The sequence below is a fragment of the Alosa alosa genome, chromosome 8, assembly GCF_017589495.1.
Source record: "Alosa alosa isolate M-15738 ecotype Scorff River chromosome 8, AALO_Geno_1.1, whole genome shotgun sequence".
Taxonomy (NCBI): Eukaryota; Metazoa; Chordata; class Actinopteri; order Clupeiformes; family Clupeidae; genus Alosa; species Alosa alosa.
This window is the reverse complement of record NC_063196.1, coordinates 30,028,680-30,100,768: the sequence shown is the minus strand read 5'-3', so window position 1 is coordinate 30,100,768 and position 72,089 is coordinate 30,028,680. Positions and strand designations below refer to the sequence as shown.

At 42.6% G+C, this 72,089-nt stretch overlaps 3 protein-coding genes and 1 long non-coding RNA gene across 4 annotated transcripts; 1 reads left to right on the top strand and 3 right to left on the bottom strand.

Moving 5' to 3' along the window:
* The first annotated feature begins 21,392 nt into the window (after positions 1–21,392).
* Positions 21,393–48,885, top strand: LOC125299914 (G-protein coupled receptor family C group 6 member A-like). Its single transcript, XM_048251420.1, has 7 exons — positions 21,393–21,666; positions 24,684–25,029; positions 26,301–27,056; positions 27,233–27,445; positions 27,919–28,045; positions 46,972–48,151; positions 48,702–48,885. The coding sequence occupies exons 1-7, from the start codon at positions 21,467–21,469 to the stop codon at positions 48,703–48,705; spliced, it is 2,826 nt and encodes a 941-aa protein (XP_048107377.1). The 5' UTR covers positions 21,393–21,466; the 3' UTR covers positions 48,706–48,885.
* LOC125299915 lies at positions 36,873–38,135 on the bottom strand. Its single transcript, XR_007194468.1, has 3 exons — positions 37,778–38,135; positions 37,617–37,688; positions 36,873–37,319 (listed from the first exon to the last, which is right to left on the bottom strand). It is a non-coding gene; the product is annotated as an uncharacterized LOC125299915 (long non-coding RNA).
* A 2,742-nt stretch (positions 48,886–51,627) lies between the features above and the next one.
* On the bottom strand, positions 51,628–56,852 carry LOC125298843 (G-protein coupled receptor family C group 6 member A-like). The gene is given in 7 exon segments (XM_048249712.1): positions 51,628–52,811; positions 53,198–53,261; positions 53,610–53,825; positions 54,085–54,840; positions 55,281–55,352; positions 55,355–55,583; positions 56,653–56,852. Coding segments are annotated over 7 exon segments (2,721 nt in total).
* A 4,454-nt stretch (positions 56,853–61,306) lies between these two features.
* On the bottom strand, positions 61,307–64,615 carry LOC125298759 (protein yippee-like 5). The gene is made up of 3 exons (XM_048249604.1): positions 64,382–64,615; positions 63,101–63,274; positions 61,307–62,337 (listed from the first exon to the last, which is right to left on the bottom strand). Exons 2-3 carry the CDS (start codon positions 63,239–63,241, stop codon positions 62,113–62,115), a joined length of 366 nt encoding a protein of 121 aa, XP_048105561.1. The 5' UTR covers positions 63,242–63,274; positions 64,382–64,615; the 3' UTR covers positions 61,307–62,112.
* Between the last annotated feature and the right edge of the window lie 7,474 nt (positions 64,616–72,089).

The following is a 72,089-nucleotide window of genomic DNA, read 5'->3' as shown; positions in this document are numbered from 1 at the left end:
TTTCATAAGGCCGCCTTGATATAGAGCAGTGTTTCTCAAACTTTTACAGACCAAGGACCACTTAACCATTAGAAAAAACCTCAAGGACCACCTATATAATAGGCCTACTCACTGAACCACCTTGCTTATTGTCTTTGCACCTTGCTTAATGTGTCAGAGGATTCATATGATTTAAATTGACATAGCTTACATAGGCAGTGTTGCAGAACTGTTTGGATTTACATATAAGTTGGTTCAATATTGCAAACAACTCATCTATATTATTTTTTACAACGTCTGCTCGCGGACCACTTGGGATAGCTTGCGGACCACCAGTGGTCCCCGGACCACACTATGAGAAACACTGATATAGAGGGACAGTTCTAGAAAGGGGGATAGTCAAGTGGTAAGTGCTATATTTAGCATGTCCAGTTGTTGGTTTGGAACCTGAGGTAGTTCTAGGCCAGTGAACGCAGCAGGCCCCCATAATGGACATAATAGAGTCAGAGAGCCAATCCCAAAGTGAGCCCTGAGGACTAAGGACTAAAGAGTCAGAGGGCCGATCCCAAAGTGAGCCCTGAGGACTAAGGACTAAAGAGTCAGAGGGCCAATCCCAAAGTGAGCCCTGAGGACTAAGGACTAAAGAGTCAGAGGGCCAATCCCAAAGTGAGCCCTGAGGACTAAGGACTAAAGACTCACAGACTTAATTGATCTCAGGTGCTAAGTGAGTGAGTGTGTGAGGCCACATTGGCTCAGATAGGTATAAATGGGATTGGGACAGCACTTCACGAGATGTTACCTTGGCGACATTTAATAATACATGTTCCATTCAGTGGTCGTGTGTCGTGCTGTTGTCTACCTTTGTAATTTCTGGATTTCCCTATGGTCTCCGCGGTAAACGTCACAACTCACAACGCTTTGAAATGTAGGTCAAACCCTCACACCCTTTGAAATGTAACATTCGGACAACCCTTAGCCCTTACGATTTTTGCGAGAATACGCCGCAAAGTCTGTGAGTCCGGACTTTGGGATTGGGCCAGAGAAAAAGAGAGGACCCCTCCACCTGGGACACCTCATGTCTGCAAATGGCATCTTTTCTTCAGTGGTTTTCTTGACAAAATCTCATAGTTGAAGGCTAGATTTGCGCAAAATGGTTGTTGCACAGTGTATGATGCCCACACAGTAATGTTCTGTTTAGGAGATTGATAGTGGTTGAGTGGGTGCAGCCTAGGCTGGTGGCCAAACACTTCTATGTAACGTGAATGTAATGTTGCATGACCGCAGTCTTGAGCAATTTTGACTGGCAGCCACAAACTACGCTCAACCCATAAATCACAAATGAACTGAGACAACAAAAGTGATAATGAGTGTCATTAAAACAACAGTGCATGCATGAATACCCACCTGCAATAGTGTTTCAATACCAACAAACTTAAATAAACTGGTTTAAAATGGTTTAAAGTGTAACCATCAGCACACCATCAGCAAAAGTCCATGGGTGTTGTTTGTGAAATACAGTATTTACCAAATGTTGCTGGGGTATATCACAATGATTTAGATATCGGAATATAAACACTGAGGTGTTCACTTCCAGTGCACTGAGAGGGTAAGTTCATGCAAGAGAAAGTAAAACTCAAAGAGAGAGAGAGAGAGAGATTGAGGCAAAGTCTGATATCATGTGTCTCCAAGTCTGCAAATGACACCAAGACAGACACTGTGGTAATGGTATGGTAATGGTATGGTAATTGTATGATAATCTGACCAAGTTATTCCACAGGAGAGGGGCAGGGAGAGGGTCTTGGAGAGAGGAACTGTCAGAATGGCACATGCTGTACACGAAATGTTGTTCTCTCCCACTCACACATACTGTAAACACACACACACACACACACACACACATACAGTATATACATACACCATATAGAGTCCTGCACTACAAATACCACTGTAACAAAAATAAGATCAGATCATCAAATATCTCAGATCAAGCATCCTCATAACCTCTTATCAACTTAAACTAATAATAATAATAATAATAATACATTTTATTTATAATGCCCTTTTCATCATACAGAAGATCTCAAAGTTACAGGTTAAAAACACACAAAAAAAAGTGAGCAGTTTAAGGAAAAAGAAAAAAAGAAAAGGTTTTAAAAAAACATCTAAAGGGGACCAACAGCTTTGCTAAAAATAAATGTCTTAAGACCTTTTTTAAAACAGTCAGTGGATTGTGGTGCCCTCAAGGTGTCAGGGAGGGCATTCCACAGACGTGGGGCAGCAGCACAGAAAGCCCTATCTCCCATGGTCCTGAGTCTGGTTCTGGGTATGTGGAGGAGGTTTGAGTTGAGCGGAAGGAGCGTGTGGTGTTTTGTGGGTTGATAATTTCTTTGAGGTAGGGGGGCATGTCCATGGATGCATTGGTGAGTGAGGAGGGAAACCTTGAACTCAATCCTGGTGGAGACGGGAAACCAGTGGAGTGAGTGGAGAATGGGGGTAATGTGCTCATGTTTCCGCACTCTCATCAGGATCCTAGCTGCAGAGTTTTAGATGTACTGAAGCCTCTGCAGACTCTTGCTAGGGATCCTAATGAGAAGTGCATTACAGTAGTCCAGTCTGGAGGTCTGTCTAACTTACAAAGCGCTTTCAGACATACGTGTAAGACCGGAGGTTCTGCCGATGTTAAACGGTGGGGCCGTATATCTGAACGACATAACCGGTCATATGGAAGTTCGAATTTACCTGGTGTTTATACTACTCCCCCCCTAGTATTTCCTCCGGACATTATGTAAATGTGCTGTGTCTGAACGAGGAGTAGAACATGCGGTTAAAATTCACACCTAGTGAGAGGGCGTGTTGGTGACGTTTCTTTCGTGCGTCCATGTGGTTAGATCTGACTTAAATGCCAGTGTTATGATGGAGTGGCATAGTGCTGTCCAGAAAATCTCCAACCTGGAAAGATGCAGACATCACGGAGCTACTGTCCATGAGGGCATACAACATTTTGATAGAACACCTGAAGGGAACGTTAGAGACACGTTAGCCTACAACTGCATGGCAAGGCCAAACGAATTCAGAAGACTGAATCATCATAAGCAGAAGGCGCTGAAAAGGCAGTAGCCTACAGCGACGTCGTTGACACATTTATTAAGTCCGCAGGTTAGCATCATATCTGAATCATCCGAAGGGTAGGACCTCCGTTTGACAAACCTCCTCATATGCTCCGGAGGTTATATCTGAAAGCGCTTACAGAACCATAGAGCTGAGAGCTGGTCAAATCATGAGCTAACCAGATGAAAACCAGTAGCATTTACCTCACTGAAAACCACAAAGTCTGAGAAACGCCTGGATGAAGTCACGATCACATCTATGTAGAGTTAGCTTACGCTAACACTGTTACAGTCATTCAGAATGCCAGAATGGCCGTGCTGCAATCCAAACTTCCATATGTCATCCTTAGTCTTGAAATGTGCCACCGTGTCATTGTGTAATCTTCATATAGTTCTATATTGTGTTTGGCATTTAGTACAATCCTAATAGAATGAGAGGCCTATTCCGTTTGAAAAACCATACACAATCGTCATGACACATTTTTATGAAATCATGGAGGAATGTAGATAAAAGGACATACATTTACATATGTCACTGTCACAACTTTTCACCATAAACAACATCTCAGGCACCATCATACTCTGCAGAAGCAATGCGCCTTCAGTGCAGCACCTTGAGAACTGTGAGGGGTACGGCTGGCTATTGGCACCGTCCTGCCCTCTTCTGGTCATCTTTATAGTTTCATCAGTTTGGGGGTATACAGTGTAACGTTCTAACTCTTCAGTTCGCTGTGTTTTTTTTTCGCATTGTGGGAAAAACTCTGAAAGTTATAATTATCTGCTTTTAAACTGAAAATGAGCTTTAAAAAAAAAACGAAAGGTACATTTTTCTGTTTTTCAGAAACTGGCTTTCCAGCAAAGCTTATTATATCACATACACAACAACATTCTTGCATCTTAGAGTGTTTGATCAGCAGCACCACTTCAGCTCAACACACACAGACACACTGACATATTGTGTTGATTACTTACAGTAGGATTGCACTTGTGATACCTTATAAATAGTAAATCGTAACTCGAAAAGATTTGCACAAATAGACGTGTATTTGTAAATACACAAACACAAATACACAAATATACAAATTATATCAAAAAACTGATATAAAGTAATTTGTACATATATACATGTATTTGGAAATATATTTTTGACATTTACAAATAAATATGTTTGGCTTTGTGTGTGGGAGGCGTTGGATTCTGCATTTGTGGATTTGTGAATTGCATGTGGATTTGTGGATGACGTAATTTTGAGACATTCCTATCACACAGCGATACACGTATATTTGTACAAATTACTTCATATATTTGTATGTTACATTTGTGTATTTGTGTATTTTCAAATGCATGTCTATTTGTGCATATCTTTTCGAGTATGTACAAATCTTTATGAGACAATACGACTTCCATGGAAGTACCTTGCTTCAACAAGATTGTGAGGCTTTAAGTATTACACATTTTATCAGCCATTTAGACAGCTAGCTCATGCTAGATCATTTACATTTAGAATAACTTTTCCAATAATTTATTCAGTACTTGACACACAGCTACTTTTGCAGTGTTAACCATTTTAATCATAAGGATGTATTAATAAATAAATAAAAACCCTAAAGGCATATATTTTCAATCAATCAATCAATCATTTATTATATTAAAAAAAAGAGTTTCGCAGAGACAAGTCTGAAATATACTCCTTTTTACAGTACATTGGGGAGAGTTGATTTTGAGAGTAATTTTCCCCTTATTCAGCACTGCCTTAGACTGACCACCTCAGGCCATGCATGCCATCCAGTGTAGGAGCTTCGGTAACACTTTACTTGAAGGTATCTACATAAGAGTGACATGCACTTGTCACTTGTCATGACAAAAAACACTAACCCTAACCCTAATCCTGATTGAGGAGACTGATGAGCATACAGTATGATGACCTGGGTCAGATAGCAGCATACTTCTTATTTACAGCATATGCCAACTTCCTTATAATATGTCAGATACGCATATCTATGCAAATTGAGTCTCTCTCTCTCTAACACACACACACTGACAGTGTGATTGGCAAACATAACACACACACACACACACACACAAAGACAATTAAAAAAAACATGTTACACATGCCAGCAAAAATAATATCCTTGTACACATACTTAAGATGTTTGATAGTGCCGAGAAGATGTGGAATAGCTGCCAGGAATACCGGTATTGAAGGCATCTAAAAAGCTCAGTGCATATCGGCTAATGCACTGAAAATGGAACAGGTTAATTTGTCCATGTACATTACAAACACAAACATACACACACTGTTTCTATCTCTTTCTGACCTCTGTACACAACATTTTAAGCATGCACACACAGTCATAATGTGTCTACACACACACACACACACACACACACACACACACACACACACACACACACACAAGCATGCACACACACCCACACGCATACACACACACGCACACAAAGTCTCTCTAAAGCATAGATATTGACACATTAGATTCATCCCCATAATACAGGCTTCCACACGATCTCATTAGCCTACTGGCACTGTCCTAAACTGGAGAGAGATGGGAAGGGAAGAGGCTAGGGGGAGACAAGCCCTGCTGATGAGCAGGACGCCCATGGAGGAGGGGATGGTCTGGGGGCGAGGGGAGAGGGGAGGTGCAGGGGATGGCTGGAAGAGAAAGCAAAAGAGCAGTGGGGCCAGAGCCATGGGAGCAGTTATTGTTTTCAATCAGGCAGCGGTCACAGAGGAGCATGTGGCCTAATCGGCGCAGCCAGGACGCAGTCACGAGCGTCACTAAACAGGGCACAGAGACACACACGCACACATACACAAACACACACACACACACATATGCACATACACACTCACACACTCACATGCACACACACATACGCACACATACACACACACACAATGCACACACACTCACACATACACAAAGATACACACACACACACATTACGCTAATACACAGGATTAGATGTTAAATAAGATAAGCGCGCGCGCATACACACACACACAGACATAGACGTTTTGACATAATGTTTCTGTTATTAAGTGACATTCGGTTTTTGTCATAACAAGTTAAGGTTAGGATTAGGGTTAGGATTAGAGTTATGATTAGGGTAAGAGGTTAGGGTTAGGGTTAGAGTTAGGTTTCATGTGTCATGACAGTGTCATGTGTTCATGACAGTGTCATGTCACTCCTATGTCGATACTGTCAAGTAAAGTGTTACCGAGTTGTGTTTGTGTTGAATCAAACATTTGACTCATGTTCCAGGTGCAAACTTAAAAAAATAAGCACTGAATGAATTGTCAAGATCTTAAGAGGGAGGAATGAATACACATTAACAATCAAATGTTTGGACACATTATAGAACAAAACTCAAAACCCAAAACTATGAAATAAGTTAAATCAGTGAAGTTATAACACAAGTGGTGATATGAAGTAAACATAAGCAAAGCAAAATATTTAGGCTCCTCGAAGCAGCCAACTTTTGCTGACAGCATGTTGGACTTAACATATCTTACAGAATCTTACGGAATGGCCAACTATGTTTTTGGGGCTGTTCACTTTTGGAATATTGCATGCATGAAGTCACACATCCACACGCAGACACACACACATGCACACACACAAACATGCACACAGGCACGCGCACACTCACACACATGCACACAGGCACACACGCGTGCACACACACACAGGCATGCATTGCACATACAAGCATACACAAAAGTTTCAAGAGTGGGGGATGAAGTAGGAGATGGAGACAAATTGTGTCAAAAGTGTGATTTATTTTCGCAGAATGGATGCACAGGACTGAGCAGCGGTACATCTAGTTATGTTGTCACTTTTTTATAATAGTGAATATTGGGGGGACATGTCCCCCTAAAGTATATTATGATTACAACCTTGTGTTGCACACTTAAAACCCTTACTACTGTAATTTCCTGTGTATTCCTTTTCATGCACTGCTAGCATGCAGCCTGAATGTTGCGGATTCAATTTCTGCCCATGTGTAAATCTTGGTTAATAGTCAGGGAATTACAGGTACAGTAGAGTGTGACTCATTTAACATGTGCAAGGATTAAAGTTCTCCGTCGTACGACGGATTTCCATCAATTTGATTTTAGAAATGTCATATTTGAGATCGATGCAGATCCGGTGAGAAAAATATAGGAGGGGGGGGGGTCTATCACCTTTTCTTTTCCTTTTTTTAAGGCAACTACAAATATTAGGTCCGATGAATGAATGTGTGTGATGGTAAATGTTTAAAGACCTAATAGTGTTCTTGAGAACTTTCATCAGAGACCGCTCAAGAAGATACGTCAGCCATGAGTTTCGCTTTGTTTATGTTGTAGCTACACGCTTGTCTCATTGGCCTGGGGCGGTTGCTTAAAAAAAAAAAACACGTCTTGAGGACGGTCTAAAAGTTGGATTATAGTGACACAATCGAGACAGCTGATGAGGTTGCCCAATCCGTTTAACTTTTTTTGGATATGATATTGTGAGCTCCATGTGCGAATTCGGAGGCTGTGTTCTCTCCGTGCATCAATGTAGACAATTTCTTACTATCGCGAACCCTTGTCAGGGGAGGTCATTCATTTTTGGTGTCACCTATGACTTGAACAGATAGCCTGCTATGCCACCCGATGTACTATAATCGTTACAGTTTTTAATCAATGCAACTAACATTATGTGTAAAGCGACGCAATATAAACCGTAGCCTATGCCTATCCCGTCTGTTATGACATGTACAACAATGTTTTTCACAATTTGCGACGGAAGGTTTTGACTGAGCGTGTTAACATAAAATAATAATATCGCGAACTGTTGAGTAAGGGGGTCAGTCGTGTTTGTGACGCACAGACAGCCTTGTAGCCTATTTTGCTTAGGCCTCACTTTTAACGACAGTAGGTTGTGAGCGTATGTTGACAAAAAATAACCATGCAATTAAAATAGTCAACTTAGAACTTTGCTATTAGCACAAAACCATAACCAGTAGGCCCACCAGAAGCTCGCATATTAGCGTCATGATTTGTGTGCGTCTATTTGGCAAGGCCACTAGCTGTCATGGAAGCATTGCTAAAGGAAGGCACAGGTGTCAAAAGTTAAAAAACAAATGGAGATGGGCGGCTGTTGGAAACGGGGGAGAACTAACAAACCATGGTGTAAAGAAATAAAGTGCCAGGGGTTTGCTTTTGCGTGGTTTGCTGCAAGAAAATTGTTTATGGATGCAATAGGAAAACGTTTTAGCACGCTAACAATCAGAAGACTGCCATAAGGTTAATGTTCGTGCACTTCATTATTGAAATATTGTTTTGTTCATCAGGAAAACTCAATCTCAATCAAGAACACTCTCAATTCGCCTTATTCACATGGCGGCCATTGGCGGCTAAAACGAGGCCACAGGGTACACAAACCATAGGATTGTTATGTTCTATGCATTCACCTGTAGGTGGCATTAATTATATAGTAACTTAAGGGGACACCAGGCAAGCCTGATGCTTTTTCTCTGCGAAACTCCCCCTCGCTTGGTCTGAAGCTCTTTTCCTTTTCTTTGCGTCTTCCGTCAAGGGTTATCGCTGCTTCTTCCCCGGCTCTGCCATTATACACACGTTTGCAACAATCTCTAGCGTTTCGTTAGCCTGTCTCTGTGCTGTAAACTGATCCTGCTTCGGTCGGCGGGTAGGATACACCAAACTTGCAAGTGGGATATTCTTCCTACAGGCAGTAGGGGTGGGCGAGAGAGCCTTCATTCGCCCCGTAATGAGTCATTTAACCATATACCGACTTACGAAGATGATTAATTAACACGAAAACGTTGCCTGGTGTCCCTTTAAGAGTACCCTGTAGCCAGAGGTGGAAAAAGTACGAAAATATTGTACTCAAGTAAAAGTACCAATACCTTGATGAAATATTACTCAAGTACAAGTTAAAATACCGATCTGAAAATGTACTTAAGTAAAAGTAAAAAAGTAGTTCATTTAAAATGTACTTTAAGTAAAAGTTACTTAGTTACTTTTTTTTTTTTGGGGTACCAGAACAACCAGTTTTACCAGAGACTTTCTAATGAGAAGATACAGCACTCAAAAAATCCTCCATAGTAATGCATGGGGTTAGTCAGTTGTCTACAAATATCACAACCCTTCCGCGGCAAAACGTTGACATGTGAATACATTGAGCCAATCATGTGGTGTGTTGTAAAATACATTGAGCCAATCATGTGGTGTGCTGTGAAGACATTGTGCTAATCATCTGTTGTGATCTAGCTGCTGGAGCAAGATTGGTGTCGTTGAAGCCTTTACGCATTAACGCATTTCTGCGAAATAGATGCAATATAAGTGCCCAAAAGTGTTGCAATATGGCGCCGAAAGTGGAGGTACTTTGCCTGAAAAGGACTTTGGTCCCTAGCTTCGAGTTGCTGCAGCCAGCAGCTAAGGCAGCCATGTTCATGCTCCCAGTGTGTAGCGCTGTAGCTGCAGCAACTCGAGCTAGGTAAAACCTTGTTTCAGTTTTGTTCATACCGACAGTACTCGGTGACGTTGAGAAATGGAGATCTATGTGAAAAATCACCGGAGTTCTCCTTTAAAAGAACCATATGTAAGATTGTGGCCAAGACCGGTACTGCAATCACTTTCAAATTACTGTAGAGCGGTGTATCCTCTCCCCCTCCCCCCTGACTCGAGGTTGCCAACTCGGATGCCGAAACACTACTGACTTTGTGATTAGTAGTTAGGTGGAGGGTGGCGCATCAGGCCAAAACATGACATGACATGACAAAACACAACATCAACATCAGTTGAGGGCTGCAACTTTTTAAATGACAATATCCTGGCCGGACTACTGTTGTCAGTAATATAAGTATTTGAAATGCACATGATTTCTTAATGTCTAGTGACATATCAGGGCTATTTTATGATAAATTGAAATACATTTCTTACATACGGTTCCTTTAAGTTTGAGCAGTAGTGATTTTCAAAGTTAGTTGCACTCATCCTTGCGTCGCTTTGCAGTGAACAGTAATCCAGCACAACTGAAAAGCCCCTCACAGGCAGCTGAGGCAGGCAGGCCAATGTTGAGTTGCAGAGAGTTTTTTTTTTTATATTTGGAAACGAGCAGAAGGTTCAGCAGATTAAAGGGCGTCGAACTGGGGGGGAGAGTGGGAAGTATAGGGCCCCAATAAGGTTATAAATAGGCTATAAAAAGGTTTTTCATTACCAAGGTGTCACACAAGAAACATTTCATGATGGATAAAAGCAAAAAGCTCTCCCAAGACCTTTGCAACATTATTGTTGCAAAACATATCAATGAAACTGCTTACAGATGCATTTCAAAACTTCAGAATCTTTAGTAAGCAGCATGGGAGCCATTATCTGCAAGTGGAAGAAACATCAGTGCCATGCAGGATCTCCTCGCAATATTTCTGACCAGGGAGTCAGAAGGATAGTCAATTCAAGAGCCAAGGACCACTTTCGAGAAAGCTCCAGAAAGACTTGAAGGCAGCCAATTCAATTAAACAGTTCTGGAAGTAACTAAAGATCAGGATTCACAAGAGGGACCCCTGGAATCTGTTTAGAACAATGGGCCAAAATCACACCTGATACTGTAACTAATACGTTGTCATACAGGAAATGTCTTGAAGCTGTCTTTACAAACAAAGGCTTTTCCACAAAGTATTGAAGAAATTTCAGTAGGCACGTTCAATACTTTTTTCCTGTGTCATGCCACTTTAATACACATAACTCTTATGTTTGGATTTTTTATATGTGTGTTAATATAATGTAACGTTTGAAGGTTTCAGGACGCCAAGAGTTGTTCAGAGCAAGCTTTATTAGCTGGGAACGAGGGCAGGGACACAGACGCAGAACACAATGCACACAGGGCAGGTCAAGAATACACACACACACTACACCAACAGGGGAGGTCGCAGCCCCCCACACAAAAAGGAACACACATGAGGGGAAACTAAAAGGGAAACATGTCACACTAAAGACGCTAACTTTACACTTACAACTTACAAGAATAACGACATAAACCCCCCGACTGTTCGCTCTCGACTCCCAGCATGCATTTCGCGGGAGAACGCTAACACTGTCTTTTGTGCCAACGTTACAATAATGTGTGGTGAAAATTTCGAATAGACGAATATATATATATATATATATATATATATATTCGAATAGACATATATATGTCCACCATGTATTTATTTTACCTGAATATTTTAACTTCATAAATGTCAAAATGAATGTCAGATGAAATTTAAAGTTTGACTGACTGGATTTTGTATACAAAACATAGTGAAAACTGTCTAAGGTCACTCTCACTCTATCTTGTTAAAGATCTAAATGGTTTAGTCCGCCTGCACGATTCATAAGGTAGTCTATCTTTTGTTTATTTAGTTGAGCATCGCAAGTAGTAATTGTTGTGCTGCTGGTGCAATGTTTTCTCCAAGAAAGCCAAGTCAGGTTACTAAAAAGAGAGACATCAAAATGAGGGGAAACAACTGCTAATAAACTTCTTTCCAAAGAAAGGTGAGCACAAACGTCAAAATACGAAATCCCATGGTGTTTGCTTGAATATCTCCGCTATCATTAGTGCTAAAACGAACTGAGACAACACATTGAAACAGCGGAAAATACACTTTCATAGGTTAGGCTGTACATGTAATCTGATGCATCTCGTGATCCAGCTCCATCTCCATCTCCATCACTTTCAGAAAGACTGCATGGCGCCAGCTTGAGTCATGTCCTGTTGTAGGCTACATGCTGATCATTATCACTAGGCTAGTGGTTTAGGTGATTTCTTTTCTCTCCCTTTCTGTTTTCTTTAGTCTTAACTTTTTTTTTTTTTACTCAAGTAAGGGATGGGATTTTTTATGTAGCGAAGTACAATACTTCACTCAAAATGTAATCAAGTAAAATTTAAAATACCGATTTTATAAACTACTTAAAAAATACAAAATACACAGAAAAACTACTCAATACAGTAACGTGAGTAAATGTATTTCGTTACTTTCCACCTCTGCCTGTAGCCTCGTTTTGGTGTTTATTTGGTGCTTTACTTTGCTGTTTGCATCTTTTTGTACATTAAAAACCAATAGGTCGCGACCGCAAAAGTGGTGCTATCTCTATAGGTAGATATGAACAACATATGACTTATGGCCTGAAAAATGTGTAGTCTACAGCACAACTTTAGGTTTATCTTAAAAACTGTGGCTCGGTTAATAACTTGTTTTATTTGTCTTAACTTCCTCCTGAGGACATCCTTACATATAAATGACGCTTTTGTTCAGGTTCAGGAAGTTCTTGCAGTGCCCAAAATCCCCGATGATACAATCAAAGTCGTCTGAAGGTATTTGAAAGGAGGAAAGGCGTGTCTTCCAAGCAAACTTTCTTTTAGATTTGGGTCATCCTAATAATAGGATGCCAACATGTTTAGGCATATCTATTCCAAACCAAGTGAACTGAAAAATAAAAAGCAAAATATGCGAAATGGCTTAAATAAAGGACCTTCCAACAATACATGTTGCTAAGACATAGCATAACACTTGTCATATCCACACTATGACTCATAGAATATCTACAAAAATGCTATCCATTGATTTTTAAAGTTGCAAGAGTTTCTATTCTAGGAACACATTCTACTCTAGAATATAGTTCAGTAATTTTCTCAGACTGCCAATCACCATTTATCCATCATCAGACCCTTGAGGATCAGTCTCTCTGATCTAATTGGAGCAGACCTACAGTTTACAGTGTCTGTTCCATGAAAATTAAACGCAAAGGTCTTTGTTCTCCCCCATGTTAACTGGAGGAAACCCCCTTTGTGTCGGGCTAGCAAGTCATTTGGCAAAATATATAACTAAAAATGGCAGTTAATAAACAAATAAAATACAATCAATAATATAAATCAATAAAATATTTTTATGTCGAATGATACCAAAGCAAACTAAAAAAGGTGTGGGCAGAACATGTGAGAGTGTGTCATCAAATGCATATAACTTGCATGTGGATTATAAAAGTGACTTAATAAAATCAGGTTGCAAATCTTTTGTGTTGACATTGGCCAAGACTGCTGTGTGTGTGTGTGTGTGAGTGAAATTTCACGACTAATATTCTTAGTTCTTTCTGCCAACTTATGACCAGGAACAAGGAAGAGGAGACCGAAAGGAGGCAAAATATCAGTCAGCACATAATTGGTGGCTGAGACAAGGTGTGTCCGGTATTTTTGTTGTAACCAGAAATCAAACAAACAAACTAACTAACAAAAAAAGTGTGATGTAGTATGACATGCATGTGATAGACTGCTTCTGGTTTCAAGGGTCTGCAGCAGATTTGCTAAACTGGAAAAAGTGGTGTATCAGTAAATCTACAATGCTGAATTGTTCAACATTATGACTAACTTGTGGTGCGGTATTCTTTGTGTAGCCCTGTGCTATATTTTCTTTAATTACCTTTACATTAAAAATATTAATAAATAATTACAAATGTTTTGTAATGTACTATGCCGAAATGTATTTGAATATTTGACTTTCTGTAAGTTTATTGGTTATGAAGTTTAAGTTGACCTTTGCACCGGAACCTGTTGCCAAGCGGATGGCTTCTCTGATCTCGCTGCTGAAAGCATAAGTTTACACGGTTATAGCTCTATCTCTAGGACATTGGAGTGGAGTTTAGCTGACTAGAGTTGTCGGACAGATAACTTAAGTATCAGTGACGGTTTATTTTCTCAGTTTGATAGACTTTGAAGTCACGTTAATTTCAGTCAAGTGGCGAATTCATGCATGGTCGCCATCTTAGCTCATTGTACTCTTAAGCCTATGGTACGGTCCCACGTCTGCGTCCCGCGCACGCGGCACTGGTGAGCGCGTGACGAGAATTGCGTCATTTTACAGCATCGCGCCGCCTTTTGAGTCGACCGAAATTTAAGACCGCCCGTCAAAGTGACGCTGTGACTGCGATGTGTGAAACGGAACTGCTGTAAACACTCCCCTCCAGTAGGTGGACCACATAGAAGAACAACACTTAAACGTAGAAACAAACCTAGACAGAAGAAGACTTGTTTGGTTACCATAACGACGATGGAACAGAGCGCCTGTCCTCAGCTTGCCTGGCTTTGAGTTACGTGAGACACCACGACATGGAGTCAACTTTGACCGATGTAAAGCCACAATCCACAGATACATTCTTTAACATTATATTTAACGGTCACTTTACCATCTATGGTGTGAACCCAAAGTATTTCAAGACACCACATTTTAGATGAGTTGGGGACGTAATTATCTGTCTGCTGGCCGTTCTGTGCGTTACCTTTGATTGTCGAAACAGGGTGGCTGCATGGGCTCATTGTGGCTACTGGCTATTATATTGGCTTGATTTGGTCATGAGCCCTGGATCATATAGCACTGAATGAGATGGTAAACAATAAAATAAAACTAATCATAGACAGTGACAGCCTTACTCCATGCATAGAGAGCTGACATGACTTCGGATTAAATGCATCTTTTAAAAATGAGCGTATGCTGAAATCAAATCGCAAAACCCAGAGCCAATTAAAGGTATCTATCTACAACGCCAGGCTTAAACCCAGTAACACTTGCTGATCGAGATGCATTCTCGCCTGTTCCGTATACGTTATCAATAGTGATTATAATAATAAAGGGAATGTAGCCTACCTCTCCCAGGTGCAATCATTATCACCTAGCCTACTCCTGAACAATGCTGAACTCAAATCTTGAAACTTCGCCTGTCAACACCGGAAATGCTACACAGCACTAAAACCGAATAGTTTATTTATAGTTCGACTCACGGATATTTCCCCTGAACAATGCTGAACTCAAATCTTGAAACTCGCCTGTCAACACCGGAAATGCGCTACACAGCACTAAAAAACCGAATAGTTTATTTATAGTTCGACACGGATATTTCACGCCATGTTCGAATAAAAGTGACAGCCCTACTCCCTGCATAGAGAGCTGACATGACTTCGGATTAAATGCATCTTTTAAAAATGAGCGTATGCTGAAATCAAATCGCGAAACCCAGAGCCATATAAAGGTATCTATCTACAATGCTCAGGCGAAACCCAGTAACACTTGCTGATCGAGATGCATTCTCGCCTGTTCCATATATAATGCTTTATCAATAGTGATTATAATAATAAAGGGAATGTAGCCTACCTCTCCCAGGTGCAATCATTATCACCTAGCCTACTCCTGAACAATGCTGAACTCAATCTCGAAACTCGCCTGTCAACACCAGATAATGGTATCATAATAATAATTGAAGGAATAACCTAGGCTACCTCTCGCTCTAAATACACCCATTATCACAGTGAGACATACATTATGAACACAAATAGTTACTTCAAAACTTTTATTGACACGTCATATTTACAGGTTTTGGTTCATACTTTTGGTATGAGGCAGGTGTGAAGACTCAATACAAATTTAATTGAGGACATCTGTACGCACAACTCTTTCTTACCATGACACTGCTGCATGTGTTCAGAAAAATGTCTTTACTTTGTATCGCACCAATATTGCTGCCCTCGCAGCACCGAGCTAAGTCACTAAGCTACAGGCTAAGTAGCCTAATAAGCAAGTAGGCTAAGCTTAGTCTCTCAGCTATACCAACAGGTGTGCTGTGTGTGTTCTGGTGGATGATAAATGGAGCGATGTGATGGGCCAGCTTATCAAACTTCCCAGCAGACAGGCTTAACGTACTTTCGTGGTGCTTTTTCCTTCATCAGCTCTTCCTTCGTTTAGTGCTCGCACATCCCAAGTTCTTCTTTTCTTCAGGCGTTTCAGGCTTCTTTGCTGGTTGTGTCCTACTTTCAGACTCGACGTACCGCCCCCAGTTGGTGGGGCAGAGTATCACAGTTAATCCGTAGTGCGCAGGCGCTAACCTTAACAATTTAACGCGCATTCAGGACAGCAGAAATTGGAGTATGCTTCACGTCCACGGCAAAAATGACGCACGTCTTGGACACGCGCAAATGTGACGCAGGACCATGCCAGAGCCTTTAGTCGTATCAGTAGTTAACATTGTGCACTGGGACTTTGCAAACTGAGTTGGAGGAACAACTCTGTGCACTGGAACTTTGCAAACCAAGGGGCTGAAACAACGCTGTGTACTTGGACAAGGTGTACAGAAGAATTAGCCTGACTGCCTGTGTTAACGAGTTGGCGCGAAGCAACGCGGCTGCGGGCTTCACAGACGACAACGACAAAACTTTCCTTCTTTTCCGGACCTGCAGGTAACTGGCATGCCATGATATTGCTCGTAAGAGTGAAGCGGCCGTATAGTTTTTGGTCTCAACGAACGCAAGCAACTTACAGGCCTGCAACGAGGGTGACATTTTAGTTTGATAAGCCGGCATAGGTTACATTTATCTTTTCACATGAGAGATTGTTAATGCATTGTGTGTGTATTTCAAGGGTTGCTAATGCTATTTGAATGTTTGCCACTGAGTTTCATACTGGAAATATTGGTTTGACTGTGAGCACTAGGTGCCTAAAGGTGATGTTTATCATTTAAATAATATTTGAGTTTGGTAAAAAGATTCCATTTGGGATATTGTCCTTTGAACTGAAGGGTGGTAAATGCTTTAAGATTTGATACCTACATGTAATTTCATTTATATGTTAGCCAAGTAAAAGCTTTATATTTTTACAGTACTTTTTGAAGTGTTGATGTTTTCATTAGATCTTAAAAAAGAGTGATTACAAGTTCATAGAAGCTTATATCTCAACCTTAAAAAATACAATTACTACTTATAAGTTAAAGAACTCAGGGCGTCCCAACGAGTGAGTTATAGAACTTATTAATGAGACATGCCCATTACTGCGGCATTGGGGCGATACATTTGGAGGACTAATTGTGGGAGTATTATGTGTGCAATATTGGAAGCATCATTATAAAGGGAGGTTAAATAAAGATTAGCTTTTGCCTTTCTACTCACAGACAGGTGCTCTTGACTTTTGCAGTAATGATAATGCCTAATGGTACAGTGAAGTGGAACATTCCGTCTAAACCCAAATGATCTCCGGTGCCCATGGGAACAACAAAGGGACCGTTCTGTTTGACTATTTTAATACAAAGAAAAGCTTTTTTATCCAAGTAGGCTATTTTAGTTATTTTATCAGAAGAGATTAAATAAGTGAACACTGGGATTCTATTGTGACTACATAAGCATAATGTGTATACTGTCCTGCCGGAACTATTAGGATATTTGCCATAGTCCGAAATTCAAGTTTGTGGTAAGATCCTCATTACCCAGTTCACAGAGCACTCTTCGGGGCGAGTATTGCTCCTTGCAGTACTGGTGCTGTCCTTAGCTGGATAAGGGTGATTCTGTATAGTAGTCACCCTGTCATTCTACACAGAATAGACAGAATGGGCATAGCCTCTGAGAGTGTAACGGCTCTACTGTATCTCAAGCATTACAGCTCTACCAGGCTTCTCTGAAGCTCTGTTGACCACGATCACCATTGCACTACCACCATGACACTCATTCACACAGAGCACCTTTCCATACCTTACTATGCACAAAGAATCACAGGCTCAGTCCCTGCCTCAGTCATTGCAAGTGCCTCTGATTTATTAATCACCACTATGTGGATACTGTTTTTAGAATTGATTTAGATTAAGTGTTAGTTAGTATAATTTGTATTTTTTGTAATTTGTATTTTAGTATATTTTTATATATTGTATTAAGTGTTAGTACAATTTGTATTTTAGTATATTTAGCATATTCTTTATCTTCTACTGTCCTTACTGCTTAGTTGTGTTTTTATATTATATACTTTAATTCAGGGCTCCGAACCGGTTCAAGGAACGATAACGAAAACCGAAAACGAACGGAATTTTACGGAATTTTACGAGGAGCGGAAACGGAAACGAAAACAAAATGGTCTTCAACTGTTCCGGAACAGAAACGTTATTCTGAAATCCACAAAACCGGTTAATAACGGGGTTTTTTTTCGTTCTCTATATAACAGCCTAATAATTTGAAAAAAAAAAAACGAATAAATGGACCTTTGGTCCAAATGTGTATATTTGAAGGGTTCAGATGCAAAAGCCTCTAAATGCCACCTACGTCAAAAATGAGATAAAGATGGTGAGTGAATGCTCTCCTCACATAGTATACGTTAATCAAATAATTTAACTTCAAAACACACCAAATAACTCTCTTCCTGGTCTGAAATATCGATTTCTATGCAAAAACCTATAGGAACCGGATTTTAAATGCTCATTTAAAAGAAATGTGGTCAGACGGATTTAGAGGGTTTTGCATCTGAACTCTTCATTTTATCTTGCTGTTGTAATGTAACCTATCCGTCTGCCACTTCGGATCTTAGGCCAGCTCGTAGCGTAGGCTACTGAAACTGATTTGGAAATTGTTTGTAGCCTATGTGTAATAGCCTATTTTGCCTGTCCACGCCTTAAAGCCGGGATTTAAAATGTTTGCGTAATTATAGCCTATTCTATGTAGAAGAGTTAAACGGGAAATTTGAGATAGGCCTTGTCAGCAACAGACAGGTTCGTTTATAAACAGGGTTGGAATTATAGCGCAAGCCTTTGAAGATCTCCATATGGATAAAACTTAGGCTACAACCAGGTAAGGAGTTTAGCACGGATCCAGAAATATTTTTGATAAGAAATTATTTATAGGCATAGGTTAGGCCTACAGTAAGTCTGTAGGCTATGGGATGGATAGCCCATCTGAATGTTTTTGGATGCCGCCTGTGATTTTATTATTTTTGGGCATAGCTACGGTATAGGCTAATTTAAGGGGACATAATGAGTAGCCTACGTCTATTCTAAGGTAAAGTCCACAAAAATAGACTTAATAGGCCCGCCAAACACTGCCGAACTTTAAGAACGAAACGATATTTTATGCTCCGAACCGGTTCAGGACCGATATGTTGGTGGCGGAACGCTTGCAAGAACAAAAACGTTAAACATAGGCCTACCTGAACCGTTCGGAACGGAACGTTTAAAAAATAATTTTGTTTTCAAGCCCTGCTTTAATTACTCTTTCTGCTGTTAAAGAATGTGTTTGTGTTGTATGTATGCTGCTGAGACTTTGAATTTCCCCTGGGGATCAATAAAGTATCTATCTATCTATCTATATCTATCTATCTATCTATCTATCTGTTCAGGTGTTAACTACTCTGCTTGGGTGTTAAGTACTCTATCGGGACTATTGGGCCCTATCGGTCGGGCATTTTGGTCCTGAAAGGAAACATGTACAGTATTACATTACATTTGGCTGACACATTTTTAACCAAAGTGACTAACAACATGGCAAACAGTTTAAGTTTTAATGCAATTCTCTCAACAATTCTAGGATAATTTAAAAAAGGTAAAGTACGGTAAGAATAAGTGCATCAGTGAGTGCTGTTTTTTAAACAGTTGAGTGTCAGTTCTAGACAGTTGGTAAGTGCTAGGATCAGCAAGACTAGTAAGTAGTGCTATGAGAGGAGATCCATTAAGCTTTTACTGTTTATGCCAAAACATGAGAATCTGTGTGAGGTTCATACGAAGGCTGTGTTCCAGTAATGTGTTGTTTTGCACTCTGTCTTTTAATCATTCTATGTTGTTTTTTATGTCTTTTAATTATTACTTAATTATTTAATTTTAATTATTTGATTTTTGATCATGTTTAAACTATTGTCTTTTGTATGCTTTTATGTACTATTATTCTTTGCTTTGTTTAGGTAAAGCACATTGAATTACCCCTGTATGAAATGTGCTATATAAATAAACTTGCCTTGCCTATATATAGTGTATTATGATTTCTGTTTGTGCAGTTGATTTCCTCAGCACTGGGTACCTTAATCTTCGCATTATATCAGACGCAAAAGGTTTGGATTACAACATTTGTTAAATGTACAACATTTATCCAAGCGTTATCTAACCTTTTTCAGCACAACTTATTGTCAGTGCCATTTTATTGGACTGGCATCATGTGGTTGTTTGGAGACAGTCTGAAGATGTTATCTCTCTCCACAGACTCCAAACGAAACAAAGATGAACTTCTCTTTCGGGCAATACCTCTTTCAACTTTATTCAAGACACAAAGGTCCATAGAGACAACACAGTACAGATATATAAATGTAAAACAATACAAAACATTTAAGAATGATGCAGATGAGGCATCATTTACAAAACATATACAGGCTTCGGGTCCAATGTTTCCAAAAACAAGATGTGTACCTGGTGTCACTCTTAGAGACATCAGCTATGGACACAATAATCATATTCTTAGACCCTGTCAGTCTGCACATGAATCTATACATAAAATTTCTTAAAACAGCGTTAAAAGTGGGCACATTGTTAGACACAAACATTTCACTGGCACTACTCCACCTAGGGATTTTAAGCACAATTCTTAGTGCATCATTAGTGCATCATTAGTGCATTCACGTGAAGTTTTTTCATTTTCGACTCACTAAAATTACACCACAGGTGGGCAGTATACAGTGGAGTGCAATAGGTTTTGAAGAGTGAGATATTAACATCAGGAGTGCACATGTGGAATTTGCGTGCCAGCATGTTTGCCTGCCCATATAGTTTTCCACACTGACGCTGCACATAATCATCATCACAGAGGTCATCTCTTATCACATGTCCCAGATATTTAACTTTCTTTACAACCTCTAGTGGTTCACCTGCCAACGAGAAAGAAGGATGGACCCACTTCATATCCTCCTTTGTTCTGGCGATCAGTATCACACTCTTCGTTGAGTTAAATTGTATATCAAACATAACTCCATATTGAGAGCATATTCTAAGAAGTTGCTGCAGGCCAGCACTGGAAGGAGACAGTACCACCAAATCATCAGCATAAAGCATATGATTAATGAGACTATCCCCCACCAAGCAGCCAGTTCTACATCCCTTCAGTTCCGTAGATAAATCATCCATGTATAGATTGAATAGCAGTGGAGACAGAATTCCACCCTGCCGCACTCCATTGGAGACATGGAAGGGTGTTGACAAACTCCTCCCCCACCTAACTTGCATAGTTTGGTGAGAGTACCAAAACTGCAGTATCCTGATTAGGTAAGAGGGGACACCACGCTCATGCAGTTTACCAAACAGTTTCCCATGATTTATACGATCAAAAGCCTTTGACGCATCCAGGAAGCACATACCTGACTGGGCGTGGACACGGAGAGGCCGTCATTCCAGGAGGCCATTCCTGAGAGCTTCTTAACAGATGAAAGAAGCATCAGCAGTCCTTTTGTGGCCACTGCCTGACTCGGGGAAGACGAGAGAGATCATGCAGTAGAGCAGGAGCAGTGGAGAGAGCTGTGAGAGAACACTGACACTAACACTAACTCATAGACAGTGAGAGATGATGAGGCAGGTTAGACTGTGGCACATGTGTGTGGTGATTGTGGTGAGTTTGGGGAGTGTAGAGTGTTCTCATTACATCGAGCCACTCATGGCCATGAAGGATGGCGACATCATCATCGGGGGACTCTTCCCAGTGCACGAGAGTGTTAACATTAAGGAAGGTGAGGACGGAAGGCCTTCTAAACGAAATTGCACCAGGTGAGCAAGAAGTCATATTAATACTACCAGTAATAATACTGCTATTATTACTACTACCGGGTCGTTAAGTTGTGATGTAATAATGTGCCAAAATAATTTTTCCAGGTCCAACTGCTCTCAGAGCTGCTTGTTTTTTTCTCATTGACAGTAAAAGAAAAAAAAAATTCTACTACCGGTACTCACTTGCTGCCTCATCGGTAAAAAATCCTATTTTTTGCAAAGGCGTGGACGTTATCCTTGATTATATAATCTGGCTGCAGAGCCACACTAATTACTCGGTTAGAGCGATTTTTTTTTTTACCCTCACTAAAATAGAGGTGATGGTGACAAGGTTTAAAGGTTGTGAAAACCGGCTGGCTAGAAAACATTTTTGGACCCATGAAGTTCGACTTCACAATCGACCTCAGCCCACCTCAGGCATACTGTACTTTTTTTCCACATTGAAGTATAATGGATTGAAATATAATAAATGTGATGGGGTGGTGTGTGACAGGGTGGTACATTTCATGATGAAATGGCTCTAGTTATCCAATAACGGTCAAGTTATTCACTTAACATGTATGCTTTCAATTAGAAATGTAATTTGCTCAGCAATGATGGTGTTAAAACTGTAATAAAAAACAGTTATACCTGTCTAATTTGCGTGACTGGGTGGCTGGATTCAGTTTGATGGACCCCCTCATCGTAATGAAAAAACTACAAATAAACTATGTAAAAGAATGTCATTCATATTCACGAGAACGATATTTGTTTATAGTTATCGTTCTTGGTGTGAATGACTCTTTAGGCTTTAGAAACACACTTTGGCTCAAGTTTATGCCTTATGCATCTCATCAAATGTTGTGGACCCAAATGGCATGTGTTTCATTGAATGACCCTAATAATAATAATAATAATAATAATAATAATAATAATAATAATACATCTTCTTATATACAAAACAATTTCATGCATGGCATTCAGATTATCTTATAGGACTTACAGATATGAGAGACAGAGAACAGACAGGCCTACTAGTCTGGTCAGTTTAGGGCAAATGGCTGCAAAAAATGATTAACATTTGAGCAAATGTTTTTCTGTTCATTTAGGGCCTAATAAACAAAAAAAATGCAAGGAGCCCAAAAAATTAAGTGGGGGAAGGCCCTGAAACGGCCACGCCCACTTTTTAGACCCAGAATTCTGTATCTCGGCTCCTGAAGGTCACAGAGAGTTGGTTTTGGGCTTAAAAGATGCAGAAACACCACATTTATATTAGTGTTACGAACAAGCATAAGTCGTAAAACCTTTACTTTTTGAGATTCACGAAAAACTATTTCACAGTCATTGTCTAAGATGTTGATTCGTTTGTTCAGGGTCCTTTTGTCTGATATTGAAGTGATGCACTCCAGTTCAGCTCCCACAACAGAGCCAGCTTTCCTTACCAGCCTGTCCAGTCGCCCAGCATCCCTCTTCTTAGTGCTTCCTCCCCATACAACAGCATAGCAGAGACAATGGCAACAACAGAGTCAGACTGGTAAGACATCCAGAGGAGGAGCTTGATGCAGACATTGAAGGACCGCAGCCTCCTCAGGAAGTACAGCCTGCTCTGCCCTTTCCTGTAGAGTGCTTCAGTGTTGAATGACCAGTCCAGTTCATTTTCCAGGTGTAGATATTTGTAAGTGTTTACCACCTCCACATTGCCCCCCTCAATGGTGACTGGCAGCAGAGCAGGCTTAGACCTCCAGAAATCCACCACCATCTCCTTGGTCTTAGCAGTGTTGAGTTGTAGGTGGTTGAGTTTGCACCATTCCTCCACCAGGCTCTTGTATTCCTCCTCTTGCCCATCCCTGATACACCCCACAATTGCAGTTGTCACCCAGTCTGAGGGGTTGGATGGTGTTAAAAGCACTAGAGACGTCAAAGAACATGATTCTCACAGCACTTTTCCCCTTGTCCAGGTGAGAATGCGTCCTGTGTAAAAGATAAGTGATGGCATCGTCCACGCCCACTTTCTCCTAGTATGCAAACTGTAGCGGGTCTAGTGCATGGCGTACCTGGGGTCTTAGTATGCACAAGACCAGGCGCTCCATGGTCTCCATCACGTGTGATAACTGCTGTCACCTTACAAAAACCTATAATTTTTGGAATTTCACTTTGTTTACATTGTTTCTTAGAAGGTTGTTGGGGTCCTCATCTTCTAACAAAGAGCCTTAATCAACTTAAGCACTAGTATGCCCCATGAGTAGATTTAGAGCTTTTGCCCAAACAAACTGCATGGCTTTTATGAGCAGATTTACAGAAAAAGGTGGCTTGGGCGCTGATTGATTCAGTGATAAAAAGGTTTTTCACAAATATCTCAGAAATATCTCAGAAAAGTTTTAGGGCCTATGTTTCTTCATAACACTAATATAAATGTGGCATTTCCGCATCTTTTAAGCCGAAAACCAACTCTCTGCGACCTTCAGGAGCCGAGATACAGAATTCCAGGTCTAAAAAGTGGGCGTGGCCGTTTCAGGGCCTTCCCCCACCTAATTTTTTGGGCTCCTTGCATTTTTTTCTTTATTTGGCCCTAAATGAACAGAAAAACATTGGCTCAAATGTTAATCATAATTTGCAGCCTTGACCCCATTTTTGCCCCAAACTGACCAGACTATACATAGTTTCTTATACAGTTTTTTATAAAAATGGCAAATACAGTATTGATTTACTGTTGATTTTCTCTTGACCAATATGTTTGCTCTGACTGAAAAGACTCTGCCACATGGCAAAAAGTTGTAAGACAATGTGGTAGAAACAGAATCAAAAAAGAAGCGTCATTGTGACAGTGTCATTTTTAGTCAGAACGAACAAACATATTGGAATAATTTTGTTCTCAAATGTACATATAAGTTTCATTCTACCTATGATCTGTGGTTAGGGTTAGGGCTACATAAGTTTCTCATACATAGAAGTTTCATTCTCCCTATCATGAGTTCTATTCTGAGTCCTGTTTAGCAGGATTTTTACATTCATACACCTCGATGTGTTCATTCATGCAGGTATAGCGTGGCACGCTTGCTTCAGGCTCTGGTGCTGGTTGAAGCAGTGGAGACTGTGAACCGCTCGCCTCTGCTAGGTAACCTGACACTGGGCTACCACATAGTGGACACCTGTTCAGACGTCACCACCGCAGTGGCAGTAACCCACAGATACCTGGACGACTTCAACTCGGTCTGTTCACAGGAGGAAGACATGGACAAATCCAGCAGCGAGAGCAGTCCGGCCAACCACGACAGCAGACCGGGCCCCGGGCATTTTCGATCCCACCATGTGGTCGTGGGAGGGTACCACTCAGAAATCTCCATCGCTGTGGCTAGACAGCTGTCCATCAAGCAAATCCCGCAGGTACAGCAGAGCCAAAGTAGCAAAACTTGGATTCTTATCAGAACAGTCTGGCAACACGCCATTGGACGTTGATTATGGGGCGTGTTTCAACCTTTCTGGAAGCTAGCCTGAATTCACCCCGCCCCAAAAAATGTAATGATGTCAAATGCCTTAATCTCTGTTTCATGTTCACCTTTTAAAAGTTATTGCGCTGCCAATGTCTTTTATAACAGATGCTATAGCGGAACCTAAACATTTTTCTTCTCTAGTGGTAACAATTGTGATTGTGCTCAGGTGATGTGGAAGAATGACTGCTTCACTGTTAAGCATCTGTCCATCACCTAATGCAGCCAATTTGATTGGCCCGGACATATCTTAACTGGGCACACTTCTCAGTGGAGCAACTCCAGACTGAATTTCCTGCCCTCAAATTTTAGGGTGGGGTACATTCGGGCTGGCTTCCTAGATAAGAGTAAACTCAGAGCAAATCCCACAAGTCAGAGTGACTAAAAGCAACCAAGCATGGTAACGCTTTAGAATAACGTGCTTATTAGGTATTAAAAGTGCATAATAAGCAGTTAACAATTCCTTACTAACAGTTAGTTAACTGTTGTTATCCTTTAATAACATTAACTAACTGTTAACATGCAGCTTGTAAGTGTTAATAAGCAGCCTTTTAAGTTACTTACAAGCATATTTGTTAACAGTTGTAAGTGTTAACAAGCAGCTTGTTAATGGTGTATAAGACAAAGAGGTGGATAACTAATACGCTTATAAGACCTTTCTTACCTATTTGTAGTAAATTTTGCAGCCCCCCAATCTAAAGCGAGGACCATGTAGCCTATAGTTCCAACAAGCCCAACCTTCTCTCTCTCTATATACTGTATCTCTCCATCTAGCTTGGTTTAGCTGTGAGAAATGCACCTTCAAAATTGTTGCAGTGAGCAGGACCCGAACCCCGGTGTCGTCAGGGGGTGCATCGCTACTTGTTGAGCTACACTACTTTACTTTAACAAGCAGCTTGTTAACACTTACAACTGTTAACAAATATGCTTGTAAGTAACTTAAAAGGCTGCTTATTAACACTTACAAGCTGCATGTTAACAGTTAGTTAATGTTATTAAAGGATAACAACAGTTAACTAACTGTTAGTAAGGAATTGTTAACTGCTTATTATGCACTGTTAATACCTAATAAGCACGTTATTCTAAAGCGTTACCCAAAGCATTTATACATTTATACATTTTCATTGTATCACACTAATCCCAATGCACATGATTGTTTTCAATCAGATCAGTTATGGCTCCACTACGGGGATTCTGAGTGACAAATCTCGCTTCCCAGCCTTCATGCGGACAGTACCAGAGGACAACTATCAGGCTCAGGCCATCGTTGACATCCTGGTGGGCCACGGCTGGGACTGGGTTGGTCTGGTGACCACTGATGGGGACTACGGCCGTTACGCTGCCCAGCGCTTCCAGCTGCATGCGGAGAAACAGGGGATCTGCATCTCCTTCAGCGTGGTGCTCCCGGACATCCTCGACGACACCGAGCTCAAAGACGGCATCCGCAGCACAGTGCGCCACTTGGAGGACAATCCGAAAGTCCGCGCTGTGGTGTCCTTCGCTAAGCCCGACCACATGATGTACATCATGCAGGAGCTGACTGACAATGCCACAGGTCGTGTCTGGATCGCCAGTGATAACTGGGCCACGTCCAGTCGTGTGCTCCTTAACCGCAACCTCAGTGATGTCGGGACTATCGTCGGGGTCACCTTGAAATCAGCAGACACAACGCGGTTCCAGACGTACTTGGACGGTCTGGATCCTGACCCGGCTGCTCACCAGAACAACACCATACTGCGGCAGTACCTGTGGTCGGAGGGCAAGGACATGACCCAGCCAGAGCTGGGAGCAGCGCTGAAGAAGAAGATCTACCCATACGCCGTGTTCAGCGTGGGGCTGGCTGTCAGAGCCATAGCCAGGGCCGTGGCTAACCTCTGTGCAAACAGAGACTGCAGAGGGGGCAACAACTTTAAGCCGTGGGAGGTAAGTGCGGTGTGGGCCGTGGGGTGGTAGTAGTGGGAGTCGTGAGAGGTAAGCCTTACACCAAATGATTATCTGAACTCTGCATCTGTTCTTGCATAAAGATGTTGGTCTATGAACACTCTTAATGTGTGCTTATTGTTACCCCTATTTATTTTATTGGTGGCTCCTCAATGTAGCTGAAGCATGCCTTGAGGACTGCTACCTTTGAAATAGATGGAGACTCATACAGATTCAATGAGCATGGTGACATTAATTCTGGATATGACCTTGTACTCTGGAGGAACCAAGATGGTGAGGTGGACGTACATGACATCGTGGCTAAGTACGACATCAGCTCTCGCCAGTTGTACTTTGTGGGAGATGGCAAAGAGAAGGTCTTCAGTCAAACAGTAAGTGAAACATATGGAACTTTGTGACGCAGTGCCGTCACTACAGTTGAGTATGCGCTCTGACTGCCATACCAACAAGCCTGGCTCTTTGCCATTGTAGTCAAACTGCACATTTAGTACCCCGGAGACCTGGGTTCGAGGCCAAGTGGGGTCACTGCTCTCTTCGGTACAGCCTTCCTTACAAAGATTTGTGCATGTCACAGTAATGATTTGATAAACAGATCACATTATCACAATACCAATAATCACATTAATCATGTGATTTTGAAGAGTGATTATTCATTGTGAAAATTACAGAGCATTATAAAAACATCCATTAACCAGTCATTCTTAAGACATCAGAGTGCATTGAAAGGTTGACCTACAGTGTACCTGTAATTTCAAAGAAGTATTATTATCAATCTACAACATATTCATCTACCACAAAAGCCCCAAAAACATATTTAACAAAACTCTCGGCTTGTGTGTTTCAGGGAAATGTAACATCCAGGTGTTCTGCCAACTGTCAACCAGGATATAGAAAGGTGTCCCAAAATGAAAGGCCTGTTTGCTGCTTTGAATGCACCAAATGCAGCAATAACACCTACAACAATGGAACAAGTATGCATAGGCTACACAAACACACACACAGCCACACACACACACATACACACAAACATAACACCTACAGCAATGGAACAAGTATGCATGCACACAAACCCACACACATATACACACAAACATAGACTATTGTTATAGCGTCTTGAGTAAAAGCCAAATGTAAAGAATAATACACATACACATAAAGCCACATATTTGTATGGACTTTCATAATATAGGGTGTGCCACGACGAAATAAGTACAGTGTCACGGAAAGCTGACTGCAGGGCTGTGTGAGATCTGACTGTCAATCACAGTTGCCACCTGCAGCTTTAAAGCTGATTTTCTATGGAAGAATATTAGACTCAAAAGTTTTGTACGTGTATATCACGTTTTGAAACTGTAGAAATGATTTGTAACTGTAAAAATGATCTGTACAAGTAATTGTAAATATCACAAATATGCCCTACACTTACAAATCTATTCTACAGGTACGGATCGGTTTTACAGCTACAAATCATCCTACAGTTAAAAATATTTTACCAATATATTCTACAATTACAAATCAATATTCTACGTACAAAAAGTTGTCCTACAGTTACAAATCTTTTCTGCAGGTGCACACTTTTGCACCATCTTAGGGATAAGAAGCGTCTCATATGTAATGTGTGTGTGTGTATCAGGATTTGTAACTGTAAAAATGATTTGTGATTTAACAAAAAAATCATGGGCGTAGATTTAGGGTGGGACGCTAAGGACTAGTCCTAATCAAAATTTTAACATGACAAAATTGTCCCCACCAATATTTTAGCGAACTTATTTGTACTGCTGATCATTCCGACAGCCAGCACGACAATACAAGAAACGTCAGGGTTATCTGACACGCAGGCTACACGCATGGAGAATGCCAATGCACAGGCTACTTTGCAGTGGCAGTCAAGCGAGCAGGTGTGTCAACGACAACGGTAAGTTACCAGGGCTGTCTGCCAATACATACCAAATAAAAGGCCAAAGTAAAACATTTTGATATTGAATTTGACCGACAGAGCTTTCAATTCGGCAGCCGTGGCCTAGTCTATACTCTGGTTAGCGCTTCGGACTTGTAACCGGAAGGTTGCCGATTCGAACCCCGACCCCTCATTGCTACCCAAGCGCTGCTGTTGTTGCAGGCAGCTCACTGCGCCGGCATTAGTGTGTGCTTCACCTCACTGTGTGCTGAGTGTTTCACTAATTCACGGATTGGGATAAATGCAGAGATTAAAATATACTTATGTAACCTAACCACACTAGCACCACCACTAGGGGTCAAAGTTAATAGATCAATATGGAAACCCAGTGTTCCCCACTATCGGGATTCAATTGAATGAATGAGGGAGTAGCCAGTGTACAAAAATACTGCACTTTAATGTCTGATTTGTTTGTAGCAGAAATATATAGATATTTATAAATACTTTAGTTGAAGTAGAGGAGGAGTTGTTACATAACCAGTGTTCTTAAATATTTCCACATACAATATACATAGCGTTATGTCAATGTGCACACACTGCAAATAGGCTACTATGCTTGCTACCAAATAAGAAAAGAAACAAAATAAATATAATCACCCCAAAAGAGGGCACAATCACTTCAATAAGGGCGAGGGATAAAGAGGTGCCAGCTGAGGATGGGATCATCCAGAGAACAATTTCATAGCCTACCCTAGCAAGGATGTAACTGGCCTAGCCACATTCACACAGCAGTTAGCTACATACTATCCCTAAGAATATAATTAGCATCACTACACACAGGTAGCTATATACTACTAGGAGTGCTACAATTAGTTCAAGTATACCCCGCACAGGCAACAATCCACTACAAACTGCAACACAACAAATAATGTCACTACACACACAGACTAAGTACGGCCTCACTGCAGCAACACTGACTAGGCTGGAGGCAGAGCAGAGTATGCTACCCTCTGTGTTCTCCCCGCCCCAGCTGACAAGGAATAAAAGGAAAAGAGCAGGCCTCGCCCTACACAGCAAAAGAATAAATAAACACAAACTTGGAGGTGGTTTTACACAGCAAAAAGCTACATCTACCTAATATAACTTTAACCCACTGACATGTCATGTTTTTACATAAGGGGAAAACAGTGGCTACAACTTTACCTGAAAATAACAAAGATTACATTAATCCATGCACATTCAACCAACATTTCCACATGACACTAAAGACAATGAGTGCATATTCAACACACAACAGCATGACTTTTCTCCTTTTAAGATTAACGGGTTACACTTTAATATACATAACATTTAAAGCTAATAGAATATTCAACAAACATTAGTCAGCTGGGCCAGCCACCCTTCTGGACACAACACAAATGAGGAAGCTACAATATAAATACACATTAGTTATAGCAAAGCTGCTAAATGGACGGACAATAAAATCATTTAATACCTGAATGCCGGCGCCCCTACATGTACCACAGCCGATGATGATGACGACCAGGCACGGACGACTGAAACACTATCTATCAAAACACATCAAAAAAGTTTGTAAGCTTATGGCCTGTAATAGTTGGCGTCTGCCTCAAACAATTAAACCAAAAAAAAACACCCGCCCGTGTTGGATCACCGCCGGCAAAGTTCAAACGCGACAAACAGTGCTCTCACCACTGCATTAGACGCACCATCTGGTTTGAAAAGAAAGAGTGACTGCTAGGTAGGCCTACTATTCTACCTGCATTACGTCCGGTCACCTGAGCTGAAACGCGTCCGTGACTCCCTAAACTGATCACAATGGCGCCAGGTGCATCAACAGCTTATCCCTTTCCCACCCGTCACATATTCCCCCCACTTTGAAAGGCCACCGTCCCGGTGCCTGTAATCTGCTATTCTTTAATGCCATGGCCTAAAATAATAGCTGGAGTTAAAATTAACGGACTGAATGGCATATTGTTGGCCCTCCAAGTGTTGGACTGCTGATTGTGGCAAACGGAAGGGGTTGGAGTGTTGGCCTGCCCGTGCTCGTCGTGGGCGGTTGGGTGTGTCTTCTCTCACAGCCATCGCATCTTCAGCGGATTCTGACTCCACTTCCAGAGAGGGACTTGTGCCACCGACTGTAGTCATTGGGGCGGCCTGATCACCTTGTGCATCCTGGCCTTGTGTGTCCTCTTCTGACGGGCTAGGGCTGGATAATTGTTGGATGGCAGAATCCTCTTGTCTCATTTCACCAATGGGCCTTCTGAATGGCTGGTGAGGGAGAACTTGGAACCATACCTCATTCTCATCCGGCTCAATGGTCTTAGGTCTCCCCTTTTCCTTAGTTGAGTCACCTGGGATATCAACCAGAATGTCAGCATGTGGTTCATCCTGGACTGGCAGAGCTTTGAATTCTGAACGGTGGGCATTCATGTCGGGGCCCAGCCCATCTTCAGGAGTAAGGTGGTACACCAAGCCCTTCTCATCTCGGCATTTGACCACACGGTATATTCGTGGATCCCAAAGATCTTGGATTTTATGGCGGCCGATTGGGTGGTTCCTACGGTACACCCTGGTGCCCACTGGAAGGAATGATGGAGACATACTGTAACGCTCTCTAGAGACTGCTGCGGCCTCCAGGCGATTCCTGGCATCTGCATATACTTCAGCCAAATACTCTTTGTGAGTAGTGACCCAGTCAGCTGGAGGGGTGTCATCTGACTCTGCGGTCATTAGCCCCAGTAAGAAGTCCACCGGGAGTTGGGGCTTCTGTCCAAACATGAGCTCATATGGAGAATGGTTGGTGGATTGATGAACAGATGTATTATAAGCAAAAAGCAAGTGTGGAAGTGCTTGTGGCCACTTTTTCTTTTTCTCAGGGGAAAGGGTCCGTAGAAGGTCATGGAGCGTACGATTAAATCGTTCACATTGGCCGTTTCCTTCCGGATGATACGGGGTGGTTCGACTTTTGTCAATTCCATACAATTTGCACAGACGCTTCAATAGTTCTCCCTCAAATGCCCGGCCTTGGTCTGAATGGATCCTCTTTGGCACTCCAAAGGAATAGAACCATTTTTCCGTAAGAACCTTGGCCACAGTCTCAGCTTGCTGATTAATGGTTGGATACGCCTGGGTAAACTTAGAAAAGACATCTGTGACAATGAGGACGTTTTCATAGCCATTACTGGCTTTCTCCATACATGTAAAGTCAATGGCGAGCACTTCCAGGGGCTTGGCGGCCAACAGGTGACCTGAATAACTGCGGGCAGTAGGAACCACCCCTTTGGCTAGGGTGCACCGCTCGCATTGTTTGCACCATTGTTCAATGGCCTGACGCATTTTCGGCCAGTAACACCTCTGGCGGACCAGTTCAGTGGTTCTTTCCACCCCCTGGTGGCCATGATTGTCGTGTAAGCTCACCAATACTTCCCTGTGCAGCAGTTTGGGCAGTAGTAGCTGTAGCGTGAAGTCCCGTGCTGGGGGTAGTTGTATCTCCCGGTACAAAATGCCTTCTTGCTCTCTGATTCTGCGCCACTGACGAACTAGCTCAAGTACCCCCTGTGCTTCCTGTGTTCGCTCCTGTCGATTAGGTGGTCGAGCCCTTCTCCAATACACCAAGAACGCACCAATGACTGGGTCTTTTTCCTGGAGCGTGCGAAGGTCTGAGTGCAACCGGACGGGAGCTGCATCTATGGTGGAAATCACGGCTGTTTGTGTCCGCTGTTGTAATAGCACCCTGGGCGCCCTCAGCTCCGATGGAACAGTAATGCCAGAAACCATGGCTGTTATAGAGTTTGTGGGTGAGTCACTACTCTGGCGGGACAGGGCATCGGCATTCCGGTTGGTCGATCCAGGCCGATACTTTAACTCAAAATCAAAAATTGCCAGCTGGGAGGCCCACCTTTGCTCTACAGCGGCCAACTTGGCAGTCTGCAGGTGGCTCAAGGGGTTATTGTCAGTATACACAATAAATTTGGCTCCTAGCAAATATTCCCTGAAGCGCTCAGTCACTGCCCATTTTAATGCCAGGAACTCAAGCTTCATTGAGCTATAATTTGACATGTTTCGTTCAGATGGCCTCAAGGTTCGACTGGCAAAGGCAATGGGTCGTGTCTTGCCGTCTACTTCCTGAGACAGAACGGCCCCCAGGCCCTGATGGCTCGCATCAATTTCGAGGATAAATGGCTTTGAGAAATCAGCGTATTTAAGCACAGGGGCACTTACAAGCTCCTGTTTCAATGTCTGAAAAGCTTGCTCGCAGCGGTCATCCCAGAGATTCCCCAGCCTGGTATTAGGACCTCCACACTGCTTTCCTTTACCTTGGACCTTGGCTACAAGACTGTGTAGGGGACCCGCATGCTTGGCAAAGCCTGCCACAAACCTCTCGGTAATAAGAGGCAAAGCCCAGAAATGATCGTAGATGGGTCAGGGTGGTCGGTTGCTTCCACTGCAGGACAGTCTGAATCTTACCAGGATCAGTTGCCACTCCACTAGCTGATATTACATGGCCAAGATATTGCACTTCCTCCTTGAAAAAATTACATTTGCTCAATTTGAGTTTTAAGTTGTGTTCTTTAAGCCTGCTCAAGACTAATTGTAGCCGTTGTACATGCTGGTGGAAAGAAGATGAAAAGATGACTATATCATCAAGGTACAATAGCAAAGATTGAAAACTTTGATCGCCAAAAATTCTTTCCATCAGGCGTTGGAATGTACTCGGTGCATTACATAGCCCAAAGGGCATCTTGGTTGAACTCAAATAAGCCAAACGGCGTACAGAAGGCCGTTTTTTCCTTGTCCCGTTCTGCCATAGGCACTTGATTGTATCCAGAGGCTAAATCGAGCGTGGAGAACAGGGTAGCTCCTGTCAGTGCATCCAAGGATTCCTCTATTCTTGGAAGAGGATACGCATCCTTCCTGGTTCTGGCGTTAAGTTGCCTGTAGTCCACACAAAGGCGGATCGCACCATCCTTCTTCTGAACCACCACCACGATTGGCTAAGCATATGGACTACTACTAGGCCGAGCCACCCCTTGTTCTACTAACTCTTGAACATGAGCTTTGACTTGTGCAAACTGTGATGGAGGTAGACGGCCGGTAACGCTTGGCGTGCTGGGGGCTGTATCCACTAAGGGTATCTCATGTTGGATTAACACTGTACAACCCAAATCCCCATCATGTTCACTAAAGACTCCTCTGTACTTCTCTAGGAGCTCCCTAGCTTCCTGTTGTTGTGAGGAAGAGAGGTTTGGCCATTGTAACCCCAAGAAATCTACAGAGGCTGAGGTACTAGCTGCTGCGGATTGCGCACTGACTACCTGGTCATTACAGGGGGTTGGGTCTACAATATGAAGGGTTCCAAGTGTAATGCGGGGCTGTAGCCACTGATCTTCTGTCCCCACATTGACCACTGGTACATTCACTTTGCCCTGGGTGATTGGCAATAGGGCTGATGAGATAAGGAGGTTCGATGGCAATCGGCCCTCTCCATAGGGCAGTGGCTCTAGGAAGCATGATTTAACAGGGCCTGGGACGAGAGAGCAAGTTGCATGCACAAACTTAAGGCACCCAGCTGGTATGCGAAGGGCTGGCCCCGGCTGCACTACTGCCTTTCCAATGCAGCCAGAGCTAGAGAGGCGTTCTAAAATTTGGCATTCAGACAGAGCTCGTTTCCACCCGCTCTCTGCTGTCTGTATTAGTGGACAGTGGAACAAATCCTGCCCATGCTCTTGATAGCAACGGCTAATGGCATTCATCCCCAACAAACCTGGCACCGTAGTCTTCTGTTGTCGGGTGGTGGGGTCCAGTGCATCTGTAACAACTAACACTCCGATCTTTGGGAGCACTTTGCCCAGTACCTCTAAATCCAGCTCAATATATCCTAAGTAGGGAATGGCCAGTCCATTGGCTGCTTTAAGCTGTAACCAATCACACGGCTTCATCGTTTCATTAGTCTGAGACTGCACATGCTGCCGGAAAAAGCTTTCAGTCACTGTTGTCACCATGGAACCGGTGTCGAGCAGGCATCGTGTAAGTACGCCTCCAAGACGGATGTCGATGACTGGACAACTTCCGATAAGATGTGACTTCGTCGCGAGAGTCCTATTCTGTTCTGAGCCCAACAAACCCCCTCCTGGTGCCGAGCTCCCAACACCGGAGGGCGCTAGTTTTCCTGCTGCGAGACACTATTGGTGGCTACCCCAATCTGCCCCCCGCTAGGTAAGTCACCCCGTGTTGCAACCCCCTGACCTACTGGGAGCATGGCCCTACACATTCTTGCTATGTGACCAGCTTTGTTACAACGTAAGCAGATAGGTTTCCCATCTGCTTGGAATTTGTATGGCCTAGACTGAGCAACCACCGGTCTATTGGTGGAACTGGGAATACTATGTGGCTGTCCTAATTGAGATAGGATTGCATCTAGCTGAGCCTGCTGTTTGCGGAGGCACTCCTTCAACTCCGTTAACTCGGAGGAGGGGCTGGCTGACACTGCATTAGTATCTGCCTCATAAGAATTACAGGAGTAGGCCCGAGGCGGGGTGTGGTTTGTGCACGCCTATTAAGCCAGTCAAGGGCTTCACTGCGTATATCCCTAAAAATTAGGCGCTGGTTGGCTGCAATTTGATCTAGCAGGTCACCTTGCAGTTTCTCATTACGAAGGCCCTCAACAAACTGGTCACGAAGGAGACGATCAGAATGCTCTAAATCGGTGTCTTTTTCTTTAATCTGTTCCATCAACTCCATTAAAACATGTGAATACTCTCTCACAGATTCACTTTCGAACTGCCGGCGGTGATAAAACTGACGGTACAATGCGTTAAGAGATTTAGAGCAGCGAAAGTTACCTTTCAGAATCTCAAAAATTTTCTGTGGGTCATTTCGATCAGTTGCTGGACTAAACTTTATCTCCCGCTTAGCCTCCCCATCCAACAAATCGTACAGAAACAAAGCTTGCTCAAGTTTAGGCATACGACGGGTTGCTAAAGATCTGCTTGCCTCCTCAATCCAGTCTTCTACAGACATATTGTCTACAGACATTTTGCCAGAGAACCGGGGACATTTTCTTTCTCGTGGTACACATACAAGACGCTCAACAGGGGTCTGGGTGATAGGATTGTCGAGAGGGTCAGAGTCTGAGTCTACTGGGTTAGAGGGACCTGCCTGCCCCCTGAGTCGCTGATTGTCAGCTTTAAGTTGGTTAACCATCTCAGTCAAACTCCTAACCTGATCCTCCAGGCTCTCCAGAGACATGTTGATGATGATGCAGCCCAACTTGGGTACGACGAGTGATGGACCTTCCTTGGAGTAACCACTGTTTTCCCACCTATCAAATGCCTTTTAAACAACCACCTCCAAAAATAAAATGAAACAGCAAAACAAAAGAAAATAAAGCAAGCAACTGAAGGGATCTACAGACTACTCCTAAACCCTGCTCGCAGCGCCAAATGTAACCTAACCACACTAGCACCACCACTAGGGGTCAAAGTTAATAGATCAATATGGAAACCCAGTGTTCCCCACTATCGGGATTCAATTGAATGAATGAGGGAGTAGCCAGTGTACAAAAATACTGCACTTTAATGTCTGATTTGTTTGTAGCAGAAATATATAGATATTTATAAATACTTTAGTTGAAGTAGAGGAGGAGTTGTTACATAACCAGTGTTCTTAAATATTTCCACATACAATATACATAGCGTTATGTCAATGTGCACACACTGCAGATAGGCTACTATGCTTGCTACCAAATAAGAAAAGAAACAAAATAAATATAATCACCCCAAAAGAGGGCACAATCACTTCAATAAGGGCGAGGGATAAAGAGGTGCCAGCTGAGGATGGAATCATCCAGAGGACAATTTCATAGGCTACCCTAGCAAGGATGTAACTGGCCTAGCCACATTCACACAGCAGTTAGCTACATACTATCCCTAAGAATATAATTAGCATCACTACACACAGGTAGCTATATACTACTAGGAGTGCTACAATTAGTTCAAGTATACCCCGCACAGGCAACAATCCACTACAAACTGCAACACAACAAATAATGTCACTACACACACAGACTAAGTACAGGCCTCACTGCAGCAACACTGACTAGGCTGGAGGCAGAGCAGAGTATGCTACCCTCTGTGTTCTCCCCGCCCCAGCTGACAAGGAATAAAAGGAAAAGAGCAGGCCTCGCCCTACACAGCAAAAGAATAAATAAACACAAACTTGGAGGTGGTTTTACACACGTATAAAAGCTACATCTACCTACAGCATAACTTTAACCCACTGACATGTCATGTTTTACATAAGGGGAAAACAGTGGCTACAACTTGCTCCTGAAAATAACAAAAGATTACATTAATCCATGCACATTCAACCAACATTTCCACATGACACTAAAGACAATGAGTGCATATTCAACACACAACAGCATGTACTTTTCTCCTCTTAAGATTAACGGGTTACACTTTAATATACATAACATTTAAGCTAATAGAATATTCAACAAACATTCGTGCAGCTGGGCCAGCCACCCTATCTGGACACAACACAAATGAGGAAGCTACAATATAAATACACATTAGTTATAGCAAAGCTGCGCTAAATGGACGGACAATAAAATCATTTAATACCTGAATGCCGACGCCCCCTACATGTACCACAGCCGATGATGACGACCAGGCACCGGACGACTGAAACACTATCTATCAAAACACATCAAAAGTTTGTAAGCTTATGGCCTGTAATAGTTGACGTCTGCCTCAAACAATTAAACCAAAAACGCTTTCCTTACCCGCTTCGTGTTGGATCACCGCCGGCAAAGTTCAAACGCGACAAACAGTGCTCTCACCACTGCATTAGACGCACCATCTGGTTTGAAAAGAAAGAGTGACTGCTAGGTAGGCCTACTATTCTACCTGCATTACGTCCGGTCACCTGAGCTGAAACGTCACGTGACTCCCTAAACTGATCACAATGACGCCAGGTGCATCAACAGCTTATCCCTTTCCCACCCGTCACATATTCCCCCCACTTTGAAAGGCCACCGTCCCGGTGCCTGTAATCTGCTATTCTTTAATGCCATGGCCTAAAATAATAGCTGGAGTTAAAATTAACGGACTGAATGGCATATTGTTGGCCCTCCAAGTGTTGGACTGCTGATTGTGGCAAACGGAAGGGGTTGGAGTGCTGGCCTGCCCGTGCTCGTCGTGGGCGGTTGGGTGTGTCTTCTCTCACAGCCATCGCATCTTCAGCGGATTCTGACTCCACTTCCAGAGAGGGACTTGTGCCACCGACTGTAGTCATTGGGGCGGCCTGATCACCTTGTGCATCCTGGCCTTGTGTGTCCTCTTCTGACGGGCTAGGGCTGGATAATTGTTGGATGGCAGAATCCTCTTGTCTCATTTCACCAATGGGCCTTCTGAATGGCTGGTGAGGGAGAACTTGGAACCATACCTCATTCTCATCCGGCTCAATGGTCTTAGGTCTCCCCTTTTCCTTAGTTGAGTCACCTGGGATATCAACCGGAATGTCAGCATGTGGTTCATCCTGGACTGGCAGAGCTTTGAATTCTGAACGGTGGGCATTCATGTCGGGGCCCAGCCCATCTTCAGGAGTAAGGTGGTACACCAAGCCCTTCTCATCTCGGCATTTGACCACACGGTATATTCGTGGATCCCAAAGATCTTGGATTTTATGGCGGCCGATTGGGTGGTTCCTACGGTACACCCTGGTGCCCACTGGAAGGAATGATGGAGACATACTGTAACGCTCTCTAGAGACTGCTGCGGCCTCCAGGCGATTCCTGGCATCTGCATATACTTCAGCCAAATACTCTTTGTGAGTAGTGACCCAGTCAGCTGGAGGGGTGTCATCTGACTCTGCGGTCATTAGCCCCAGTAAGAAGTCCACCGGGAGTTGGGGCTTCTGTCCAAACATGAGCTCATATGGAGAATGGTTGGTGGATTGATGAACAGATGTATTATAAGCAAAAAGCAAGTGTGGAAGTGCTTGTGGCCACTTTTTCTTTTTCTCAGGGGAAAGGGTCCGTAGAAGGTCATGGAGCGTACGATTAAATCGTTCACATTGGCCGTTTCCTTCCGGATGATACGGGGTGGTTCGACTTTTGTCAATTCCATACAATTTGCACAGACGCTTCAATAGTTCTCCCTCAAATGCCCGGCCTTGGTCTGAATGGATCCTCTTTGGCACTCCAAAGGAATAGAACCATTTTTCCGTAAGAACCTTTGGCCACAGTCTCAGCTTGCTGATTAATGGTTGGATACGCCTGGGTAAACTTAGAAAAGACATCTGTGACAATGAGGACGTTTTCATAGCCATTACTGGCTTTCTCCATACATGTAAAGTCAATGGCGAGCACTTCCAGGGGCTTGGCGGCCAACAGGTGACCTGAATAACTGCGGGCAGTAGGAACCACCCCTTTGGCTAGGGTGCACCGCTCGCATTGTTTGCACCATTGTTCAATGGCCTGACGCATTTTCGGCCAGTAACACCTCTGGCGGACCAGTTCAGTGGTTCTTTCCACCCCCTGGTGGCCATGATTGTCGTGTAAGCTCACCAATACTTCCCTGTGCAGCAGTTTGGGCAGTAGTAGCTGTAGCGTGAAGTCCCGTGCTGGGGGTAGTTGTATCTCCCGGTACAAAATGCCTTCTTGCTCTCTGATTCTGCGCCACTGACGAACTAGCTCAAGTACCCCCTGTGCTTCCTGTGTTCGCTCCTGTCGATTAGGTGGTCGAGCCCTTCTCCAATACACCAAGAACGCACCAATGACTGGGTCTTTTTCCTGGAGCGTGCGAAGGTCTGAGTGCAACCGGACGGGAGCTGCATCTATGGTGGAAACCACGGCTGTTTGTGTCCGCTGTTGTAATAGCACCCTGGGCGCCCTCAGCTCCGATGGAACAGTAATGCCAGAAACCATGGCTGTTATAGAGTTTGTGGGTGAGTCACTACTCTGGCGGGACAGGGCATCGGCATTCCGGTTGGCCGATCCAGGCCGATACTTTAACTCAAAATCAAAAATTGCCAGCTGGGAGGCCCACCTTTGCTCTACAGCGGCCAACTTGGCAGTCTGCAGGTGGCTCAAGGGGTTATTGTCAGTATACACAATAAATTTGGCTCCTAGCAAATATTCCCTGAAGCGCTCAGTCACTGCCCATTTTAATGCCAGGAACTCAAGCTTCATTGAGCTATAATTTGACATGTTTCGTTCAGATGGCCTCAAGGTTCGACTGGCAAAGGCAATGGGTCGTGTCTTGCCGTCTACTTCCTGAGACAGAACGGCCCCCAGGCCCTGATGGCTCGCATCAATTTCGAGGATAAATGGCTTTGAAAAATCAGCGTATTTAAGCACAGGGGCACTTACAAGCTCCTGTTTCAATGTCTGAAAAGCTTGCTCGCAGCGGTCATCCCAGAGATTCCCCAGCCTGGTATTAGGACCTCCACACTGCTTTCCTTTACCTTGGACCTTGGCTACAAGACTGTGTAGGGGACCCGCATGCTTGGCAAAGCCTGCCACAAACCTGCGGTAATAAGAGGCAAAGCCCAGAAATGATCGTAGATGGGTCAGGGTGGTCGGTTGCTTCCACTGCAGGACAGTCTGAATCTTACCAGGATCAGTTGCCACTCCACTAGCTGATATTACATGGCCAAGATATTGCACTTCCTCCTTGAAAAAATTACATTTGCTCAATTTGAGTTTTAAGTTGTGTTCTTTAAGCCTGCTCAAGACTAATTGTAGCCGTTGTACATGCTGGTGGAAAGAAGATGAAAAGATGACTATATCATCAAGGTACAATAGCAAAGATTGAAAACTTTGATCGCCAAAAATTCTTTCCATCAGGCGTTGGAATGTACTCGGTGCATTACATAGCCCAAAGGGCATGCGGTTGAACTCAAATAAGCCAAACGGCGTACAGAAGGCCGTTTTTTCCTTGTCCCGTTCTGCCATAGGCACTTGATTGTATCCAGAGGCTAAATCGAGCGTGGAGAACAGAGTAGCTCCTGTCAGTGCATCCAAGGATTCCTCTATTCTTGGAAGAGGATACGCATCCTTCCTGGTTCTGGCGTTAAGTTGCCTGTAGTCCACACAAAGGCGGATCGCACCATCCTTCTTCTGAACCACCACGATTGGCGAAGCATATGGACTACTACTAGGCCGAGCCACCCCTTGTTCTACTAACTCTTGAACATGAGCTTTGACTTGTGCAAACTGTGATGGAGGTAGACGACGGTAACGCTGGCGTACTGGGGCTGTATCCACTAAGGGTATCTCATGTTGGATTAACACTGTACAACCCAAATCCCCATCATGTTCACTAAAGACTCCTCTGTACTTCTCTAGGAGCTCCCTAGCTTCCTGTTGTTGTGAGGAAGAGAGGTTTGGCCATTGTAACCCCAAGAAATCTACAGAGGCTGAGGTACTAGCTGCTGCGGATTGCGCACTGACTACCTGGTCATTACAGGGGGTTGGGTCTACAATATGAAGGGTTCCAAGTGTAATGCGGGGCTGTAGCCACTGATCTTCTGTCCCCACATTGACCACTGGTACATTCACTTTGCCCTGGGTGATTGGCAATAGGGCTGATGAGATAAGGAGGTTCGATGGCAATCGGCCCTCTCCATAGGGCAGTGGCTCTAGGAAGCATGATTTAACAGGGCCTGGGACGAGAGAGCAAGTTGCATGCACAAACTTAAGGCACCCAGCTGGTATGCGAAGGGCTGGCCCCGGCTGCACTACTGCCTTTCCAATGCAGCCAGAGCTAGAGAGGCGTTCTAAAATTTGGCATTCAGACAGAGCTCGTTTCCACCCGCTCTCTGCTGTCTGTATTAGTGGACAGTGGAACAAATCCTGCCCATGTTCCTCAAAAAGCTCTTGATAGCAACGGCTAATGGCATTCATCCCCAACAAACCGGGCACCGTAGTCTTCTGTTGTCGGGTGGTGGGGTCCAGTGCATCTGTAACAACTAACACTCCGATCTTTGGGAGCACTTTGCCCAGTACCTCTAAATCCAGCTCAATATATCCTAAGTAGGGAATGGCCAGTCCATTGGCTGCTTTAAGCTGTAACCAATCACACGGCTTCATCGTTTCATTAGTCTGAGACTGCACATGCTGCCGGAAAAAGCTTTCAGTCACTGTTGTCACCATGGAACCGTGTCGAAGCAGGCATCGTGTAAGTACGCCTCCAAGACGGATGTCGATGACTGGACAACTTCCGATAAGATGTGACTTCGTCGCGAGAGTCCTATTCTGTTCTGAGCCCAACAAACCCCCTCCTGGTGCCGAGCTCCCAACACCGGAGGGCGCTAGTTTTCCTGCTGCGAAACACTATTGGTGGCTACCCCAATCTGCCCCCCGCTAGGTAAGTCACCCCGTGTTGCAACCCCCTGACCTACTGGGAGCATGGCCCTACACATTCTTGCTATGTGACCAGCTTTGTTACAACGTAAGCAGATAGGTTTCCCATCTGCTTGGAATTTGTATGGCCTAGACTGAGCAACCACCGGTCTGTTGGTGGAACTGGGAATACTATGTGGCTGTCCTAATTGAGATAGGATTGCATCTAGCTGAGCCTGCTGTTTGCGGAGGCACTCCTTCAACTCCGTTAACTCGGAGGAGGGGCTGGCTGACACTGCATTAGTATCTGCCTCATAAGAATTACAGGAGTAGGCCCGAGGCCGGGGTGTGGTGTGTGCACGCCTATTAAGCCAGTCAAGGGCTTCACTGCGTATATCCCTAAAAATTAGGCGCTGGTTGGCTGCAATTTGATCTAGCAGGTCACCTTGCAGCTTCTCATTACGAAGGCCCTCAACAAACTGGTCACGAAGGAGACGATCAGAATGCTCTAAATCGGTGTCTTTTTCTTTAATCTGTTCCATCAACTCCATTAAAACATGTGAATACTCTCTCACAGATTCACTTTCGAACTGCCGGCGGTGATAAAACTGACGGTACAATGCGTTAAGAGATTTAGAGCAGCGAAAGTTACCTTTCAGAATCTCAAAAATTTTCTGTGGGTCATTTCGATCAGTTGCTGGACTAAACTTTATCTCCCGCTTAGCCTCCCCATCCAACAAATCGTACAGAAACAAAGCTTGCTCAAGTTTAGGCATACGACGGGTTGCTAAAGATCTGCTTGCCTCCTCAATCCAGTCTTCTACAGACATATTGTCTACAGACATTTTGCCAGAGAACCGGGGACATTTTCTTTCTCGTGGTACACATACAAGACGCTCAACAGGGGTCTGGGTGATAGGATTGTCGAGAGGGTCAGAGTCTGAGTCTACTGGGTTAGAGGGACCTGCCTGCCCCCTAAGTCGCTGATTGTCAGCTTTAAGTTGGTTAACCATCTCAGTCAAACTCCTAACCTGATCCTCCAGGCTCTCCAGAGACATGTTGATGATGATGCAGCCCAACTTGGGTACGACGAGTGATGGACCTTCCTTGGAGTAACCACTGTTTTCCCACCTATCAAATGCCTTTTAAACAACCACCTCCAAAAAATAAAATGAAACAGCAAAACAAAAGAAAATAAAGCAAGCAACTGAAGGGATCTACAGACTACTCCTAAACCCTGCTCGCAGCGCCAAATGTAACCTAACCACACTAGCACCACCACTAGGGGTCAAAGTTAATAGATCAATATGGAAACCCAGTGTTCCCCACTATCGGGATTCAATTGAATGAATGAGGGAGTAGCCAGTGTACAAAAATACTGCACTTTAATGTCTGATTTGTTTGTAGCAGAAATATATAGATATTTATAAATACTTTAGTTGAAGTAGAGGAGGAGTTGTTACATAACCAGTGTTCTTAAATATTTCCACATACAATATACATAGCGTTATGTCAATGTGCACACACTGCAAATAGGCTACTATGCTTGCTACCAAATAAGAAAAGAAACAAAATAAATATAATCACCCCAAAAGAGGGCACAATCACTTCAATAAGGGCGAGGGATAAAGAGGTGCCAGCTGAGGATGGGATCATCCAGAGAACAATTTCATAGCCTACCCTAGCAAGGATGTAACTGGCCTAGCCACATTCACACAGCAGTTAGCTACATACTATCCCTAAGAATATAATTAGCATCACTACACACAGGTAGCTATATACTACTAGGAGTGCTACAATTAGTTCAAGTATACCCCGCACAGGCAACAATCCACTACAAACTGCAACACAACAAATAATGTCACTACACACACAGACTAAGTACGGCCTCACTGCAGCAACACTGACTAGGCTGGAGGCAGAGCAGAGTATGCTACCCTCTGTGTTCTCCCCGCCCCAGCTGACAAGGAATAAAAGGAAAAGAGCAGGCCTCGCCCTACACAGCAAAAGAATAAATAAACACAAACTTGGAGGTGGTTTTACACACGTATAAAAGCTACATCTACCTACAGCATAACTTTAACCCACTGACATGTCATGTTTTACATAAGGGGAAAACAGTGGCTACAACTTGCTCCTGAATGCCGACGCCCCCTACATGTACCACAGCCGATGATGACGACCAGGCACCGGACGACTGAAACACTATCCGCTTCGTGTTGGATCACCGCCGGCAAAGTTCAAACGCGACAAACAGTGCTCTCACCACTGCATTAGACGCACCATCTGGTTTGAAAAGAAAGAGTGACTGCTCGGTAGGCCTACTATTCTACCTGCATTACGTCCGGTCACCTGAGCTGAAACGTCACGTGACTCCCTAAACTGATCACAATGACGCCAGGTGCATCAACAGCTTATCCCTTTCCCACCCGTCACACTTATACTTACAATTAACCACATTATAATCAATAGGCCAAAATCATAATTGTGTATCTGTGCCGAATTTCGTAATTCAAGTCCAGTGTAGAACTGAATAAGAAAATCATAAGGCTGTATATTTTGAACTTCCAGTATGTGAGAAACTTGACTTGCCTTAATATCTCCAACTTCAAGTATGCAGCTAATAAGGAAATATAATTGTTATTAATTTAAACAAGGTGAACTTCTCCCCACTGTGCAATGCAGAAAAGGATGCTACAAGGAAGGGAATTCAAACACACTCAACACCTTACCATCTATTGATGTCATTGTGGTTCATTGAGATATCTGACATTTTTTCTGTTAATTGGCTTGGATACAAAAGGACATTGTTGCCTTTGTCGGTGTCCTTATGTGAACTTGCACAGGTAACCTTGCTCATCTTTACTTAATGCGTCATTCTACTTCACACCAGTGCTTCAGGGCAGCCGTGGCCTACTGGTTAAGCGCTTGGACTTGTGACCGGAGGTTGCCGGTTCAAACTCGATCAGTAGGCACGGCTGAAGTGCCCTTGAGCAAGGCACCTAACCCCTCACTGCTCCCTGAGCGCCGCTGTTGTTGCAGGCAGCTTACTGCGCCGTGATTAGTGGGTACTTCACTGTGTGCTGAGTGTGTTTCACTAATTCACAGATTGGGATAAATGCAGAGACCAAATTTCCCTCACGGGATCAAAAGAGTATTTATACTTATACTTCAGACCAGAGCTGATGCTTAAGCAAAGGCCGTCACTGAAAAGCTGTGAATGTCGTTGAACACAGCTGTTCTCACATTAGCTGATTGCGATAAACATTAACCATTGTTGCCTAATTACCAATTATTCATCAAGTAGTTACTTTTTTTTAGTGTTTTTCACATAGTATTTTGCAGTATTTTTAAAATACAAAAATACACACCAATAAAGTATTTTGATACAAAATACAAAGCCATTTCCTTCAACCCAATAAAATAAAAATTACAAAATACTATTTTGTATTTGAAATACATATTACATGTTTCAGAAATCTTGACATGTCTAAGTTTTGGGTTGCAATATACAGGTAGTGGGCTCTCTGTTAATTTTATTGAGTAGGCCTAAGCCTAAAGTTACAGCATTTCTATCACAATTGACCAGACTTTGACCTTTGATCTGCTTTTAACAAAATTCTGGCTATGATTGTTCCTTGTATTGCATCATGAGCCATCACTGTGCCTATTGCATTCTACTGTTGTTAGCCTTAAGCCTAGCTCAGTCATTATGTTATACCACATCACCCTCCATTAGAAGTGCAATGAGCTGCATTGAGCATAATAAACTGCATTTAGAATTCCAAATTCATATTTCTAGATATTTTGGTGAAAGTACCTCAAAAGTAATACAATAGTAGTGTAATGCCTTTCAATTCAGATACATATTATAATGTAACAAATTATTTTGAAATGACAGTAATGAGTAATACATAATACAATTTGAAGTAACTTGCCCAACACTGATGACAACCATCACTTTCTGTGTGTGTGTGTGTGTGTGTGTGTGGAGGGTCAATCAAATTCTATGATTGCCACTGATGTGAATGATCTCACAAATCACACAAACCAAATCAAGTTTTAAAAAAATCGCAAAAGTATCGAAATTGAGATTCTTCACTTAGTATTGGTATTGAAACACTAATGTTGGTATTGTGACAACAGGAGTTGGGGATGTGTCCCCACCAAAGTTGAGACCAAACCTACGCCCTTGAAAAAAATAACACGAAGGATTTTAAGTATGTCTCCTTCACTTACAAATATATTCCACAGGTACTAAACCTTCCACAGTTGCTGTCTTTCAATTACAAAACTATTCTGCCATTACGAATCTCTGCCGCTCGCACAAGTATTTTCTGCAAGTATACAAATACTTTTGAGACTGTTCTGGCACTTCCTGTTGAATAGCGATATTGGCAATGGCGATACTCAGGTTTGGCTAGCCAATCAGGAATCTAAGTTCACTTTAAACCCTTGTTTTAAACCCTAAGGTCTGTGGATTATGAATATCCAATAAATCCACTCATTTCGTGGTGGCACACCCCATATCATATATACTGTGTGATAATTCACAATTACTTAAATTAAGATATTATGTAAACCATCAACTGATTTCTTGAACGTATCTACTCTATGCACCTTTTCTGCAGATGTAGAAGACTGTATGAAATGTAAAGCTGACCAATGGTCTGAAGAGGGCAGCAGCAGGTGTCTGGACAAAAAGATTGTGTTTTTTGGTTGGAAAGACAACTTTGCAATCGTCTTGTTGTCGTTTGCTGCGCTGGGCGTGCTCCTGACCCTGGTGGTGCTGGTGCTGTTTCTGGCCCAGTGGTCCACGCCCGTTGTGAGGGCATCTGTCGGGCCCATCTCCCTCCTGCTCCTCATCTCTCTGCTTGGCACCTTCGTCAGCGCCGTGCTCTTCGTGGGCAGGCCCAACAACCCCCAGTGCCAGGCACGCCAGGTGCTCTTTGGCCTCAGCTTCACCCTGTGCGTCTCCTGCATCCTGGTCAAGTCCTTGAAGATCCTCCTGGCCTTTCAGATTGTCCAGTCGGTAAAGCAAGTCCTGAAGCGTCTCTACCAGCCCTACCTGATCATTGCATTCTGTATGTGTTACCAGGTGGCCATCTGCACTGTCTGGCTCATTTTAAATCCTCCCTTAGCCGAACTGGAAGACCTCGGACATGATCAGATCATTCTGCAGTGTAACGAGGGCTCCTTCCTCTTCTTTGGCCTCATGCTGGCGTACATCGGCCTCCTAGGCCTGATCGGATTGGTCATCGCCTTTAAGGGGCGGAAGCTGCCAAACTGCTACAATGAGGCCAAGTTCATCAGCTTCAGCATGGTCATCTACCTCATCTGCTGGGTGGTGTTCGGGCCCGTCTACGCCCAGGCACAGGCGGGCGTGTACCTTCCGGCGGTGGAGATGGTCGTGATCCTCATCTCCGCCTACACGGTCCTCAGCTGCCACTTCATGCCCAAGTGCTACATCATCTGCTTCAAGAGCCACAGCAACACGCACGAGGTGTTCCGCCGGAAGCTGTGGGATTTCATCCGCCGCAAGGATGATGACACCGAGCAACGGCGCCACTCGGAGTCTCAGAGCGTCTCCTCCGACACCTCGCTGACCAGCTCCCGGAGCAACTCCCTCTGTAGCACTCTCAGCGGCTCCCTGAGTGGATCGGAGCCCTCGCTGACGGCAAAGGATGAGAAGGCTGAACTAGGACGGATGTCTCCAGTATTCATCCTGCCTCAGATGCCTGATTTGCCGCTACCACAACCACCAGAATCGCACAACAGCTCCTCCAATCCAAGCACCCTGAGCTCAGAGGGGTAATCTAAAGAATGTCATAATGCTGTCCTCAACCTGTCCATAGTACCCATGTTTGTAATATTACCAGAGATGTAAAGGTCCGGCTTCAGAAAGTAAAAGTCCTGCCGTGTATTGGTTCTACCTGTGCGCTTAAGGGGATTTCACTAATTAGCTGATCTACCTGGCCTAAGAGGTGGGCTAATTAGAATCAGCTGATTAAGTGAATGGTACAAAAATGTGGCAGAACTTTTACACCTCTGAATATTACTGTGATAATGCTTTGTTCAAATGTAATACGCCTTAATAAATTGTCAAAATTCAGAAGTAGAATTGTATGTTATAACGGCATTCTGACTACTCATCTAAAACTGTAATCTGACCACTCTTACTAGTTTTCTACACAGGTTTAGAGCGGTTCATGTTTGATTTTCTTGTCACTACAGAGTTGACACCAATTAAACTCAGGGAGAGACACATATATTAACATATACAGTGGTAGCCTAGGCAACCCTGTGAGCTTTTGAAACATCTCATAATAGTCCACCTCTTACTTGGATTATCTCTTTGCAGCTGACCTAACGTCTAACATGATCTGCCGGTGTCAGCCAGGAAGGGCTTGAAAAAACCAGCAAACAAGCCAACTTCTACAGTCTACGTACCTGAACTTATGGGAGATATTACAGAGTTTTGTTCCTTACTGTTGTTTGCACTGAATATAGTTTTAATCCCCTTTCCTTCTCATTAACCCTTAAAGGAGTACCGTCACACTGGTGTGACGGGAATGTTGAGAAATGAACGTTCTAAAGAATATCTGGGTTCATTGAATTCAACATAGAATTTTAGAACCTTCAATTGTTGCGGAACTTAGAACGTTCAAAAACCTACACCTTTAAGGGTTAAAATAAATATGGTGATTGTTCTGCCTCTGGCAATTTTAGTTACAGTTCAGTATAGGCAGTTTAGTGCCATCTAGTGGTTATTCTGATGTGCAGCTATAGCAACTAACGGACATCTTGATATGTAATGCAGCACTTTGAGTTATTTGCTGAATTATCATTTTCATCATGTATGTTGAGGCCCTGGAAAAGCATCGTCTGTAAGTGTGATAGTTGCTTACTTTAAGAAGATTCTAATTTTAGTGACATAATTTGGTAGTTTTGATCATGCTGTGTTTACTGATCAGCTACTGAACACCTTTTTTAAATCTGTTTTATTGTTTATTTCTGCAAATATTAAATATTGAGTACATACGTTTTGTATAATTTTCAAAAGCAGAGTTTGGACGCTAAAACCTGACTTCCTATTTTTCTTGTTTTTAGTGTTTTAGTGTTTGTTTGTGTTTGGTGCACACAAGAAGGACAAGTGATGATCATAAATATGGTGATAATGGAATAAATAATGGCTGTTAATATTTTTGCAGTTTTCTGAAATTCTATGTATAAGTACATTAATGAGCCATTATCTACTGAAATGTGCAATAATTTGCATACATGCAGAGTCCTTAATCCTGGATAGACAGGTTTGTTTTTCATTTTGGACATATTAGAGATATGGGTATGGGTATTTTGAATTTGTGGCGGCCCACCACAATATCAACACTGACCACCACATAATGATTTTCCAGGTTGTACTAAATTGTGCTTAAATCTGGTGAGCATCATAACCACACTGTGCTAATTGTTAAAAACTGTTGTATTCAAGTTAATTCTGCAAACCAACCACCACAAATGGAATTCAATTCTGTGGGAAACATTGCTTAAATAAACTAAAGTTTCCCGTTTTACCAACAACAACATTTACATTTATATAGCGCTTTTCTCAATACTCAAAGTGCATCACATGGATGGACCTCACTAGTAACCACCACCAATGTGTAGCACCCACCTGGGTGATGCACGGTAGCCATTATGCACCAGAACGCTCACCACACACCAGCTTGAGGTGAAGAGTGAGGGAGTGAATGAGCCAATTACAGTGGAGGATGATTAGGGGGCCAGATTGAATGAGCCAGGACACCAGGGAACCAGGGAACCCCCCTACTCTTTGCGATAAGTGCCATGGGATCTTTAATGACCACAGTGAGTCAGGACCTCGGTTTAATGTCTCATCCGAAGGACGGCATCTCCTACAGTGCAGTGTCCCCGTCACGGCACTGGGATTGATCTTTTTTTTTTTTTTTTTTTTGGCCAGAGGGAAGAGTGCCTCCTACTGGCCACCCACCAACACCACTTCCAGCAGCAACCTAGTTTTCCAAGGAGGTCTCCCATCCAAGTACTAACCAGGCCCACACCTCCTTAGCTTCAGTAATTCAGCTAAGACAAGGTATCCATTGGTCTGGCTGCTGCCCCCATATGCTGGAGGTCTTCCATATATAATTCATGGAAAGTAAATAAGCGTTCTGGATCACACAAAACATTGGGCTTTCAGCAAATGTATGACATTCTGAAAAATACAGCATTTCACACATGAATTTCAGGAAAAAAAATATCTCTAATATGTCACCAAAATGAAAAACAAAAAGAATATTGAACCTGACTTTATCCAGTGTTAAGTGAAATGAAAATTATTATTAGTAGATAACAGATCATTTACATATTAATAAATAACATTTCAGAAAACTTGCAATACAAAAACATATTGACTTAGTATAAAAAGTTTTGCGGGGATATATGTTAGTTGAAATGTTTAGCCTATTCACCTGTAATATATCCCTGCATAGGCATATAATAGACATAAACAGAGTGATAACACCAAAAAAACTACCACCAATGCAATGCTATCACCTACTTCCTAACTGATATTCTTTGCCAAAATCACTTATTCCTTTCAGATGGTCCCAACCAACCCCTCTGGCTCAAGGATACTGTAAGTGAATTCATGTATACGCTATATATGCTATTAGCCACTAGAGGGAGAAACTATCAACTATGGATTACATACAATAGCAAATTTTGATTCATAAATGAAATACCAAAAATATTTCTATTAATCTTTTCCTATACATGTATTTCATAATTTCTATAAATACATTCTTGCATTTTTGAAAACCACAGTACCACAGTGGGGCAGCCGTGGCCTACTGGTTAGTGCTTGTAACTGGAGGGTTGTCGGTTCAAACCCCCGACCAGTAGGCATGGCTGAAGTGCCCTTGAGCAAGGCACCAAACCCCTCACTGCTCCCCGAGTGCCGCTGTTGTTGCAGGCAGCTCATTGCGCTGGGATTAGTGTGTGCTGAGTGGGTTTCACTAATTCAAGGATTGGGATAAATGCAGAGACCAAATTTCCCTCACGGGATCAAATGAGTATATATACTTATACTTACTTATACACTTAATACACATAAAAGCATAAGCATACACATTGTATGAACACTTCTGAGGTTTTTGTCAACCAATAATTAGATCCGTATATGTGCGTATATTTGTGCCGCCTCTATAGGCTGGCATTCATCATTCACGTTACATAAAGACCACTTAGAGGATGCAGAAGTAAAAGCTTCAATGTACAGTAGCACACCTCACAAGAGACTTCTTGCGCTTGTTTACCAGTGTGGTCCTGTCCCCCGTTAGGAAGGTGTGTTGTGCTCCTGGTGCTGGTGATTTGGGAGTCAGGTGGGCACTAGAAACGGCTGATAGCGGTGAGACACGTCCATCAGGCACCTCCTCTCTGGGCACCAGAGATGCTTGGGAGCTAGACCCCTGCAGGGGCCGATAAGACTGCCCATTACAGCTGGGATCGTCCGTCAGCAAGATACTGGGTGGCTCCAGGGACGGCCTTTGGGTGTAGTCACGTACGTTCTGGCGAAAGGCCTCCTTGGTGTTGCACTCTTTCCTGAACAAGATGATGTAACACTTTGGTAAAAAGAGAGTGCAGAGGATGCCGTAGGCCGTGAAGAGGATTACGATCATCTCCACGGCCGGGAGGTACAAGTCCGCGTGCGAATGGGCATAGACGGGCCCGAACACCACCCAACAGATGAGGTAGATGACCATGCTGAAGGTGATGAACTTGGCCTCGTTGTAGCCGTCAGGCAACCCCCGGCCCATAAAGGCTATCACAAACCCAATCAGGGACAGAAGGCCGATGTATCCCAGCATGAGTCCGAAGAAAAGCATGTTGCCCTCGTTACACTGCAGTATAATCTGGTTTCGTCCGAGGTCTTTCTGTTCGGCACAGGGAGCTTCTGTAACAAGCCAGGCTGTACAGATCCCCACCTGGATAGCAACACAGGCCGCAATGATTAGGTAGGGCTGGAAGAGTTTGTCCAGAATAAACCTTTTTGAGGGGTCAATCTGAAAGGCCAGGAGGATATTCAAGGACTTAACCAGGATGCAGGAGATGCACAGGGTGAAGCTGAGGCCAAAGAGCACCTGGCGTGCCTGGCACTGGGGGTTGTTGGGCCTGCCCACGAAGAGCACGGCGCTGACGAAGGTGCCAAGCAGAGAGATGAGGAGCAGGAGGGAGATGGGCCCGACAGATGCCCTCACAACGGGCGTGGACCACTGGGCCAGAAACAGCACCAGCACCACCAGGGTCAGGAGCACGCCCAGCGCAGCAAACGACAACAAGACGATTGCAAAGTTGTCTTTCCAACCAAAAAACACAATCTTTTTGTCCAGACACCTGCTGCTGCCCTCTTCAGACCATTGGTGAGCTTCACATGTCATACAGTCCTTTGAATCTGCAGAAAAGACAAATAGAGTATGGAAGAGGTACAATGAAAAAACCAGTTGGTGGTTTACATAGGCTATCTTAATTCAAGTAATTGTGATGTAACAGTGTTTCGCCTAGAAACATTTCCAGTCTCTTCCTGTAGTCACAGAACGTTGGTAACCCAGCAAAGCTGAGCCTGGCTGCTCTAACTGTTAGCTGTAGTAACTCTAAACTGTAGAGCTAGGTAGCACCTTTCCGTTTAATTTCGTACCGACAGTACTCGGTGACCTCAAGAACCAGAGATCTATGTGAAAAAAGGGGGGCTTCTCGGAGTTTGCTTTGTTGGTTTGTTTAGATTTCCATGTGCTTACCTGTAGCATTGCTGAAAGTGTTGTTTGAGCAAGCTTCACATACGAAGCAGCAAACTGGCTTGTGGTCTGTAACTTTCCTTTTTCCTGGACCACAGCTTGGGGAACATCTGGAGGTCACATTACCCTGAAACAGCATTAAGACTCAGTTGCAGACCACCTTTGCTAATCCATTCACAAATTATTTTAAAATATTTTTTAGGTGACATGGGCGAAGAAGTCCATCCCCAGGAAAAAAGACAGAATTATCAAAAATTATTATATTCAAAGACTATTGGAAGGATTATATATAAAGATATTATACATAAGAAATGTGTGTGGGCACGTGCCCACCTACCTTCACTGGGCACAGTGCCACTCAGCCATAGTGGCAAAATGGGTATAGTAAAAAGGCTATTTTTGACTACAGATGGTTGTTTGCAGATGGAGAGGAAAGTGCCCAGTGGGAGCTGAATTACCACAAGGTTGGAGATCTTTGCTTCATTCACAAAGGAGAGACCCCGAGGACTGATATTGTACTTGGCCACGACCTCGGTCATGTCTATATTCTCTCCATTCTGCTTCCAGAGGATGACATCATAGCCAGTGTTGAGATCACCGTGCTGATCAAATTTGTACAGATAAGGATCGTCGGGCCCCAACGTAAAATTGGAATTCCGCAAAGCATTCTTCAGCTGCAAACAAAACAGAGAAGTTTGAAAAGCAAAAAGGAAGGGTGTATGGCAGGAGCAATGGCGAATGCTGTAGTATCCTCCAGGTTCAAGTGTCCATGAAATCCCGGGTTCGAACCCAGGAATTGAACCCACAACTTTTCTGACTAGGCTACTATATGCTAGCCCAGCTCCTTAACCACTACTACCACCCCACAGCTCACACCGCACTTACCTCCCACGGCTCCCACTACTACCACCCCACGGCCCACACCGCACTTACCTCCCACGGCTTAAAGTTGTTGCCCCCTCTGCAGTCTCTGTTTGCACAGAGGTTAGCCACGGCCCTGGCTATGGCTCTGACCGCCAGCCCCACGCTGAACACGGCGTATGGGTAGATCTTCTTCTTCAGCGCTGCTCCCAGCTCTGGCTGGGTCATGTCCTTGCCCTCCGACCACAGGTACTGCTGCAGTATGGTGTTGTTCTGGTGAGCAGCCGGGTCAGGATCCAGGCCGTCCACGTACCTCTGAAAGTGTGACATATTGGCAGTTTTTAGGGTGACCCCGATGACAGTCCCAATCTCACTGAGTGTTCGGTTCTCGACCACACGGCTAGATGTAGCCCAGTTGTCACTGGCAACCCAGATGCGTCCAGTGGCGTTCAGTGAGAGCATGCTCATGAGGTACTTCATGTGATCTGGTTTGGCAAAGGACACAATGACTCCGATATTGGGGTCCCTTTCGATGTTTTGGACGGTTCTGTTTATCACCCTTTCGCGACTTGTGTCGTCTAGAATGTCTGAGAGCACCTCATAAAAAGCAACGCAGATGCCTTTTTCCTTTGCGTGCTCTTGGAAGCGTTGGGCGGCGTAGCGACCATAGTCCCCGTCTGTTGTCACCACTCCCACCCAGGTCCAATTCCAGGCCACCAAGATGTCAACGATGGCCTGAGCCTGATAGTTGTCCTCTGGTACTGTCCGCATGAAGGCTGGGAAACGAGATTTGTCACTCAGAATCCCTGTAGTGGAACCATAACTGATCTGTAAACATAAAATCAAACATCAATTTACTTGAGATTTTCTTTCACATAAGGGTACATACAGACTAGAGGGAATTTTTGCAGCTGCCGGCGTCCATTTAACATTATAATCCTATGGAGTAGACCGTGTTTTCAAAAAAGTCCTCGACTTCTTTCAAAACGCGTGTGGGTGTCTTTTTCTGCAGCTCAGAGTTTCTAAAATTGAAAATGTTCAAATTCTAGTGGTAAAACACCCTACATTACGCTATTTTATGACAGCTGACCAATCACAAGCAGATAAAAAAAAAGATGCTTCCGGCTGCTTTTTGGAACAAAAACGATGGCAGATTTTTTTAAAAACTGAAAAAGCGGTCAGCACAACTTCTCATAGTTGGTGAAATGTCCTGATTGGACAATGTGTATAGATTTGTCCACTTTCTCTGGCCCTCTTGCTTGTGTTACCTGCGGGATTTGATTGATGGACAGCTGTCTAGCCACAGCGATGGAGATCTCTGAGTGGTATCCGCCAACCACGACGCTGACAGATCTTGCACAGGCCTGCTGTTGTTCCTGCCAGGTCTGCTCCAGGACACCCAGGGGCAAACATCCAGTAACCTCTGCATAACAACCACTGCAGTCGACACGTCTGAGCAGGAGTCCACTATGTGATAGCCCAGTGTCAGGTTACCTAGCAGAGGCGAGTGGTTGACGGCCTCCACTGCTTCAACCAGCATCAGAACCTGAAGCAAGCGAGCCACACTGTACCTGCATGAACACACACAAGTTCAAACATACCATAGAGGCATTACAGAGAGGTAATACCAGTAGTTCATGTTTTCCTCTTTTGCTTAGGTGATGCCCTCTGACAACTTGCCAGTAATTACTGATTTTGATTGGGTCAATAACAAAGAAGGGGAAAATTCAGTTTGAAACCTGCCACACCAATATGAATTCTGCACCCAGCCTTGGGGCAGAACACCTGAGACCCACATACCCATAGATGTCATATGATATGACTGGTTTTATATTCTTAATTACTGGCAACAAAGGCAATTTTCAGTTTTACAAATGCCATTTCATTTACAAATACACATCTACAACTGTGAAAACTAATTTACAAGTTACAAATATGATTTTTTTTATTTGTGGATGTCAAAACACGAATGCAAGTCAAGAAATATTTGTGGGTGTCGCCATCTACTGGATTGCGATTTCTGTGTGCCGGTGAATTAAAGTAGGCCTATTTACGTGTGGATTTGTGTGACTTTCATGTGAAGAACGTCTCAGAAGAACTTTGGAAAGCGAAGAATGCGTGTGATCCACAAATGCAGAATCACATTTCACAAATGAAATTTTCGGTTTTACAAATGGCATTTTATTTACAAATAGGCTACACATCTATATTTGTAAAAATCAATATACGAGTTACAAATATGATTTTTTTATTTGTAGATATCAAAACACACATGCAAATCAAGAAATATTTGTGGATCCCCCTCTGCGAATATACAAATATTATTGAGACAAATTTAGCTCCATACAAATAGCATATAGGCTACAGCCTAGAATAGATAGACCCGATAGGCTAGGCCAATTCAATGTAGTGCATTGATGAGTGATAAAAAAAAATGTTAACTGATGATGCTACCAGTGAGCGACACAGTAATAATAAGTGAAAAACACCAGAACATCTGTATTCTATTTAAAATGCCATTAAGGTTGAGGATTGTGGTATCACATACGTATTAAAGTCTCAATGAAACGTGTGATTTCCAACTGTTTCAAAACGCTTTCACAGAGAGCTTTTTTTCATAGCCTATAGGCCTACTCTCACCTCGTACAATTTCGGCCGGATGGCCTTCCATCGTAATCGTCTTGGAAGTTGACGCTCTCATGCACAGGGAAGATTCCGCCGATGATAATGTCGCCATCCTTCGTGGCCTTGAGTGGCCTAGTGTAGCTCGAACAGTGAAGACTACCCCAACTCGCTACGACCACCAAGCACAGGTAACACAGTCCAGTATGGGTGGCCATCTCGTCTTGTCTTTGCACATCACTATCTGCCACTGATCTGTAGCCTCCACAGTCGTCTCCTTCCTTCACTTTGCTAACACACCCACGTCATGGATAATGTTGACATGTGCCTAAGTTACTCATCCCTCATGACAAAACATCTCTCAAAGGCAACTTCTGTCTCTTATCCTATCGCTAAACCCAAATCAATGAATTCCAGGAAATACTGTAGGCTATGGCTCATCTCTGTGGTTTGCAGTTGGCTATTTTTAGAAATATCGAAACCTTTTGTTGAAATGTTAAAAAAAAATGGCATGTAGGCTATTGGGCAGTAGTAGCACAACACAAGATCTGGAATGGCCAAAGATTAGGTTACAGTAGAAATAGCCTACTTGAAGTTCAAGTTATTTATTTGTCACATTCATTTAAAGTAAAATATGTAGTGAAATGCTTAGTCATCTGACTTAAATGACTGTGCAGTGTGTATATTAAGATAGATATCAAATAAATAAAGGAAATAAAAAGAAGACAAGACAAATGTTACTGCAATGATATGTATGAATGTCAGTTAGAATGCTTATGTGATGCAAACTGATGAACATGACTAAGTGCAATTATGATTTTGTCATCATCAAAATGTGGAGTGGATAGAAGCTTTTTCTCAGTCTCTCAGTAGGCCTACTGACTTTCAGGCGCAGGTAACGTTTCTCAGACTGTAACACAAAGAAGAGGCTATTGTTGGGATGACTGGGGTCTCTGGTGATTTTCTGGTGGTCTTCCTGGTATCAATGGCCTGAATTTGGGTATAGTGTAGCCTACTCCTAGTTGTGTTCTGCTGACACCACTTTCTTTAGGGCTTTACAGTCTTGCTGTGTGCTGTTTCCATACTACCTGTAAGAACACTTTCTTTAGTCGATCTGTAAAAGTCCATTAGCAGTTGCTGTTGATGAAGACGCTGATGTGACTTCTTCACCAATTATTTAGTGTTTGGTCCGCTTCAGGTGTGCAGTTATATAGTAACATTTAGGAGGAAGTTGTTGCCCTGGCACCAGTGTGTTAGTCTATACCTCATTCTGATAAGCCTGCTCACTGTCGTCAGAAATGAGGTCAACAACTGCTTTGTCATCAGCCAATTTAACAATGGCATTGGACTCACGTGCAGCCATACAGTCATACTGTAAGTATGTTATATAGGGGATACAGTATGGGGCAAAGAGCACAGCCCCTGTGTTGAGGGTAAGGTACTGTATGAAGAGGTGTGGCTACAAACCCCCTGTTGTAATACATATTATAGAGTGGCCTACACATATTCATACTGAAGGGTTTAGGTACAGGATGTTAGGTTCAATACCGATGTCTACCGAATGTACTGAATGCAGTTTTCAACAATAATCAACAGTAGGCTCAGGCTGCTTGTGAACCATGTTTCAAATTCAAGTTCCCGCACAAACATATTAAATGGCAGGCCATATGTCAGCTTAGTCAATTAACATCAAAAACATTTGACAGCTTTTCAAAATTATATTCCCCTTGCGCATCAGCAATATTGTCAGTTATTTTTAGGCCTGCAGTACAGGCGTACCATACTGAAAATTAACCAAATTGTGGTCTTTCGAATCGTTCAAAATCAAGGTACACTCTAAACCGTGATTTTCGTGTAGGCCTACACCCCTATGGCCTCTATATTGTATTGTGAGGTTGCAGGCAATACCCAACCCCAGAGAGGGCAAATGCATGCATATGTTGTGATATGTGTTGTTGAAAGGTTCTTCAGTGCTCTTTGGTCCAGTGTGTCTATCTTTCCATATGAGGTTGAGGGGTCAAGCAGGCAATACATTTGAAGACTTCAGATGCAAAACCCTCTAAATCCGTCTTACCGCTTTTCTTTTAAATAGTATATGAGAGAGATATTTTTTTATCATGCTCCTAAAGGTTTTTGCCTACAAATCAATATTTCAGACCAGAAGAGAATCATATTTAGCTGGTTTTGAAGCTAAATTATTTTATTAACGGATACTATGTGTGGAGAGCATTCACTCACTATCGTTATCTCATTATTGATGGAGGTGGCGTTTAGAGGCTGTTGCATCTAAACTCTTCATTTCCATATTTGCAAATACTGCAAATGTTTAGACATGGTCTGCATGGTCTTTGGACAGAAAAAAAGAAGCACCCATCAAAAGAAAACTCAGATCAATTATATTATTGGTTTACAATTTAGCATTGAGCTAGCTAAAACTGACTTTCTGATGTTCTGACTCCTAAATTAAGTGTCGATGTCTCAGAAAGGACGCATCTGCTGTTAATAAAAATAAATGGAACATTCATCTCTCTCTTAGCTGTCCATTGTGTCCAGTGATAACGCAAGGTGTGAGGTAGGGGGTTTTGACGGCATTCATAGACAGACACACACACACACACACACACAATCTGATATACAGTACTTCCTTGACACAAATTTTGTTTTCCTGTTTGACAAGTTCATGAGTATTCTATTACTGTATACACAACACTTATATAGAACAGGTGGATTTTCTTCTGCTCTCACGCCACCAGTTTCACAGGAATGTCTACTTGTATGCATGGTTGAGAGCCCCATTTGTACAGAACTCATCAATGCCAATCTTCCGGCGTTTCATAAAGTTCTGGGTGCTTAGCCTTGAGCTTTGAACTACCAAGTTCAAAGAAAAATAAATACTAATAAAAAAAATACTAATATGCTTTATATGGCAGGCAGTTTTGCCTCCAGAATATGTGTCCACTGCACTGCTTTTACAGTTTACAGTACCCTCCATAATTATTAGCACCTTTGCTAAAGTGGACAGACACACACACACACACAATCTTTGATATACTTCCTTGACACAAATTTTGTTTTCCTGTTTGACAAGTTCATGAGTATTCTATTACTGTATACACAACACTTACATATATAGAACAGGTGGAATTTCTTCTGCTCTCACGCCACCAGTTTCACTGGAATGTCTACTTGTATGCATGGTTGAGAGCCGCATTTGTACAGAACTCATCAATGCCAATCTTCCGGCGTTTCATAAAGTTCTGGGAGCTTGAAAAATAAATACTAATAAAAAAATACTAATATGCTTTATATGGCAGGCAGTTGTGCCTCCAGAATATGTGTCCAGTGCACTGCTTTTACAGTTTACAGTACCCTCCATAATTATTAGCACCTTTGCTAAAGTGGACTAAAAACAGATATAAAAAATGATTTGTTGGTAATTGTAATTTTACAATACAAATAATGAGAAAAATCCAACCTTGAAGGGAAGCTAATTTATTTTGAGAAAAAGGAAAGTCTCAGAAAGAAATACATATTTTTAACAAAAAAACATTGCTCATTGACCTGATTAATGATTCAATCATGATTCACTTTAAGTGTCTTGGCAGAGATTGACAGATTTCCTTTGAAAATGTTCAGGTTTTTCTTGGGGATCATGATACCATGCACCTTAATTAGGTTCCAAAGGCCTTTGGGAATACAAACAGCCCCACAATAGCACAGCCCCTCCACCACAATTCTCTTCATTCTTCTATGTACACCTACACACCTAAAGTGTCTCTTGCCAAAGAGCGCAATTTTCATTTCATCTGACAATAGACCACACTTCCAGACAGAGTACCTGTACCATTTAGTAACTCCTGCCATTTACATTTGTAAGTAAATGACTAGACAGGCTTTTTACCTGGCATGTCCTATAAATAATCTATTAGCAGTGAGGTCACTTTTGAAGATTTTTGGGGGGACTTGGTGACCCCATGGCATTTTTGCCTATCATACCATCCTCCATACTGAGCGTGGAGGCAAGATAACCATGACTCTTGTCCAAGAATGTTTATCACATTTCCAATTGATTAGAACCTTTTAATCATTATTTTAACTGTAAATATAGGCATTTTCAACAAAGTACCTAGTTTGTATAGCCGTTCCCTTATGTACAAATGTCAACACACTTTATTGACTAGGGGATTTAGCCTCTGTGTCACTTTCTTTTCATACCTTTGTGAAAAAAAGTCATGAACTATTTCTGAAAGTTAACACTCTGATTAATTAAAGAAGTTGAAATTAGATAGAAAAATACTTACTTGGGTTGCCAATGATTATGAGCAACGTGTTTTTGTTAAAATTATTTATTTCTTTATGAGATTTTCTTACCTGCTTACCTTCAAGGGTGGATTTGTCCTCTTTGTTGTCATTGTGAGAAAACAATAAATTGCCAAAAGATCATTTTTTATACCCGTTTTTAGTCAGATTTACCAAAAGTGCCAAATATTCTGGAGGGTAATGTATTCACTACACTACATTCATCTCAAATAAAAACAATGGGTTTACAGTTTATTAAACCATTCAAACATTTTCAGGAAGCCAGACTGCCCTGAGTCACTTTGTATCAAAAGCACATTGTTCATTGATCAAACTGTCTGTTGAGAAAATGACACTAGACAATACTACGACATCCAGCAAGAACACACTTTAATAATGAAAACATTAACACAAGGTGCTTTACAATAAAACAATTGGACTAATTAAATTATTTTAGAGGTATAACATATATTTCTAACAGCATTTTGAATCACTAATCACTTTTAGGAAGAGTGAACAATAGAAAGAAAGAAAGAAAGAAAGAAAGAAAGAAAGGGCTTGAAAGAAGATCTGAGATCCATTTAATGATGTGAGCTCTGGATGGTCATGGGTGATGTAGTCCACGAAGGATACTGATGATTCCATACATATTTCCTCCACATGCAAGTCCCACGGAGAGCATATGGACACTAGGACAGCCAAACAGAGCCGACAGGCACAAGGCAGCTAGAATGGAATCTCCCCTGTCTGATGCCTATATATAGGCTACAGCACACTATTGAGGGTCCTTGGCCAGCACTGTGGCCCCAATACTGTGGCAGATCTCTAACCTACCTGTACTGCCTGGTCCTTTTGAGGCTTGTGATCGGATGCATTCTACGGAGAGCACTAGGAACGAAGTCCTCTTTGATAAGACTCCAAGACATCAGGAAGGGTCGCCTAAGGGACTGCTGGTCTCAAGCCAAAGTCACTGCATCTCTAGACACACAGAAATAGAAAGCGCACACACTGCAGGATGGCACTGAAGGAGACTGGTCTTCACAGAGAGAGTGTGTGTGTGTGTGTGTGTGTGTGTAGATGTGTGTGTGTGTGTGTGTGGCAAGGGCATCTGAATGGCAAACTGAAGATGGCTGAGAGGAGGTCAGATAAGGATAAGGGCAAAGGGGGCAGGCGCTGGCCTCAGGAGTTGTCTGAGGGCACGTGCTCCTCGAAGCCCTCGCTCTCCCGCACCAGCGCCCGCTCCAGGATCACGCGGCCCTCCTTGTAGCGCTGGCTGTCCTCAGTGGCGAACTCGTAGATCCAGCCCAGCTTGCTGTTGCAGTTCTTGCAGCTGACGTCTCGCACCATGTGTCGCCCGGTCAACATCACCCGGTCCTGCACCTCGCTGTATTGCAGGTTCACAACCTGAACAAGCACAGGCACAACCATACACCTCTATGACATACCACACATACAAACGCAACATGTGCATGCATGTTCTTTGCTTCGTTCATACACGAGCTCATTTACATAATGGCCATCAGAAATACTAGGAGGGGAGTAGTGTAACAGCTGGCTAAGTTCGGAGTTCCAAACGTCCAGTTATAGTGTTCAGATATACAGCCCAACCACTTGATATCTGCCGACTTACACCTATGCCTGAAAGCAGCTATAGACTTGTGCATAATGTGCATGGGCTGGGATCAAAAAATGACAACGGCGATGTTGCAGAACAATGAAGCCAAATACTCTGAGGATAAGCTGTTGTTGCGCAACGTTTCCCTGGTTTTACATTCAGACTGATCAGGCAGTTAGAGAATGAATGAGACTAATGTGATCATTTGTGGGTGAAAGGGATCTAGTTGAAAACAAGGGTCAGGTCCATGGCACAAGTTACCTCGGTGAGAGTTTTTTAGTGTGTGTGTGTGAGACTAGCAAGGTTTTCTGCCATAATAGGTGCAGTGTACAAAGACAAAGATGTCATATCTACCCATAACCGTAGCTGTTGGATTAATAATGTAGAAATGAGGCAGAGCATTCTGTATTTGATCATATCTGTCCAAACTTGCAACATGTTTCCCCAAAGGTTTGGATCTGCAATACATCTTCTGTGTAAATAGATGTAATCAAATGTGTGTGTGAGTGTGTGTGTCAGAGAGAGAGAGAGAGAAAGAGAGCAAGAACCAACCTTGTTAAATAGGAAAGCTCGACCTGTAGCCCCAGTAAACCGCGTAGAGATGAGCTCGGAGCGGTTGGTCAGGATGGTGTCACAGTTGGCACATGAAAAGAGGCGTGTCCCACCGATGTGATCCAGAAAAATTCGACCCATGGTGCTCTGGTACTGGCCTATGCGATGGGAAGGCTGTTTTGCCGGAGAGAATTATGGGATGTAAGAGAGAGACCGAAAGAAAGACAATGCAGTGACAAGGACACAAATGTTACCTTGTACTATCTTTTCACAGATTAGTTTTGTAACTTTGGTCTCCTCTGCTTTGAAAATTAACCTCAAAGTAACAGATCTGCCAATTGCCTCTGACATCATGTATGTTTTATCAACAACCCTGATGATGATGATTTATGCCCGTCACCCTGGCATATGTTTTATCAACAACCCGGATGATAATGAGATGATACGGTTGTCATGCCACTGTCATGAAAAAAATGTTATATTTACTGAGCGAGCTTCCTGGTGCTTGACCCAGGTCACGGAGTTAAAATTGTGGACTTGATCTTAAGGACTGAACAGTGATCTTCATGTGAGCCAATCAGTGCAGCAGTCTGCCAGCCCGCAGACTGCAGTGGCAGCCAGACAGAAACGGCTGGCCTGATACAGGCTACCTTCAAGGTAAAACATAACAGGAGGCGATGGCTCTGCTGTTGCGCTGTGGGGTAAGACGAAGGTGGAGCGCATCCGTCGGAAAGAAGAGGAAAACGCAGTTTAGAGAAGAGAAATAAGAATGTATAAGCAGACATAACCTAGATAATAATTTATGTATTTGTTGAGATTACTTTGAGCACTGCTGCCAGATTGCCAAAATAACAAATTATAGCAAATCCACGAATGTTTTGATAGCCAGGGTTTACGCAATCCCGATGCAACTGCCTTTGAAGCGTTGTTTTTCGTGTTTTGTCCCATTATTGCACAGTAGGCTAGTAAATAAAACGGCTACAAACCCTTACGATGGATGGAGTAGAGCAGTAGTAGTTTGGTGCAACAGCAGCTGTTTTAAATAAAGCGATTTACAAGTGAATGCAAACTGCGTCTGGGAAACAAAACACGAGACTAATTGTGTCTGAGAAGCCATTGTAAGATAGCCCACACACTATGCGCCACCCAATGTTAGTCTGTTGGATTCGTTTTGATAATGAATCGCACTGTTATCTATCAAAATATGTTATTGCGAAGTTGGCACGGCACGGAAATGTTGACAACACCAGCAGCAACAATGTGCGTGCAGCACAGGCTCACCTTTTTGTTCGCGACTTTGTCTGATTCTCGACTTCGCACTCTGTTAACTGCAAAATAGCTTTACAATTTGAGTGGCTCGTGTTGGAGTTGATTTTGTCGTCGTTTAAGACGATGGATCTGTTGTCATTTGCCTAGAGAGAATGTCGTGGCTAGACGAGCTCCTTTCCCTGAGGCAGTTCGATGTTGTCGTGTTGCTTTGTTGTACAGACAGCCAGTACAGCTGTCCTACAGCCGATGTCAACATCCGGTACGATGACTCCGCCCCCACGTCCTCGTCGCGCTTGAGGAGCATCTCGCTGCATACTTGCGTGCCGCGTGCTGGTGTTTTTCTTGCACCTCTGCAAACGCTAGAGAGCGCGGTTTAGTGTCTGGCTTAGATGCCTACAGTAGGCCTAAGACATTTCCCATATATTACAAGTAAAACAAGTTATGGAAAAACGACACGCTTTTTAAATACACTTTAGAATGTCAAGCATCTTTGTTCAGACATCTTTGTTCTGATAGGCCGCCTATATGTCAATTTAGGCTATCCATAACCTTTCAGGTCAGCTTACCTTAGCCTAGTTCAAGATGCTCTAAAATGTTCCGTTTGAAGATACAAATTTTGTTGGGGGGGAATCCTTTTAAACCTCCCCATTCTATTATAAAACATTTTCCTGCTCCATAGGCCCAGACCTGTTGCATGTTTTATATAGCAAAATGGTCAAATATTTTCAGCAACTCTCTCTTCAACATTAGGCTACATGTTGACCAGAGGTTTCCTTAACAGCAAAGATGTTTACGAAAACAAATACACTAAGATATATCTTATCATGTGTGATCGAGTGTAATTGCACAGTTGGATCAGATATGCTTTAGTCAAAACACTATTGAGTAATACAACAGTTAGGACTGTTATCACTTCATACACAAATTTGTAAAAGCATACTAAAATTACACAGATCAACACCAAATAATGGAGCAAGAGCCGAATTAGGTCAATTCCCATTAATAATAAAAATTCAAAAAAGAGCAGTTACATTTTATAACCATCTGAAGTCTAGTGACCCAAAATCCTAGAAGTACCAAGCCCTTTGGTGTCAAGAGCAAAATATTGCAAAGAGTGCCCTCAGCCATTTAGTCTTGAATTTAAATTCTAACACCAATGTAATACACCCCAAGAAAATCATGACACAACAAAAAGAAAAGTACATACATTATTGGGAAAATTCAATTAAAACTCAAAGTAAAATGCAAGTGTACCAATCACTATAAAGAGATTATAAAATGGCTGAATATTTATGCATCATAAAAGACCCCCAGATCCGAAAATCAGTCACTAGGTACAGACTCAGTGACCACACATTGGCCATAGAGAGAGGCCGCCACAAACAAACATGGCAACCAAAAGAGGAGAGGGTATGCACTTGCTGCACACAAGAAATCGAAAATGAAAAACATTTTCTTTTACATTGTAAAAAATTCATAAACAATAAACATCATATTCAATAAACATCAGATCAATATATTTCACAAAATTTGAAAAAATAATCCCAAATTTTAGAAATTTACAGAATGACACTCAAATCAAATACTTATTAGGAGAATACCCAACCTTATTACCACTAGCGGCACGATATGTCACAGAATACCATAAAGCACGAGACAGCCACTAGGCAAGCAAATATATATATATTTATCCTTCCTTTCTTTCCTTTTTTTTTTTTTTTTCTCCATTGTGTGTTAGTGTGTGAATGTTTGGGGGAGGGGGTGGAGTGTGCTGTGTGTGTGTGTGTGTGTGTGTGTGTGTGTGTGTGTGTGTGTGCTCTAATGTTGTATTATTTTTATTATTCTCCATAGTCCATGTCAATTGTTATTATTATTATTATTATTATTATTATTATTATTATTATTATTAATCACTATTTTTTTATGTAACTACTGCTTTGGCAACATTGTAACACTTACAGTCATGCCAATAAAGCTCATTGAATTGAAATTGAATTGAATTGACTGGTCTGGTCAAACTATTCAAGGTTCCCCGCAGTCATGGAAAACCTGGGAAAGTCATGGAATTGTAAAATCCCATTTTCCAGGCCTGGAGAAAGCATGTAATGCAGTAAATTTGTTGAAAGCATGTAATGCAGTAAACAAGTTGTTAGAAAAGTCATGCAATTTAATTTCATCATACCAGGGATGTAGGTAGGAGATACATCACGTCACAGAATTGTATCGCTTCTTCAATACCGTCTCACGGTGCGTTCATGGGCATGGGAAAAACCTTTTTTCCAGTGAAAACACGTGAAGTGAAACATCACTTCATGTGGGAATTATCACTTGAAATCTGCATATCCTTCTTTCAAATGTCTTAACATGCCTTAGACCCACATCAAGATGTAGAGTCTGGGAACAGAAGTGACTCAATCGGGGCGGATAAACGGTTGTCATTCAAATTTCCTCTCTGCACGCAATACAACTCAAGAGTCCCATGCATATTCCTATGGGGCCAAATGTAACATGCCTTTTTAGTCCACAGAATGAATGCAAATACAAATTTATTTGCCATTTACATCGTGTCCACGGAAACAAATTGGTTTGCATTGAAACACTGAAGAGAGTACATCATTTCGTGGACGAAATTGACTGGTGGCCTTTTCCTTTGGTGGACATAATGCTGAATGCAGTATTCACTGTCGTAGACGAAATGTTTGGTCAAAAGTAATTCTGTCTACGTAAATACGGAATGCACCTACACGCATCATTCTGTGCATCCTATTTCAATTTCGTCCACAGAAGTATTGTGTTGTGTTACAGAAGGCATTCCGTCCAACACGCATTCAATAGTAACTTAACAAAAAGAATCACGAAATCAGATTTGTGAAAATGCATTCAGTGACATATTTACTTTAATTCTGTGTCAGGATATTTTCATTATGCATAAATGCATAACAGAATCACAAAATCAGCTTTGTGACCTGCTACAATTCATTTCGTGAGTCAGCAGTTTACGGAATGAATTATGTGTCAGGATATTTTCATTACGTGGACGAAATGCATAACAGAATCACAAAATCAGCTTTGTGACCTGCTACAATTCATTTCGTGAGTCAGCAGTTTACGGAATTAATTATGTGTCACGATAATTTTATTACGTGGACAAAATGCATAAGAGAATCACAAAATCAATTTTGTAACCTGCTAAAATACATTTTGTGAGTCAGCAGTTTACGGAATGAATTAGCCAGTGGATCCCATTTAGAAGTGGCACTCGTGCCTCCCGTTATTCACAGAGCTGCGTGAAATGTATTGCAACTTTTCGCCACGAGGTGGCAGCTTAAGTCCGTGGTAAACGGGACAGCTGGCTGCATTCAGAGGCTTTGCAACGGCAGTGTGATTGGCAATCCGCGAACCGGTGCCAGGCCGTGCTGGACCTAGCCTAGGTCCGCGAAAAGCAACTGCATAGGCTTTCTCTGAATTATCTATGGTCTATGATCTTCAAACTATAAGCCTCTTCGACGAGTAGCCTAGATTGCTGGTCCACTGGACCACGAATTTAGGCTAGATTAGGTCTATGCCCGGTGCTTATGTCTGTTAATTTTGCGGCACAGCTGCTGGAATCGTGGACCGAAAGAAAAAGAAACTAAATGTTTCCCTGATCAATGCATAGGCCTACTTCTTAATTCATCAAATATAGAGGCATAATATTAGCCGAGGTGGTAGTGGTAGGCTGTGAGTGCTCATTCAAAGTCTATGCGTGTCTGTGCAAGTGAAACTGACAAACTCGTGGGCTAAGCAACGATATTTAAAACAATGAATGAAGTGGATTCCTGTAATGTTAATGAAAACAGTATAGCGATTGGATAGCCTAATAAATCGCGACTTGTTGTAGGCCTAACAGTAGGCCTAGTTTATACAGTATCGTCTCGCTGGAGTGCGCGCATATTAGGCCTAATCGCTATGCCTACTTGCCCGTCCAAATAAAGGGCTTTCCTTTGTTTCACGGAGCTCTGACTAACGGGAGGCGCGATTGAAGTGGCCACTTCTAAATGGTAGCCTAGGCTACCCACTGGCTAATTCATTCCGCAAACTGCTGACTCACGAAATGTATTTTAGCAGGTCACAAAACTGATTTCGTGATTCTATTATGCATTTCGTCCATGTAATGAAATTATCGTGACACATAATTCATTCCATAAACTGCTGACTCACAAAATGTATTGCAGCAGGTCACAAAACTGATTTTGTGATTCTGTTATGCATTTCGTCCACGTAATGAAATTATCCTGCAACATAATTCATTCCGTAAACTGCTGACTCACGAAATGTATTGCAGCAGGTCACAAAACTGATTTTGTGATTCTGTTATGCATTTCGTCCACATAATGAAATTATCATGACACATAATTCATTTCGTAAACTGCTGACTCAACTAAAATGTATTGTACTAAACGATTTCGATTCTATTATGCATTTCGTCCACAGAATGAAAGCATATGTCACTGAATGCATTTCATAAGTTGTTAAGTTACTATTGCGTGGACGGAATGCCTTATGTAACACAACACAATACTTCTGTGGACGAAATTGAAATAGGATGCACAGAATGATGCGTGTAGGTGCATTCCGTATTTACGTAGACAGAATTACTTTTGACCAAACATTTCGTCTACGACAGTGAATACTGCATTCAGCATTGTGTCCACGAAAGGAAAAGGCCACCAGTCAACTTTGTCCACGTAATGATGTACTCTCTTCAGTGTTTTGTGGACACAATGCAAACCAATTTGTGCATTCCGTGGACAAAAGGCGTTACGATGTAACATGGTTTCGTAATGAATATATGTATTTCGTCACATGAAAGTCATTCTGTCCACGAAATAAGGCATGTTACATTTGGCGCCCAATATATTCCCACCAGCTAGTTGGCTAGTTGATCAAACTTTTACCAATTTAAAAAAAGCTTAACTCGAGTCGCGCTTCAAAGACCGCTGTTCGCCAGCAGCAGCATCCATCTTCTTTGTTTTCAAGTAGCAGGAAATTCACGCGGAACCATCGCCGACTCTATACACGATGTGATTGGCCTGATAGAAGTTTCATTTTTCCAGCTCGCAAGCCAACGGAGAGTTGCTAGACTACCCTGGCTGCAAATTATATTTCTAGGCTAGTCTTACACCATATTCTTAAGCAAATACTGTACAGTTTATTTAAGATTAGTGAGCGTATGTTTAAACCTTTGTTGTGGCATCCATGTTGTTCACACATTCCTACGGCAAAGCACATGAACACTCGCAGTGGGCAAAACAACGTAATCACGGGGGCGGTCCCTGATATTCCCAGGTGCCATGAACGCACCATCATATCATATCAATATCGCCTCATAACCTACCTACAGCCGAATTACAGCCATGGGGATATCTTACTAAAACCACTCCCACTCTTGTCATATAATCGTGTTAAGGCTAAGGCTAATTTGAGCATTGTGTTGAAAGTTAATATTTAGGGTAGGCTAGGCTACCTCTTTCAGTATTCAACAAAACACATAGCCCTAGACGACTTTGCAGTATAATACATTTGTTTTTACTTAACCCAGTTGTAATAGTTTAAGCAATCTCATCACTTATCTTGATATATTGAAAACATTAATGACTGTAATAAACTTAAAGTTGATTATGACTGATATGAGTTTTTCACCGCACGCTGATGTTCATATTAAGGCTAACGCCCACTGGCGGCGTCTGACCCATGTCAAGTGATGCCAAAGTTTAGAACTCCATTACTTTTAACGGAGCATAGCCCACTGGCCAGTATATGATGCCAATGTTATTTTTTCCACCTAATACCAGAATTGAATGGAAATTAGACCATTATGGCTGAGGGGTTACCTTTGACTAATTTGGCTACAAATGTTAAATATATTCCCAAAATGGTGTACCCAAATTATTTATCTAAAAGTGACTATTTGAATTGTAAAGTTGCTTACTAAAAAAGTTCTGACCAATGGCAAACTTGGCACATATAGGATGTAAGCATTGTTCCATAATAATTACACTTTTTTTTTTTGTTTAATCGGTCTTGTGACCCCAATTATGACAAAATGGCAACAATCAGCTTACTATGACTATCAGAATGTAAATCTAGCTTACACATTTTGAAAAGGTAATATTTCTAGTGGCTTAAATGTGAAATTAATCTTTTTGATAATTTCCCAGGCCATTGTCATGGAGCACTTTGTTCCGGTGGTACTGATAAGATTTGCTCTGAGGAGATATGATACTGATGTGCCTCTCTGAAGCTCAGGGTCATGCACAGGTCTTTGATAACACACCTTTGGGCAATCCAGTATATATGACAGTATATAAGAGTTGAAGAACGGGCTAGTCAAGGTTTTCTAGAGCATTGTTGGATTCTCTTTGTGATTGTTAGATAATAATAATAATAAGTATAAGTAAGTATAAGTATATATACTCTTTTGATCCCGTGAGGGAAATTTGGTCTCTGCATTTATCCCAATCTATGAATTAGTGAAACACACTCAGCACACAGTGAACACACAGAGGTAAAGCACATACTAATCCTGACGCAGTGAGCTGCCTGCTACAGCGGCGGGCAGTGAGGGATTAGGTGCCTTGCTCAAGGACACTTCTGGTCTGGGTTCGAACAGGCAATCCTCCGGTTACAAGTCTGAAGTGCTAACCAGTAGGCCACGGCATAACATTTTGCCATAACATGGCAAAACATTTTGTTTTGCACTTTTCACAAGATATTTTAAAGTGCTATAGTGCTAGTGAGGGCTGGAGGGTTTTCAGCAAGCGGACCTCCCCCATCATGGATTTCAGGTCAAACTCAATATGGTCAAGGTTAACTTGATCACTACTCCAGGCTATTGATTGTTAGATGAGCACCCCAACATTTTGGGAAATTAGATTATTTGACGTCTCTTATCCCGAGTTTGATTAGATGTTTCAAGTATGTATTATGCTTAAAATCCACTGTGTAATTTTACATTGGTATTTGTACGCATTGTAATTATAGTCAAAACATGTAAATGAGAAAATGTTTTAGTTATTTTGTCACTTTTGGGAGCTATATTTGGTTCTGATCACCTCAATTAACTATGCTAAGCTAGGCTAATGGTGGTTGCGTCAGACTGAGTTACTGCACGCACAGAGAGAAGGGTAGGCATCATCTCATCTCTGGGGGGGACAGTGTATAAGCTAGTTTTCGTTGCCATGTTCCTTTAAGGATGCAGTATTACAAAAGAGTCAGCTGAGCAGGATATATCTGAATATGTGGTAACATGCTCAGAAGCCAAGGGTAGCCTAATATATAAGGTCAAGGCAGAGCTGATGGCCATGGATATGACACTTAGATTTCAATAAGGTAACTGCCACACACACACACACACACACACACACACACACATTCAATTCAAAAGTGCTTTAGCAAGACTGTTTTAGTACAGTGTTGCCAAAGCTAGTGTTGCAAATAACTAAAATAAAAAAATAGGTACACAAATGTGGGTATAAACATGTGAACACAAAATAAATAGTAGTAGAAATAATAATAGGATAGGTAAACAGAGAGAGAGAGAGGGAGAGACTGATATAACCATTGACACAACTTGTCACACTGACACAAATGTGTTTGCTCAGTCAAAACTATATTGTGAGGACCTCTACAGGACATACAGTAGTCCATGTGGTATAGTGTACTCCATGTTATACCTTAT

Excerpts from the sequence above, each read along its gene's own strand:
- LOC125299914 (XM_048251420.1), top strand. The coding sequence starts at position 21,467 with ATGATGAGGCAGGTTAGACTGTGGCACATGTGTGTGGTGATTGTGGTG. Across the intron at positions 25,030-26,300 it reads CCATCAAGCAAATCCCGCAG|ATCAGTTATGGCTCCACTAC; the intron begins GTACAGCAGAGC and ends GTTTTCAATCAG. Across the intron at positions 28,046-46,971 it reads CACCTACAACAATGGAACAA|ATGTAGAAGACTGTATGAAA; the intron begins GTATGCATAGGC and ends CCTTTTCTGCAG.
- LOC125298759 (XM_048249604.1), bottom strand. The coding sequence starts at position 63,241 with ATGGGTCGAATTTTTCTGGATCACATCGGTGGGACACGCCTCTTTTCA. Across the intron at positions 62,338-63,100 it reads GAGCTTTCCTATTTAACAAG|GTTGTGAACCTGCAATACAG; the intron begins GTTGGTTCTTGC and ends GTGCTTGTTCAG.